The sequence below is a fragment of the Gallinula chloropus genome (genome assembly GCF_964237585.1).
Source record: "Gallinula chloropus genome assembly, chromosome: 1".
NCBI lineage: Eukaryota > Metazoa > Chordata > Aves > Gruiformes > Rallidae > Gallinula > Gallinula chloropus.
Window position 1 is genome coordinate 39142100 of NC_140085.1, and position 72089 is coordinate 39214188.

Below are 72089 nucleotides of genomic sequence, written 5' to 3' on the forward strand. Positions count from 1 at the left end.
GCAGCCTAAAACCTCAGATGAACCCCAATAGACACTACAATTTTCAACACACACGTTTTTCAAATGTGTATACGACAGGCAGTGATTGTATTAATTTCTAAGGCTACAAGAGCTGAAATATCAAAACTGCATCACGTTTTGTTAACGAAGGATGCACCATTCATAAGTGGATCAAAGGAAGTGGTGAGCTGTACAAGTAACCTGAAAAAAGTAAGTGCTAGAATGTAATTGCAATAAATCAGAAAATGGAAATGCAAAGGAAAAGAAAGAATGTATGACTAATACAAGATGTAAATATATATAAGTGGCAAGATAAAACTATAATTCTTTTATATCCGGCATTCCACGATGGAAATATTTTAATTAATTTGAACAGAATTAAATATTTTATCGAAGTGGGAAGATTATATATATTTACATCGCTTTAGTCATATCAATATACTAGCATGTGTGTTCTAGGATATATTTTGTATTTTAATATAATCTGCATATTCTGGAGAGTCAGATGCCATGCTTTCATGGGCCTATTTGGACCATGCATGTTTCTGAATAGATGTGAACCACAGCTCCACTGAACTTGTTGAAAATACTCAGTTATGCAAAGCTACACAGTGAAGTTGCACACAGGCAAACATAGCAGGTTTAGACCCAAGACTGGATCCAAGACCATCTCATCTGTGAAAATATGAAATTATAATTTTCTGACTATGTAAAACTAGCATTGTAAGTGTTACAGAAGATGTAGTTGGTGAAGCAGTCATGGGATGGAGCTTTTCTTTATGGGGCTGACGTAGGGGTTGCTGGTGCTGCTTCTAGACAAGTAAAGCTCCTGCACCTCTTCCTTTCTGGCTCAAGACTGACAGATTGTGAAAGGGCAGTCAGGCTATTTCTTTTTTCTCCCACATGTAATTTAATAGTGAATACCTGTAGTTCTCACTTCTTGAGTGAGAAAGTGTGCTAGTGAATGTTAACAATATTTGTGTTTCAGAACTCAGACAGCTCTGCATGAAAAAGATCTGTATACCAAAATGGCTCGTTCAAGGACATTCAATATAGTTTGTCTACTTCACAGGTAAAGCAGCAAAAGCATTTTGACATTAGGCTCAAATGCCAGCAAGAGCAAGCTTCAGATTTCAAATTTGTGTTATGATTTACAAGGAGCAACAGACAGGATGAAACAGAATCCTCTCCCATGAAAAGTAAAAATTAAGGGACTTCCATATCCCAGTCCACAAGTTAAATCCCCCTTTCTCTCTGATCCAGTGTATGCTACTTATTTCTTCATAGCTGAACAGAGTAAGGGAAATTGGGTCCTTGCACCTAGCAGAATGTGTAAGATCCAAGATCAGGATCCTGCTAATACACATATGGGCATAAAAAGAAAGATAAAAATAGTCTGGTATATTTCCATAGTTGCTAAGCGTGATAGTCTTTTGAAATGCAGTGGCTTTTTTGAAGTGTGGTAGCTGACTCCATATGTGTGTTCCTAAAGGTGTGCAAAGTAAAATGAGTTTCTTTAAAACATATTTTCTTCAATCTGTATGAAAGGGTTACTCTGAAGAATAAATGCTTTTGTCACAGGGGAAATTTAGCAGGCCTGTTCCTGGAACCTTGGCCACTTGTATGTTTGGGTTTTACTGTGAAGATGATGTGCCTTGTAGCCACTCTAGGCCTAGATATAAGCCAGAGGCCAAGGAAAAGGACAATTGTATCAGTTTGTCCTGAGCAAATGGAGCTAAAAAGTGTTCAAGCAAATACATGGATTCATACTCCAAAGTCCAATAAATGCTTAATGAAGAAACTTTGCAAACCTGTGACAGCTTGTTAATCACTAAAGGTTCATCACCACAGAGATTTTGTGATTACTCTCTTGGGTTTTTTTCCGCCACAACCAGTATTTTTCAAAGCAATGCAACAGGTTCTTTCTACCTAATTCTAATTTCAAATGATCCAAGCTGAATACAGACAAATCATGGATATTCTAGTTTTTCTAGAGGCTCATACACCATGGTGTTCTAGAAAGCTCATAGGTTGTAGACACAATGATCTAATGACACTTTCCCCAAACACCATAAATTTCCCATGAATATCCTGATTCTATACAGTTAAAATCAGTGGGAACTTTTGCACAAGCCCAGACGAATGATGGATCATCCTACTGCCCACAAGACTTAGAACCACCTTGGCATTTTGCATCTGAAAGGTGACAACCAAAATGAGGATTTCAGGAATATCAACTTGACATTCTACATCAAAGTTGTGTTAGCTGCAAATCTTTCTGAAGCTGAAGTAATGTAAAAGAGGACGGTAAATACAAGCCTCCTTTCTTCCTACGCCCCCGCCACACGCACACAGTTGCTTAGGGATGAAACTCTGGCAAATAATCTGACAACACAAACATGAACCCTTTAAATGTTTAAAATATCCTGATTACAACAGTATTAAATGTGTCCCTTTACTTGGGAACTCTGGTCTTGACAGGGACTAAAATGACTTTAAACCTCTTCTCTTTTTCAGACAGAATTTCCTAGCTCCTGCTGTGTGGCATCTACCACTAATCTGACATGCCAGAACAGTGGCAGAACAAAGAGGAAACCATTGTAAATGTATTTATTTTCTAAATCTGCATGAAATGAGTATTTCAGGGATGCACTATTCAACTTCTGACTGCAAAGTTTTGTCACCCAAACCAGTCTTCGGTGTAGAATTTTATCAGTAAGTGCAGAAAGAAATAGTAGCCTTTCATTATTCCATCTGGAGGTAATAAAGTGTTCATCGGTTGTATGGGGAAGTTACCACAAAATATATCAGGGCATGAATTTCAAGCACAATAATAACTGCTGTGCTCTAAGTCTCAATGTAGATGCTCTTCAAACCTAAGACTTTAGGGTGGGTTTTTTTCCAGTTTAACTTAATCCATTTTTCACAGTGGACTCCTACAGAGGAATTAGTGTCCACACAGAGAACTACTTCTTAAAGGTATTCTAAGTTATTTTCCACCTAGGCAAGCACTAACTGTTAATATATTTAAAAATATATATTTCCCCATAGTAATAAAATAACAAACCTGACTACTTTTTCAGAGGAAATTAGAGTTCCTCAGAGACTAAATCACCCCCATCTGCTGTTTTGCAACCCATGTTGTATGGCAGCCTCTCCTACTTAGACATGCTAAAACAGTGCATGAACAAAGAGCAACTCTGGCACATGCATACATTTCCTAAATTTACATAAAATTAGAATTTCCAGAATGCATAATGTGCCAGCCATCTCAAAGTATTGTTAGCCTGACTCGTCTTTGAACCGAGTTGGTACAGTATCGATTATATATATGAAAAAGGCTGTTACTTTCCCTGTAGTACATGCTGTATTGCAGAAAATGTCACTAAAATTTAAAAAATGTGCCAGACAGTTCATATAAAGTGGCATGCAGGAAACAGGCACATTTTTGGTTGGGTTTTTTTCCACTTAGGAATTAATTTCTTCAACAATTTCTTGGCTTTCCATGCCTGGAAAATGTGAAATGTAAGCAGACAGGCACAATCCTTGAAGCAAGTTGCTGTTACCTGTTTCACTGACCATAAAGGCTTCCGTGTTGTTCATTCAGGATGAGGATCAGTCAGTGAATCGCATCACTTCTGGTTGGGATGTTTCAGATACAAATATTATGATGCTACTGTGGTGTTTCTTAGTGTCAGAATTTTAGAATAATTTTCAATATCTGGAAATTTAATCCCCAGCATGAATCTCTCCAGGTCTGGGCCTAATGAGTATTACTGGCATATCACATCTTTATTGCTGTTATTTTTAAGACAGATATGTGAGAAGAGGGACTACATGGAGACAGCATTTCCCTCCATTAGGAGCAGAGCAAGCCAGCCCAAACTGTATCTTGTCTGCTGAGAGTATAATTTGAGCTCTATCAGGAAAGGTTTCTCTGTATTTCAGGTTTAAACAACATTATCAAAACACTGTAGATTTTGTTAGGACTCACACTAAGGGAAAACAAAATATTAATGCTGAGCACCTTGTTTGAAAAATACTCATTTTACTAACATTATTAATAAAAGGAAAACTGTATTTGGAGAAAAATTGCCCCAGCATGGATTAAAAAGGTACCCCAACATTTTTTAGAAATTCTTAGAACAACGAAATACAGAACATCACCAATGTTCAAAACTGTGTGTTTCCAAAAAGAATCTCCCTGTTTCTTGAATAGTCCCTTGCTCTGAATTGTACCAGAATGCTAATTTCCTCTTGATATTCCATCTTTAGTCTAGTAAAAGAGTATGAGTTTCCATATTTGACTAATTTAGCAAATTTCATGAAACAAACATGTCATGGAATGGAAATGTAAAGAAAAACCCCCAACAAACCAATCAAGATTCCCCTTATTTGTTTGTAAATATTCCCCCTAAACCTAGAGTGGGAAATCAACTTCAGATGCTAGGTGTTAATCAGATTATGAGTAGGTATCTCACAGCATCCTCTTATTTGTGAACTCAACATTTATGTTATTGATACTCAGCAGTCCTTACTCAGCAGTGTTTAAGGGCAGCTGAGAGATTTTTTCCTACAGCCTCCAGTTCTTCACAGGAATTTTGGTACCTTTGTCTTGTTCTTCAGTTCCAAATCATAGAATCATAGAATGTGTTAGATTGGTCATCTAGTCCAATCCCCTTGCAGTTAGCAGAGACATCTTCACTAGATCAAGTTCCAAAGTAATAGTAGATTTGACGATTTATTTCATTTTACTGATTGGAAATTATTTCTTATACACATATACATATAAAATAGGGAGTGTATATGTTCTGTTTTACCTATGTAATGATACTGTAGATTCACACCCTGGTCTTAGTGCCATAAATAACTATCTTTGAAGTTGAACACTTGATGCAGTAAAACTTCTAGAGACCTTATGCAGATTTGTTGCTTTTCTTCTTACCTAGTAATTTCACAAAACAAGATACTTTCATTCTATTGATCTGTTAAACATGACAGGAGTTTGGGTTTTAGGGGATGTTTTGTTGTTTGCTTACTTTTGTATTGACAAACTTGCATTTTAGTGAAAAGAACTCACACCATCAAAGAAACCGAAGATCACGGGAATCTTCTGTATTTTTATTTTTACTTTTTTTTTAACTAGTCCCAACATAAGTGGGGACAAAACTTTTCCTAAACATGTCCTATGAACAAATAGGGTATGTAATGAGCAACCATTATACATGATTTCCTCAGTCTTGTTGAAAGCTCCATAAGTGACTAATGAAATCACTGTTTCTGAGTCTTTCTTCTGATCCTTATTTTATGGTGATTTTTATGTCCCTTCTATTCATGGATATTACTGTTTCATCTGTACATACTGTATTTATATTTTATGGTCTAGTTTCTTATTTTGTTGCATTATGGCTTTAAATATTCTGAAGGCCTTTTAGATAAAGAAAATATGTCACGATAAAGCTTCTACTAGCCTAAATAAGACAAAGATGCTTAAAGATTACCGAAAAAATCGGAAGAATAATTTTGGGGTTTTTCACTTTTACTTCAAAGTGTTTCAGTCAGTAAAGGTGAAGAAGGATATCAAATAGAAAAAGAAGAAAAATACAATCAACTGACACACCCCCATATATTTTATTTTCCTTTTCTAAAATCCCTTAGACATATAATGAAAACTCCAGCTTGGTTGGTGTTTTCCACAATGTGTCGTTCTGTGACATGACAACTATGCAAACTGTGCTGGAATAACACACTTTATAGTAGCAAACTGGTTTCAGAGAAAATATTTTTTGTAGTATACAATTCTATTTAATTTTTTTGTATACTGTTCTTCAGTAGGTACTAGTTAGATTGAACAAGACATTCAATAAGGGATATTTTCAGTGGTTTTGTTCAGTGTATCGCAACACAATTTTCACTCCAAACCATCATAGTAATGTAACATTATATCATGAACTTTAGGTGGTGTTTCCACACAGAATCTAGCAGTCACAAGGGAACTGTGACTTATCCACTGAATTTACCTGTCTTTTGACCCACTGCTATTTCACAGGCAGAAAATAAGCCTGAGTAGAAATACTGCATGTGAAACTGTACTTCTCCTTATCTTGGGAACACTGATTGATATACTTTTCCACTGTATCTGAATTTGTTTTACTCGGTGCCATATTAGGTTTCCCTTATAGAGTGCAATACAGTGCTAAACTAAACATCTGACTTGATAAAAACTGGAGTTACCTTCAAAGCCACACCCCGTGAGCTGTATTTCCAATTTCAAGCAGACGTCTGAAGTATGTGGATGCCCGGGTGAAACGTTCCCGAATACGTGCGAAACCTGAGTTACAGAATCCAGGACACAGCGTGAGCCCAGAGTTACAAATGTACCTTCAGAGGCCTATGAATTCTAGCACTGCTGTCTGAGTGGCCACAACAAGGAGCGCTTACTGAAGTACCTAAAGGCCGCAGGAGGTAAATAAAGGCAAATCTCCGGCAGCCAAAGACAGATGATAGCAAGAGGTTTTAAAGGTCATGGAAACTCACCTTCCTGAAGAGGAAGCACCTACATTAACTCAAGTGAAGGCCTAAGCAGACATTCAATTATTTCCTGTCCCACAGATACACTGCATGAGAACTAGCAAATGCTAGATTGAACCAGTCCATGCAGTCACACTCCAGGCATATCAGAACAGGAAAGATGAAAGACAACTTAGTAAGTTATCCTTGTGTATAAATTATTTGAGATAGTTGTATCCATGATGATACAGTTTCATCTGTGGATTGCCCATGCCCCAGATACAGATGACAGTTTGGGTCAGGCAGGTGTGTCAGAGCATCCCTTCCCAGCCCCGGCTTGCAGGGAAGGGTTTGACTCCTCTCCATATAGCTCAGAGATAAAGTGAAGAAACCCAGCTGGCACTTTCAGAGCTGGCCAATCTCCCTGGAGTCAAGCTGGCTCCTACCCACTCTTATTTACTCGGGCCAGGTAGGACCTGCACTGATTCCCTGTTGCTCCGCTAACTTCTCTCATGCTCTGCAGCACTTTCTACTTACCCTGCAGGACATTTTTCAAATGGGTCCAGTACAGGACCATGGACATGGGAGCCATCTCAGGACCAGCCTTTTGCACAGCCTGGAGAGGTTTGTTGAATGCTCAATGACAGCTCAGATCTCCTTCCTCGCTCTGTGGGAACCTGAGAAGGTCCATGAACACAAAGACAACCAGTACACCCAGATGGACCCACCTGCCTTCTTACATAGACAGCAGGGTGCTTGTAGTCTCTTCAGCTATTTTATCTGTGTTTTAATATAACCACAAGCACTCACTGACCATTAACTCAGATATGGAAAGCTGCTACTTCTCCAATATGCCTTTTGTGTTGAGTTAATGCTACTGTGCTTTTAAGGGGCTGGCAGGTGACTGAACTGCCCCATAATGGCTTCAAGGAGAGATGGATTCAAGTGCAGAAATACATTCTCACTTGCTGAGATGACTACAGTGAGTCAGTGCCAGAAGTATTGTCCTGGAGGAAGAGAATTTATGGGGTTCCACAAAATCAAAAGGCCAGTTGAAGCTTGAGGTGCAAATAAATGAGGCACTGCAGTCGTGACTGAACCTGCGTGTGTGTATGGTTTCCAAAGAAAATCCTGGGCTTTCTGAGTAGGGGGAGAACCACAGAATCAGACATCAGACACATTCTCAGCCAGCAGCCACCATCTGCCTGGAGCAGTAGTGTTGGATCATCGTTACCCTGTGATACTTTGTGACTGCAAAATTAGTGAGTCTGTAAAGAGCTGAAAATATGAGTAGGATCTGTGTCAAAGAAAAGAAGTCCCAGAATAACTCTCAGGATGTCAAAACCATCAAAGTACCTGAGATCTGCTCCTCTCAACCACCACAAATGACCCTTTCTTCCTATTTCAGTCCCCATGGGACTACAGCTTTAAAAGACCATGTTTTTCTGGTTAGAACCAAAATGTTGGATTGTACAGTGCTTCCTAAATCTGCAGTCTGGGTGCAAATCTCTTCTTTTGTCTCAACTGGGACAAGAGCTGGGTGCATGGTATCTGCCTTGGTCTCCTGTGTGGGAAGGGAAGCTGAGCACGGGTGGGTCACATCCCAGATGAGGACAGTTGGGGTACGGAGGCCCCAGGCCTGCTATTTGTGGTTGATTTTTAGACATGGATGGAGTAATTCTTTCAAAATACACTGGATTAAGCCAGTTTATTGCTATAACTGTGTGTAAACATTCTTTACTCTCACTCTACAATAAATGTTGGAAGGTTGGTTGTAACATTGACTTGAAATAAGGAATCATCATCCTGAAAAGACTGAGGAACACAGGCCTAGAACACAAAGAGGTTATTAATGCTTTTGAAAAATATGCCACCTGAGCTTCAGTCAATAGTCAGCAAGGCAATTAATAAAGAGCAAGCCTAACAATATATTTGTATTCTCTTTGTGTACAAAATGTAACCGAATAGACATAAAATCCATCCTGCCATTGTCTTTCTCTTCCTGTGGTTGTGATGGAAAGGAGATGAATGGATTTAAGAGTGGTTTCCTATACAGTGGTAGTCTTGTACAGTATCCCATTAACATTACGGAATAGGATTGGTACTGCAATGAATTATCTAGACAAGAAGCTCTATACATGCTTCTCTATCACTCATGCAGTGTATGTGACTAGACTTCCATACAAATTCACCAACTTTTCATGGAAATAAAGCATGGCTGCTCCAGTAAATTCTTTTGCTAGGAAAACTAGAATCCTGAACATTTAAAAAACACACATCTTCCGAAAAAGTAGAATAATTTCTCAGTAAGACCTATTATGCTTTTATTTTTAAATGTTTGGTTTATGAAGTAACATGGCACTAAACCTCTCATTTTTTATTAAATTCTTGGGCTACCTCATGGCAGCTGACTTTAGAGAATACTGCTGCTGGAAAGGCAGGTTGCCCTCTCCCCACAGCCCCAGCTGCATCCTTCCTTCCTCTCTTCACACTGGAGCATCTTTTTACGCAGTGAGGCGGGTTCAGTTAGCAACTTACCTATTTTTCTGCCCTTCTAGGTGAACTCTGATCTGAGTGACAATTTATGTCACATCTGAATAGATGGATATAAACCCAATCAAGTTTGCTTTATTCATATTCCAAGGGATGTTCTTGACTCAGGAACACGTCGTTACCCTGTTTCCAAGCTAGAGTTGTATTCCAGCACGGATAGGTATCTGTTTGTACATACCTTGAATTTTTCACTCCCAAGCAAGTTTTAAAATTGTTTCAGAGTAACAAACATTAACTCTAGGGGTTTTGCCAAAACAAACACAAAATCAAACAGCAGCAGACCTTCCTGATAGCCGCCCTGTACAGCACTGTTCAAACATCTGGAGAACCTGCTGCTGCGAGACCCCACGCTGGAAGTCTGGGTGGGAAAGCATAAAGGGATCGCATTGTGCATCACAAGGTAAAGCATTTTGGTCACAGGTGACAAAAGGTTTGCAGCTGTCATTCCACACCTTGGTGTTTCAAAGACCTTAGAGCCTAACTGGAGTAGCAGAGATTCCTTCTTTACTCATAAGACAGCTTAAAGAAGATAAAAATTACAGGGTGAAAAAATGTTAGGGTGCGAAGGATAAGCAAAGCCATTCTGAGCTGTTCAAGAGTTCTGAGCAGCTTCAATTGAATTTGGCCTGATGCATTGACAATTCCTTTTTTTATATTCCAAGTTTATTACTTAAAAAATATTGTCAAATGCTGTTTACAGTTAAGGACACACTTTTTTGTCTCTGAGGCAAAACAAATCTTTTTGGAAAAAAAACCCTAAAACCAAAACCAACCAAACAAGAACAAATCACAAAAAAGCACAGAGAAAAATCAGCTCCCAGGCAAAGAAATTGCCAAGAAAATAAGTGCTACATGTGGCTCAATCACAGATTACAAGAGGACCCATTCAATGAATACTCCCCATACAAGTACTCGCTTAATCTTCTATCAAGTTCTTTTCTATATTATTCCCACTTTCCATAAACTGCATTTTGCATGATTTAAAGGTGACGAGAAAGAAAAGAAAATCATATTTTAGAATCTCTGGGAGGCAGGATTAATGAGTAGCTTAACCTCAGTTCCTTTGAATGGGCATTTATTGATCCTCGCAATAACATAAAGAAGTGAATGATGGAAAATTCACTTACTCACTTTGTCTAGCTTACTTCTCTGGTGTGCTGGACTAAAAAGGATTTAGGCTAATGGTAGTGAGACTGTGAGAGTAATATATGAGACCTAAGACACTTGTGTCATTTAACATACCGGGCATTCTTAGTTTCCTTTTGCATTCTTACTTCTACAGTTTGCAACTATAGGTGCATATATGCTATTTTAAATGCAGAATTTCAAGAAATTCACTTTACATGGACAAAAAAATAGTCATTTTTTCACTGACAACTCAGTGGTGGACATGTAAAATTCAATTTGTGTTCTTTCTTCCAAATCCAGTATGCAAGCATCAGCAACAATGATTAGGAAGCCACACATCTGTACAGTTAGAGCTGTTTTTCCCTAACATGACCATAGTTATAGCATCTAGGTGGAGTACCGATGTCCTAGTGAAAGACCCACACAGCTCTGTTCTACAGCTCCCTCAGTGCTGCTGGGCTGACTAATACCACATCGTTTTTCTCACTGTGATGACACTCACAAGCACATCCCACAGTAACAGGACAAGTTTAAAAAAAAAAGTTTCTGGGCACTGCTGGGTGCAAAGATAATTTCTGAGATAAAAATAGCAATAAATGAAAAATTAAAACTCACTACCTGTAAATCTCATTCTCATTTAGCTTGGCTTGCCATGGAATCTGTGGCAATTAAAATTGCTAGATCAGACTGCTTTGAAAACAGTGATGCAAACTTCAATTTACAGTGTTATGTCTTAGTGTAAACTGTAATAATTCACAGAATCATCATAGAATGGTCTGGGTTGGAAGGGACCCCAAGGATCATAGAGCTCCAACCCCCCTGCCACAGGCAGGGACACCAACCTCCAGGCCTGGATCTACACAAGGCTGCCCAGGGCCCCATCCAACCTGGCCTTGAACACCTCCAGGGACGGGGAATCTACTACTTCTCTGGGCAGCCTGTTCCAGCACATCACCACTCTTTCTGTAAAAAACTTCCCCCTAATATCTAATCTAAACCTTCCCTCCTTTAGCTTTAATTCAAGAATTTTACAATCGATACTCAGAAAATGATCTTATTTGTCCTAATTGTAGGCAAGTCAACATCCTAACTCTTGAAAAGGATCTTGATTTACACATGTGTGAGAAGAGCAGCAGGTCCTTCTGTGTGAACACTGCAGGTGCAAATCCTGTGCTATGCCACGACCCACAGTGCCCTGTTGACTATGGCGTGACTACATCATGTGTGAGACATTACAGCTAATATTTCCAAAAGCGGCTCCTGTGCCCATCGAAGATGCCTGGCCCATATTCTATTTCAGCCAGGCACCCAAAATCACAAGGCACCCTGACAAACTTGCCAAATGCTATGCCTCTTTCGTGACATTTCACTTACAAGTTCCCTTATCACTTTTTCTCACTGGCCAGCCTGAAGTTGCAACTTGACCTGGTAGTTTTCCAGAAGAGTTTGTGCTGCTGCACGTCTGGGCAGCCATGGAAGCTTTAGAAACTAAAGAAATACATCCAGCCAAGTAGATTTTTGTGTCCCATTCTGCTGGTTGTTTCTCTGCTACCTCTTGAGCAACTGCCAGGAAAGAGGTGAGCAGCACAAACACAAACAAATACTAAGAACTGGTTTTAATCCTGGGAGGAAGGTTTATCCACATTTGCAGAGTTCCCTTCTGCTCTGAGATGGTACAAACTCTAATTGAAAATAACGCTTGTGAAGATCAAAGGAAATACACAGACCTTTTATATGAGATATGCTAGAACACAGGTTTGAGGGCATAAGGCTGGGCTTTGGCGAGGGAAACCATGAACAAACTGACACCAAACAGCACATTACACCAGCATGTCCCCAGCCACAACCTGCAGAAAGCAGAGGCTGATGCTCTGCCATGCATTTCCCATCATATGGACTCACATTACTCCGGATTTGTGCAGTCTCTAGTTTGAACCACTATCACCACCATGACTGATCTCCACACCTTCTGACCCACAAGAACTGTCCCTCAGAACTGTTGCTTTTCTTAGAGCAGGATGCAGCCACGTGTGGTGCCCCAGACTCTGTGTGGCGTGTGCTGGTAGGCAGCAGTGTCACTACAAGAGCTCAAGAAGCACCCACTCAGATGGCTAGAGATGTGCTGTAGGATCATGGATATGAGGAAAGGGTATCATGGGCTATAAAGAGGTAGGTTGAGCATTTCCTATGACTCTGTACCTGATGCAAAAACAGACACATGGGTCTTAACTTAGTTTATCCCCCATTTTATCCCTTGAGAAGTGAGGCCCTGAGTCTATTTTTATTTTGGGAGCTGGCTCAGAATGGTTTATCTCCCACTTAGTGCAGTCCAATTTTGACTGGCAAAAGTTGTGGCCTTATAACAGTTAAGCTGGTAATAAACTACTAACTTAAAGTGTTTTTTCCCAATTAAAATAAAATCTACATTTGTTTTATAGAAATAAAAATGTCTTACATCTTTATTTCCTAATTATAGCTTTAAAGTGACAAATTCTTTCAAAAATCGTTACAAGCCAGCTAAAAGGAGAGGTGAAAAACAGTTTTATCATAATTATACAATTGTGAAGTTTTATAATAAAGAAGTATTTCAGAATTTCCATTTGTCTAAAGTGCCTTGTAGATTTCTCCAGAGTTTTTTAATTGCACAATCAAAACCAAAAACCTGTTTGAAATTAGCATACATCCAAACAAGAAAAAAAAGAAAAAGACATGCATTTTTGACAGTGAGAATAATTAACCACTGGAACAGACTATCAAAGGATACAATACATTCTCATTCACCCTCTTTAAATCAAGAGCAGGTCCGTTTTTAAAAGACAACGTCTCTTATCCCGCGATTGTCATTTGAAGTTCCACGAGCTACGCAGGAGATCATAATAATGATGGTCATTTTTTGCCGGAAATGTCAAAGAACGTTTTGGCTCCTGGGACACTCACATACCACATCCCTGAGCTCTGGTTCCTGTCAGCTGCCATCAGCCTGCAATCCCTCTTTCCTGCAGATGAAACAGCCAGCAAGGTTTAGAGGTATCTGTCTCCGCTTGGTCTGCATCTCTCGCATTGCCCTTATTACACTTCTCTGCCTGGCCTTGAAATATCTTTACTGGTTAGAATAAAAATAATACTGTAATTGCTCTGAAAACGTTTCACAAAAGAAAAAGTTATCCTACGCCTTTTATTAAGATGTGAGAGCCCAATTAAGAACTGTTTTAACCATCCTTCCTTCATTTCACTACCCTAATACCCTTAAAAACACAGCTGTTACTTCTTAGACTTAAATATTTGGACCTTGTTGTGCCAAGAGGTGTTCAAACACTGAAATAAATGCTGTCCCAGGCATGAGTGGCTCACATACCTGCTGCAAAGCAGCGAGCCAAATTGCACTCCAACACAGAATTTTCCCCAGTTCTACTCTCTGTATTTCCCACCCCTGCTGCTCTAATACTGCTTTCCACTAATGCTTTGAATGAATTCATTCTAAGCATCAATGTGAAATTTTCATCAGCTTCTTGAAATTTCAATTGTGTCATGAAACTTACAATTTAGGCCTTTTATTTATGATAACAATAAGATTTTAGGAGCAAAACTCGGTGAAGGGTTTGTCTAAAGTTCGTATATTTCAGATTGGGATCTGTGAAATAGTTTCCTTTGGATGACTTTTTGCTTCTCCAGCCACATTCCGCCTCAGCAACTTGGACACTGCTCAGTCCATATATGAGCTATTTCTTCCTTTCCTCTAACAAGATGTGGGCTCATTGTTTCATACTTTGTGCCATTCTAAGGTTTTTATTTGCATATGAGGAAAATATCTGATATATCTTTATAATCTATGCCTTTGTACTAAGCAGATGTGTGCAAAGCCAACTGAGTTCCCTGTAATGTTGAATGGACTGGAAGTGCTTGTAGAATATGGACATTTTCAAGGACCTAAGTATTAAAGAACTGAGCACCTGAAAAGGAAGTTCACTTTTGTAGCTATGATGCCAGACAGGAGGTAAAATATTGTCAGGAAAGAAACAAGGTAGGTGTTGAAGGGAAAACTGCTAGGTTTATTAATTTAATTAAGACTAACATTAAATTCTATTCCAAAATACTGTCTCTTCTCATGGAGCAAAAAGGCTGTATAATGTCATCCTATATTCCATAAAGGTCTTGGGTGCTTAAAACAATAATTAGGTGGATTTGAATTGTGTAAAGCCAAAACTGTAATCCAGCATCTTTTCTTTGTAAGGCATGCCCCAAGGTATGGTGTCCTGGTCATCCTCATCTGGATACCTGACATATACCTGACGTCCTTTCTCTCAGTGACCCCTGAGAAGGAAACACAGATATGCAGAGGGGTAGTGGGGCTACGTGGGATTCAGAGCAGGAGCTCCGGAAGGTAAGAAAGAGAGTTGAGACCACATTCAATGGGTTTCTGAGATGTTCTGAAACAGCTAATTTTCCATTGCATTGGATAGCAAGGCCTCTGAGCATGGAGGGCTCTGGGTCGCACTCCTAGCTGGTGAGCACCTGAGCCTTCCTCTGGGACCAGCCCTGTGGGCTGTGGAGAAAACTTGCCCACAACAGCACGACTGGCTTCAATATCCCACAGATCAAGCAAACATGAAAATCGTGGTGCCCAGCGCACAGCAAAAATATGTTAGCTTTGTATCCACACATTAGAACATGGCTTAGGACTAGTTTATTAAAAATACAATTAATGAGATCACAGTTGTCATTAATCAAATTTATAATCGATGTTTATTGAATTTGTAAGTTCTTGACTTTTGTAGAACTAAAAGAAAAGTACATGGCAAGTCATGCTATTGCCCTATGCACTACCAGACAACACACTTTTGAAAAATCATAATGTTTGCTTCTCACTTGGTATGTCTACGCTGAAAGATGATGTACAGCTACAGGTGTAAGTCTGTCCAGATCAGCTACTCTGAAAGGTCGCAGCCACAGTTGCTAGTGTTGAGTTTCTTGCACTTTATGTCTTGCAAGGTTTGATAATTTTAAGATAATGAACAGCTTATTTAAAACATTTCTTTATACCAAATTAGACATCCTGTAATGAGTAAAACAGTGCATTACTGTACATGCAGTTTACCACACAAGTTATCACAAGATCCAAAGCACGGGTCCATACTCCAAGACAAAGTTGGCTTAAATGATTGATAATGGTCACATGAGCGGGTGTACGTGAGGTGTGGAAGCAGAGTCCCAGCAAAGTGGGCTGTTACCATCTCCCAGCCACACCATCTGAACACTCTGCATTTACAGCAGCCTGCCCACCTCCCCTGCAAGGCTCACAGAGGCATTGCTTCTGCCCCCAGGGACACAACCTTCATTAATCGGCTTGCTACTGCTGATGCTGTTGTTACTGCTGACATACAACAGGGGGAACTGAAAAGGCCCGTCTGGGTTTGCACCTTTTGCTGGACTGCAGCATGTCTTAGAGAACAGTGATGTGTTGATCACAAGCTCAGCCTGGACTTAGAAGAATAAAATTCTCCTGTTTCTGAATCTCTTGGCTGCTATGGAACAATGCAGACACATACTTGGTTTTACTGTCTCTTTTCCAGCTCTCTCTCTCTTCCTTTCCTCGCTCTGATTTTTAAAGGTTTATTAATAATTCTGCCAGAATTCTACAAAAATACTGCATTGTATAAAAGGATTATACAGCAAAATGACATCACAAAATTGTTTAAAAGACTTCTAGTTAATACTTAGAAAGTTCTTTGATTAGGTGAACACTTTGCTATGTATAAAACAGTAATTTGTCAAACAGAATTTCTCTTTCATACATAATCTCTTATAAAAGCCTGGTTTCTGTCCACCATAATATGAAATTATTATGGGTACAAGCCAAATGCCCCTCTGACTGCTGTCTCATTTCTCATAGGTTTGCCTAGTTCCGAGGATGGTCAAAGCACCGCTTAGTGTTTCTATCTGCCCCAAGCCATCCAACAGCCTAAACTATTTAAGAAGGTAAGAAACCTATGTGAGAAAAGCCTCCTACCCTTGTCATCTGTCAGTCACTGATCTTGGCTCATTCATAACACAGAGGAACAGACAGGCATGCAACTTATATGAAGAAATAAGTTTCTGAGGAGCTTTGTCAGAGTTCAGGCTGCCCTGGGAGTAGAAGGCAGTAAAGGGGCCTTAATTAGTAAGCTGGCTCTTTCACTGTCTATCCCTTAGCAGTTCTCATCCCCGTTTCAGAGACACCTGGAAAGTATGGCAGTATGGAGCTGTCTTCTGTCTTCCCCTGTCCCCTGGAGAAGGCAGTGCCAGGAGCAGTTGGCACACTGAGCCCCACAAAGATCCCCTGGTGGAGAGGAGAAGAAATTTCCATATAAATACAGTCAGTATGGTGGCTCAATGAGTCTATATGCACTATGATCTCTTGCCATCACACATACATGAGGCATGCCATGCCCTGTAGTCTGTGGGAATCTGAATGTCCTCCTGCAGTCATGTATACTAAAAAAAAAATTAAAGAGGCTCCTTGGTGGCTCTGAACTACACTAAACAGCGAGTGGACTGCAGGGGTTTCTTGTTGTTAGGGTTTTTTCCAGCTAGTTTTATATTTCTGTGCTAATACCCACGGGCTGACAGGTACTCTTGTTTTCCCGTGATGCACATGACTCTGTGTCATTGGGTCTGACCTCAGTGAATGGCCCCGAGGCAGGTTTATGGCTCCATCTGGAGGCAGTCCCTCCCTGGAGGGCTACAGCATCCCCAGAAGGAGCCTGTGTTTCTGGTCCTCAGAGCCATGCTCTAATCTTGAATCATTGACTATTTAGGTCAAGGGCAAGATATTCTCTACTATAATTCCATTATTAAGGGGAAATTTATAAGTTACAAAAAAGAAGTTAGCATATATTTTAATTGTTGCTACTTTATATAGCTAACACTGTATTTGTGTTATCTGTCCAACCTACTCTGAACTTATTAAACTTTCATGTCTCTAGAGAAGGCTTTTCAGAAACTTTCCAATTAACCATTCTGTTTATTATTTCTTTTCCATTCATCCATGAAATCTAGTTCTCACCTTTCCACCCACTTTTCCTAGTGCCACTCACATACCTATGCACACACACAGATCTCGTACGCACTGCCAAGTCATACATACCTCACTTGTTATCCGACTCAGCTCACCTAGTCCATGCCTGCTCAGAAAGTAGAAATTACCAGTCCCCTTCAACCTACCCTGTTTCACCAGTATTGTCCTCACTCAGGCATATATGGCTTTGATCAAAAAAATCTCCCCTGATACCCAAAGAATACCAGACAGACCTCTGCATTTCCACCTCAGCTCTGAAGTTTCAGTAGCACCAAGATCTCCTAGATCAGAAAAGCATCATGAGTCTCATCACTATCCACGTGCCTCTAAGGTCTGCTTTGCAGAGAGTGCTCTCAGAAGAACTGCAAGTCTCAGAAAACTCAGCTGAGACCCACAAAATAAAATACCTGCCTAAAGAGGGACAGTGTTGGGATTTAAGCACATTTTTAGGTCTAAGAGAGAAATCCACAAATCCCACCTACCTTTTAACATTTACACATTTACCAGTCCAGTTCCTTGGCTCAGTCTATGTACCTGGGCAAAGCAATCCTGACTGTGCTTCCTCCAGAAAGACCTCGCCTTAAAGTACAGTCTATAAGAACAACATCTTCAAAAAGCAGAGTGGAATCAGCCATTGGAGATGTTACCCCATTTTCCTATGATGCCTTCATGGCTACAACAATTCTCCAGTGGCACCATGAGGCACCGTGTGGGCCTGGAAAAATGACTCTGTAGACTAAGGAAGAAGTTCACCTTACTGAGGAGACATGAAGGTCTTGAGATCCATTTTGGATTTCATCCAGCTAGGATTTCATATAAAATGCACAAGTTGTTCTTAGATTATATTCAAATATCCCCTCTTAGACATCTCAATCCATGTTTTAATATATTAAATTTTCTTTTCCTCTAGTCCCAAAATTCTGGGATTGTTTTCCACACAGTGTTCTGTTTCTGAAAAGCAGCAGCTTAGGTACCTCAGCACACAAGAGGGCTCCAGGATATGAAATCTGATCTAATAGAAATGTGTCCCTGTGGCCCAGCATTAAGTAACTAATCCTTCTGACAGGGAAAGGGTATAAGACCCAACTCTGAATTTAGAATGTCCTATTAGATAACTTTGGCACCTCCCTATTCAATAGATATAATCTATTTTGATTCTCATTCATTGGTTCAATGACTAGAGAGCTTTGGGTGTTTTACTCGGGGGTGAAGATACCAATAAACACCTAAAATTTAATGTAGTTACTCCAAATATTGCCATTTTAATCTTTCTTTATGAATCTAGTTCATACTCTGTCCTCCTTATTTTTCATTTCCAATATTAAATAGACCTTTAATGCCTGTAGCTTGTTTCTGTAACCTATCTACTGTCAAGGCAAAAGTCTGCAGCAAGCAATTAGCAACAACCAGTACTCAGGTCATTAATGATGTGGCTTGTTCTCACAGTCTCTTATCAAGGTGTCTGGGTACAGAGCTTCCTCCCATTCCTCTCCTTGCTGCCTCGAATTTAGACTTAAGTAAAACCAGCAGATTATTGATTCCACACTATGAAAATAAACGTATTCGTTACACTCACTGTTCAGATAATAGCCATGGGACAAACCTCCCATGTTATGGGATGTCTCTACCTCATGTACTTCTAGTAGTGCAAGCAAGGTGTTCTCCACTACAGTATTTTTAATTTCTCTGTCTGTTGAGCCTTTCGTGGCCATGGGCGTGGCACGTAGGATCGTTCCTCCTTTCTGTTGCACAGCCTAAAGAAATAACTAGAAACTACTAGAAATTAAAGTATTAGCTAGAAATGTGTTACTGATGCCTAGTAGGCAAGCTAAATACAAACCACTGCAAAAACAGAACACATCACTTATTCCCTGAAGCAAGTAAAAGCCAAATATTTTGCCAATGTTTTAGAGGTGTTGTTTTCATACTACAAACAAAAATAAGAGAATTTGGAAAAGATAGCTTATCAAATGATAAATAATAAAGATAAAATTACTTGCTTTGTTGTTTTAAGTACATGAGTACTTAAAAGTTCGGGCACCTGTGTTCACAGATCAGTCTAGAGTCCAGTTTTGCAATCATAAAGTACGATACGTTGACTAAATATCTTAAATACAGAACATAAAAACCCATTCCAAATCTGAGAAATGCTAACAATATTCCACTTGTATGTAGACGAAATATGCTTATTTTAACATTCAAATATTTACCCTAAATTCCAGCTCTGAATGATTGTACATGTTAAAATGGTAGCCCCAGATGTTTAACCTGTTAGACACAGGAATACAGCTGGTTGAAGCTAGATTTCAGTAGAAATGAAAGTAATTTAGCTAAATTATAGCTGATATTTAGCAACCGGTTTAAATATACAATGACACACTAAAAGTCCCTCTAATTTTTTTATGAATGTCTGTATTAACAGGTCCTCTCTATTTATCCCCTACATTCTTTTTGCAAGACATACTGACTCTCCTGAGCTGTCAGTAATATTTTTCTGCCACTCTACAGAGACTTATCCAATAAATTTACTTTCTTCTGCCCATAGTCCTGGGCCCACCAATCATCCCCGACCCCTTTTCCTGCAGTCCAAATGGCTGAGTTAGATTTTTGACAACCAACCAAATATTTTGGGTTGAAATAAATAAGAGAAACCACTTGCAACTTGCACATTACATAGAGAGGACCACCATGTAAGAGGTTCCTATGTCTCCAGGATGTCATGGCTCCCAGGTAAAGCAGCAACCATTTCCCAAAGTGTACTCTCCTTGGAGTCCCCAACATTCAATAAAAAACAACCAGCCTTTCCCACTTCTGTGGCGGCTGAACTGCTCAGATTTGGTTGCAATTAGGCCCCTGTCCAAGATAGTAAAGTTATTTAGCTATCTCAGATGTTTAAGTGTTTGGACTATATCTGATTTAAATTTCTCTGGGAAATAGATATTACATGTTTCTTTTAGGACCAAATCTCTGGAAGAAAACTGCCCTAGTTTTTGAGCTGCAAATTAAATTCTTCATTCCTAAATGGAAAAGCAAAGTAGCTTTCAGCTTAACCCAGTGGAGAAGGTAGGAAAACATCTATGCACAGGGGTATGTCCAAACCCTGGTGACCAGAATCCTTCTGACAACAATAGTCCAAGGGTTAAAATACATCCTACTGGATGGAAGGCCTAGGTTTTGTAAAGCTGAAGACATTCAAACATGGGGTTGAATCCTGTGGTTTAATGAATGGAGCATTTGCCTAACAGGACAGGACCTTGGTTTTGGTCCTTGCTCTGAATTTAATGAATTTGGCTTTAAACGGTTGTAGGGTAAATTATATCAAGGAAGGCGTTGAGCTGGGAACTGAATCTATAGATTCTTCTTTTTGGCATGGTGGTTTTTACTATTAGACTAAAATGTGTCCTATGTGCTGGTTCCTCCTGGCCCCTGGACTCTGGTACTTGACTGCATGGTGGCAGTTTCTGCAGGACAGATGCAGGGTGCTTTCTCCACCTTTTTAGCCCTTTAAGTGAGGACATTGATCCTGTCAGACATTACTTTAGAGTTCACACTGTGCTGGCAAAGGAAGCAATTCCTGATGTCTCTGTCCAAGTGAGACTGAAATTCTGAACCACTTAGACCAGGAACCTGTCATGCTCAGAGGGTGCAAACCACCAAAAGCAGGGGAATGTCATGTTTTTTTAAAAGGGCCTACAAACATCATGAAAAAGCTAGGGTCTTTCAGCACTTGTGGTGTCCAGGTAAAGAAGGGTTTGTGATCATTATTTTGGACTTACACAGATTCAACCTCAATCCTGCTTTAAGTCTAAGCCTAAGCTTTTTATTGGCTCGAGCTCCTAATGCCTCTTGAATTAATTTCTTTATCTCAATGAACATTTAACTCTATACACCTTTGAACATCTGGACCAGTACTACAGCCTTCTGTGTCTCTCCCTGATGCCTCTAGGTCATTGATGGGTTGCTGTTAAAAGTTGTCAAGGTGCCCAGCTGTCAGCACACACATTAGCAGTAGATCACCCTCACATTTCCTCACCCCACTGAATGCACTGTTCCCACAGTGCTCCAAAGTTTTGCCCCCTGGAGAAGAATGCCTAAGTGCTTCCTGTAGCATAGTCGTGTAACATCCTGAAACATGTGAGTAAATTTTGAATGGACTTAAAAAAATTTATTTCAGAGCTAACCTAACAACTAAATAAGTTCATTGTTATGTTGCTTCAGCCATATATTTCAACCAAGCCTTTCACAGCTGATGTGGTATTTCAGAGTGACAGTGGAAAGAAACACAGCTTAAAACCAATTCTTTTTCCTTCTGAAATTCTAGGGCTCCGGTAACATTATGTAGCATTGGTGCTTCTTCTAACCTATGATGGCATTTGTGACCATCATCTGCAAAAAGGCTGAAATGCATCATAATCTGTCCATCCTTTTCCTTCCATACAAACTTTAGGCACCCTACATGGAAGTTCCATGATGTTGGAGCACCAGAGTCATGAGTATGCCTGCCCTGTGGGGCTCCTGCTGTGCAGGATCAATCTGGGCTTTCCTCAGGGTAGATACCTGGCTTTCCCATCTCATCCAAACCACACAAAGCAGCCACACTGAATGCCAGGGCTATGTCCTGCGTTTTCTCTTGCTGTTTGATTAACTCTAGGTAATAAGCCACAGAAAAAAACAGTAAACCTAATTCAGACATGCTCAACACAGTCATAACACTCCTTTGTGAAATTTATTTGATGCTTTATAGATATGCTCAAGCAACACGGACGGAAAAAAAAGTTATTCAATGGCTTTGTCCGGAATAAGACTTCATTCAGTGAAATTCTCAGTCATGTTACGCAGTCCTCATTTACAAAACCCCAAAACATTCATGCATGTGAGTGAATGGTAAGAGGCCCGTGGCTGTGGCCCTCTTATGGGTATAAACAACACATCTATTCTGATATGCAGTTACATCCTGAACGTTCCGTGATGTTACTGATGTCAAAGCCTTACATTTTTTCCTAGCAAAGGCAGCACTGGAGCTCTAAGTCAAAACAATTAAATAAAAATTTGGAAAAAATATTAACCTACCAATGGATGTAATCTTTCTTAGAGTGTTGGCTAATTACACTAGCAGATTATCAACTGCAATGTCAGTACCAAAATACTGTTAGTTTTTATACTGTTCCTTGTGTTATTAAGTATTACACAAAACTTTAGAAAAAACTCACAGAACAATATAAAGCTTTGCTGCAAAAGAAATGAATGCAAGGAAATGGTGTTTTTAAGTACTACAGAGATATGAAGCATTGCTTCTTCATATCCTGCTAAGGAGCAGCAGCTATACTTCATTTTAACTTGATGTGCTTCAGAACTCGTATTCATATAGGCATTTAATGATCCAAACATAATGGTCCTATATAGTATAATTACATATATGAAGGCTCAACTTCATATGTAATCTTTTAAAAAAGATTCTTTAGTGGAAAACTTGCTTTGGTTCTAACAACGAATAACCTCTTTAACAGTGGAAACACTTTGGTGGGGTTGGAGGCTATTGACCGTGATCTGGAGCACAGTTGACAAACAATGTTATTCTTTCTTGACAGACTCCTTGTTTCTTCCTCCTTCGCAGTATAGCCAATACAAGGAGAACAGGTAGAGTGCAAGACAAACCATCAAATCATAGTGGTAGAGTGTTGCAGCAAATAAAAGAAAGAAGAAGAAATAAAAGATTTTGGAAGAAATATTATTTAAACCTGGAGACTCACCAGGTGATTTAAGTGCTTCACTCTTCTGGTTAGAAATATCTGCAAAATCAGAAGTGTGCTGGCTTTTCTTCTGTGCCTCATCAAGCCAGTTTAAGTTTTTCCCCTCAGTTATTAAATGGTCAAACTGAGCCCCTATCCCTCCAACTTCTTCAGCAGGCTTACTATTTAAAACCTCTGGCCTCAATGACTTGTCTTGTTTAAACTCTGCTTGGTGGAAACTTTGGCCTATATTCCTTCCTCTTCCTTCTTTAGAAAACAATATGTCTGAAGTGGCAGATACTTCTATTTTTTCAGCTTCAGGAGAGAGGTTTTTATTACTACATGTCATTTCATTCGGTAGGTTTAAATTGTACCCTGACTCAGCAGCAACCTTGTCAATATCTTTGAATTCAAAATGTCCATACAGATGTTCCATATCTCCTGCCACAGAAGATGTCACTGAAGAGCTTTTAGAATGGTAACTGGGCACAGCATTTGTACCAGAAGGTGGCATTTTTATTTCAGTTTCAGCACATAAATAGGAAAGTGCACCAACGTGGCTTTCTTCCCTATGGAGCACTTCTGCTTCCTCACTGTATAGGTGCTTCTGGGCGCTTGGGGGAAATTTAGATACTTCTGAATACAAATGCTGCTGCAAATCTTGTTTCTTTCCTGTAGAAGAAGCTTTTACTGCTTCTCCTACAGGTAGAATATCGCTGATGTCTGGTTGTGCTTTGGCACGTTTTTCCCTGCTATTGCATACAGACATCGTTTCTCCTTGCAGTGTTTCATGTACGCGTGCATTATAAATATCTAAAACTGATTCCTTTTCAAATTCAGTGTCATATAATACACCCACTGTGTTGAGTTGACAAAGAGCATAATGTGAACCATCATTTCTCCCTTCATGTGTATCAAACGCTGTTTCCTTTTCCTCTGTGGGCCTGTCACTTAGTGCAGTCTCTTGAGGTAGCTTAGCAATTACTGCTTTTTCACTGGCAGACATTTTTTCTGGAGCACTTTCTGATGTTGTTTTAATTATATAAGCTGTACCTGCCTCTGCTTCCTCTGTAATACCCTGCTCAGAGATAGAAGACTTTTCACAACTCTCTGCCTCCTGGCAGGTCAACAGCTCGTTGGTGGAAGCCACATTCCCAGGCCCTGTTCTCCCCCTTGCTCCCCACCGAACCTCGCTACCCAATTCCTGCCACCTTGGCTCTGCAGGGCTTGCTTTGCTTTCCTTTCCTACCAGTCTTTCTTCATGTGCATTGCCTGACTTTCCCCTGTCTTTTAACCTTGTGAAACTTCTGTGTTCCCGAGTGTCTTCAGCTCTCCTTTCATCCCCCAGGGAGGATGCCAGGGGATCTGCCTGTAAAGGCCCGGGTGCCTGTTTGTTGTCTTCGGCTGACAGAGGCGTTGTGTTCAATGCTTTGGCGGTGTGTTTTCGATGTGACTTGAAAGGCCTGGGTGCTTCCTCCTCGCCGATTAGTGCTAAGTCTGCTACCTCGATGACTTTCTTCTCCTTCCCTGCGTTAGTGTTATAGTTCTTCCCTGACATTTCACCGACTCCTTTTTTTTGCGTATATTGGCTTTTTGTGGAATCTATTGAGACATCAGCGTGTGCAAAAGTGTCGGAGTATAAATCTCCTCTTAAATGTACCCGAACTTTGCTTTCAATCATCTTGATTTTTCCTTCGTTTTTGTCAGCATCTGACAACAATGAATCCAGAGTTTGGTGAGACATTTGCGGCGCCTGGTGCTCCGGAGCTGGATTAGCATTGCCATCCAGTGTTCCTGCTATGCGCGCATTTAATTGCATGGATCCATCATGCTCTGGAGAAATGGTTTCTGGTCTCATTTCACGGGCCCCTTTCGAGGTATCAGCAGCATCCTCACTGATGAATAACCTCTCCATCATCTTACTTCCTGAGGCACTATCTGTTTCTCCTTTTGAAATATCTGTGTGGCTCCCTCCTTGTCGGCTTGAGACAGTAGCCGTAATATCGATAGCCTCATTCTGCTTTGTCCCAGGAAAATATTTTGCCGATAAAAGGCTTTCACTGGTACCAGTATGTTCCAAAGACCACTCACGGCTGTTTACTGAGCCAGCCTCGACTTTCTTCCCTGATGGCTGACTACTGTAATCTCTTAGAGAATACTTAACTTTATCTTTTAATTCTCCTATCTCTGGTGAAGTGTTTTCAGATGAGGAACTGATAGGCACAGGATGCCTTAGCCATTCACTGCTTCTTTCTATACAGGTTAGCTTTTTCTCCAATCTTTCAGTTTCACTTGGAAAATTAACTGGTTCTGTTGTGTATAAATTCCTTTCATCTCTGGAAGAGGTACCTCTAGCTCCTGTGAAGTGCTGATTTAGCTGAAACAATAGAATAGAAAAGAATGATCAAAAAGCGCTTTGCAAAAATATTCCAAATAAAGGAGTCAGGATTTCGTGATGGAAAGTTTTGTTTTCAGTAACAAAGCTTTTATGGAAACATGTTCCAAACCATTTGCAAAATTTGCATTGTATGTATTTTTTAACATAGGTAATGAGCTTTATGGTGGTGCTGAAAGGAGCAGGAAATAAAATAGCATTCAGAACCCTCTCTCTTTATTCATGAGTTCAGTAAGCTGCTAGTGCATTTTATACAAATTAAATCTGAAGAGAATATTCCCTTAAAGGAAGGCTAATTCGCTCTCTATACATTTGGTTCTAGGTTCGGAGAGAGGGAGGCATGGGGCGAGTGGGGGGAGGATTGGCGCTTAAATGAGGGCATTGATACAGTACATCAAAGCCTGGTAATGTACAGTATTGTCCGGTAAAACAAAGACACTTTTCACACTGACAAATACTGTAAGGATTATCTGTGCTTCATTTCTCTCAGGGACCATTTTACAGGCTTCAAACCAGACTGTTTTTAGACAATCTGGTAAGACATGAGTTGGAAATGAGATTAGTGAAGTAAAAGGCCAGAAACTAATCACTCTCCCTCCTAGCTCCCAAATATCATATTGTATTATTCAGCTATGCCTGCTTGTCATTGCACTCTCTTCTCACTTTAGCATAGTCACAGTGATAGCACCAGCTAATCAATTAGAGGCTACCTTCTTGGGCACCCCTTTATGCGTTTGCACTTGCTGTAGATACCCCCATTACAGTTTCTCTTATTAATATGTTTTCTGCAAAGCCTCTGCAAACTATTAATAGTAAAACGTCACTCAAAGAAAAGTGAGGGAGCTAATGTCTCTGCAAATTCTGTTTTAATGACCCTCTGCCAACCAGTGCTCAAGTGTATTTGAGTTCTTCGGTGATGCCAACTGTCAGGATTTAACAGTGAGATGCCTGTGTTTTTTTCCCCTCCTCATAACTGACATTTGCATGATCTCAATAATTATATGCAAATCTTACGATTTCCCCTTCTTCTCACATAAGGCTCATGTTACTTGTCAACTGCACAGCTGTCTTGTGAGCCAATGCCTGCGCGTTTCAAAGATTTGGTTGTATTTCCATCTATTATAAGCCTTCATTGTTTAATTCATTAAAGAGCGCATAGTGCAAATTAACATCTAAATTATAGCTCCCCCTTCATTTATTGTATGGACAATCCTGGCAATTGATAAACAAACGGTTATATTTGATCCTGCTTTTTGTGACAGGATGGACTGAGAACAACAAGGGATTTTAGAGGTCCTCCTTTTTATGTTTCACAAGAAAAATAATAAAAATGATAAAAAAAAAAGACACCGACTTTCAGGCTGTAGAAGGTCCCACAATAGGTAACAATTTTCAAGGGTTTTTTGGGGTTTTTTTTTTTTTTGGCAGAAGACAAGAAAAAATTATATTCAAATAAGAGGAATTTATTCTCTCTCTATCAATAAGGGAAAAAAAATGGTTCTCATCTTCCTTTCCTGTCTGATTCAGCATTCACATTTTCACAGGTAATAGCTATTATAATCTATGATTATGAATCTATGCACCCAAATGATATGAGCTGAGAACAGACACTGAGAATAATAGATTGTTGTACGTGTCTCATTTATTGCCATTTTTTCTTTCATACTGAAAAATGCAAACCAAGCCACACATGTACATGCACACACACAAATCCAAATAGATTGAATGTTCACTGAGTGTGAAATTTATTATAACAAATTTAATGTCAAACACTGATACAGAAAAATCTGCTAATATAAATATATATATATTTATTTTGCTCATAGAGCATGTTACATAGTTATCCTTTGAAAAACCCCAAACGCAAACAGTACCATAAATATAAGAATTTTACCAAATATAAAGAATTTATTTAAGAATATTGCCTTCCTAGAGACTAGGAGGAGAGATTTTTGAAATGCTACTCTTCTAATTCCTTCAAACTGTCATTTAGAGCCTCTGGTAAAGCAGTAAAAAAGGAGAAGTCATTAATTTAAGACCAGAAAAAGTTGATGCACTGTACTGAAATCAAAGCACCTTCTATTGTTGAATCAGTTAGAGATTCAATGAAAGTACAGACCAAGGCTTTACATTTGTAAATTAGTACATCAGTCAGCTCTGTTAAAAGGGGGCATTTCACCAGCTTTGAAGCGTAAATGGATTCATATCATTTAATACTGTAGATATAATTGTATAACACTTACCAGCAATTCTAATTCTTTTTCATCATCTTCGTGATCACCCTGGTTGTATTCTGCATTTTTATCTTTTATATTTTCATCAGCTGGTTTGGTGTCTTTGTCTTCTGCTTGTGAATAAACAATCTCTGGGATGTTTATGTCTGAAGAGTTAACAAAAACATACTTGAATAATTTCCTCGAGGTTGTTTGGTACACTATCATTTTTTTAATTAACATGTGCAGTAAGGAAGAACTAATTAAAATGCTTGTTGTACCTGAAGTCCTTGAATTATTCCACGTGTCATCGTCAGACGTTGCCAATATTTCTTCTTTGCTGTTAAACAAAAAGAAACTTCCTGTATTATTCTGCAGAAAATATTGTTCTAATTCCTCTTAGACTCAGCTATGAAGACTGCTAGTTAATCACACACGATTTTGAATGCTGTTCAAAATTCTGAAAATAACAGCTGTAGAAAATGTAGCTTTTTTTGAGTGACCTGATATTAAGTCTTGGTCAAAGAAAGAATTGGCCAAGAAAATTAAAATGTGTTGACCTTCAGATTACATTGCAAAGCTGATGGGTTTTTCCCAGGCCTTTTCTGAGAAAGCAGCACAAAGGTTATTAGATGGGTCAGTGACAGGAGAGAGCAACTTTGGGGTCAGACAAGGGTCTGGAAGGATATATGTGTCCAGGAGACCAGGCCTCTCTCTTGCTTGTATTTTTCAAATTTTTGTATGTACACAGGGTTTGCTGGAAAGAGACATCTTTGTTACCTGAAATAAATCAAAAGATTCTCCCTGCATGTATACAGTATAAATCCTGTTGCTAAGCTATGCCTGGCCGGCAGGAACGAATTCTGCTTCCCTGAAGCCGGTGCAATTCTTTCTGCTGCTTTGCTGGCTGTGAAAACAAAGGCCAGGTCCAACACAGCAAACACCTACAGAGAGATGCTGAGTGCCTGCAGTCCTCATCAATATCAATGCAAAGTGAGAGCAGTATGAATTGTGTGCTTATAGGGATGTAACCTTTAGTGGAAAAGGTGGAGGGGGGTGTGTGGAATCTAAGAAGAATGTCACTTATGTAAAATGTAAATTATTATATCATTCCTAATGACTTCTCTATGAGGAGCAATTTTTTTTCTGTAGGTCTTAATTTATGCGTTTTTCAACCAGCCGTCCACCTCTGTTACTGAAAATTACTTTCTAATTTTTAAATATTAATCTTTTCCCCTTCTATTTTCTCCTAGCGTCCTTCATTTGAATTGATATAACATTAACTCTGCCACCTAATTGCTTAATTCAGAAGGAGGATGCTAAATTTATACTCTCTTAAAAGAACCTAGACATCGACTGTCACCAACTTCTTAAAATCCAGCCTTTGCAGGGATTGCCAGACTAAAGCAGACAGAAGATCCTGCCAGTCTAGCATCTGATCTCTGACACTGGCCACCATCAGATATTTCAGGGAAAGATGTAAAGTTCTTCTAGGGAAATAGGTAGAGTAATTTGCACTGCCCTAATAAATTTCCTCTCGGCCTTTTGTTGTTAAAAGCTGTCCTTGAAGCACAAGATTTAGCGCTCTCTCAACAGTTCTTTTCCACCATTAATTGCAATAATGCTGAATATTCTTGCTAACCATGTGAATGTCATGTCAGTCTTGAATTCTGGTACACGCATAGCCTCCATATGTTTCTCACTCTCCTACACACAGAGTTGTACTTTCCCCTGCCAAGAGTTGCTATAATCTGCATTTCAGCCTGAAAAGGCTGGCAGAGCCAGGCCCTGATTTTTTCAGTAGGTTTGTGGGGGTTTTAAAGTAAATCATTACTGCTTATTATTTATAAATCACTATTCTTTTTCTTTTTCCTGTTCAAATGCTTGATTTAATGTTACATGTCGTTCCCAGTATTCTTCTGCCCTTTTGCATCTATTTCACCCACCTGCTTCCACTGTGTAGGTTGGGACTGAACCATGAGACATTGAAGTCTTTAGGTACTAATAGGGTGTCTGCAAAACCCCCAGATTAAGAGCCAAGACATGTATAACACATGAACTGAGTCAGTCACCCCAAAATAATGATCCTGAGACCACATGGGCACAGCAGGGAACCTTCTACTGCTATCCAGTTGGGGAAAAAAAATAAGAGTGCCTCAAAGCTTTTCTTTGAATGTAGCTGGCTACCTGCAGCATTCAGCCATGTGGACGCAAATTTCGGAAAGCGAGGATGGCATCCTTTGTTGCTAGAAGCAGCCATCATCTATTTCTTAAAGGAATGGAGTTTGACACATTATTTTTGTCTTTCAAGAAGCATTCCCAGAAGAAGGAGAGATGGTCATACCCACACCTAACATAATAGTCTACTGGCAGCTGGAGCTCATATCCAAGACACAGTGGCACTTTCAGCTTCTAGCACAGCCTGATGAGATTAAAATCCCCTTGGCACACACATCCAAAAAATACCCAATTATCAATCCATTTGGGAAGAAACTGGATGGTGGATTTACCTACTGCTCTTGAAGTTGGATATCCAAGTAAGATCATTACTCCTTCTAGGAGTAATCCTTCCAGGTTCAGTTTAGATGTTAGGAAAAAAATTTTCACTGAAAGAGTTGTCAAGACCTGGAACAGGCTGCCCAGGGATGTGGTTGAGTCACCATCCCTGGATGTGTTTAAAAAAAGGGTAGATGAGGTGCTTAGAGATATGGTTTAGCATAGGACAAGAACGGTTGGACTCAATGATCTTAAAGGTCTTTTCCAACCTTGTAATTCTGTGATTCTTTAGTTTCCTTCATTTCTTAGAGAAAAGAGAAACTGGATTCTGCCTCCCATTCCCTGTGTTCTCTAATGATTCTTTCTGGGTTAATTAACAACTTTTCAGTGTGAAATATAGACACAGTCTTTGAATAAGGAGGACTACCTAATATCCCAACCTTTAAATGAATGACGATAAATCTGCTTGAAGCTGGATGCTTACAGGCATGTGCCAGGATCAGGTTTACCTTATGTAGCTTTAGTTCTCTAAGCGCCTATGCTCAGGTACAACATCCCTATCATGAGCAGTGAGAGATGAATGCTTCTAAAGGGAGATTCATTCCCTTTGTCATGGATATCGCGAGTGAAATGGAGTGACATATTTTTCAAAGGAGCATCTCTGCCTCTGGAAGAGACTGACCATAAAGGGAACCTACAGTGACTGCCTTAGGCTGGAACCATAAGTTTTAGATAACTGAAATTAGCTGAGTGAATCCCACCTTGTAAACCTAAATTCAAACTGGAACGTAGCTATTGAGTTTTAGTGTCTGGGGCTCTAACACATGGTGTGTGACCTGAGCTTCTTAAGTTTTACTTTTGTTGTGCTTAGAACTGAATTTGCCCTTAACTTTTGTTCTAGGAGCATCTGGAGCCCACAAGTTTCTTTTCCCAACAGCAGCACAGAAAATAAATAGCAATGCTAGTGCAGCCTCACAGCCTGGATCCACACTGCAGGGCTTGTAACATAACTTCTTGCATGTTGCACTGAATTTTATGAAGATTGGTGGTTTATAGCCCGTTATTTGTGCACACCTGTCCTGCAAATACCTGAGTACAGGGGAAGTCAGTGTAACAGCTATTTTCCTTATGCTACTTATACATCAGAAATGTCTGTCCTCATATAATTGTTCTACTGGGAAATCTAAAATTAGCCTAAATTGAGGATATGGATACTGCAGTCTTTGAGGATCACTAGGAACATAACACAATACTCATTTAACAGCGCTACTTCAATCTAAGAATTGATATGAAGATGCCAAGACTCTGGGTGCATACAGCTACAGAATGATTTCAATCAGATATGTACACCCCAAAGACTGAAATACTTCCCAAAAGCCAATAAAAATTAGCCCCTTATCGAACAGTGGGAATTAGAAGGTCCTTGTCTATTTAGTATGTTTTTTTCACTGACCGGTTTTTTTCACCATGTTTCTCTGAAAGATTCCTAGCTCACTACCAGAATTCCATAAGCAGACTTTTAATTATAATATTAATTAAGATTTTGTTTTATAAATTAATTATCTCACTGTGTTGTGGAGGGTGGTCTACGTGGGCCTACACTATATAGTGAGAGAAGCAAAGTTTGTATTCTGTTTAAAAACATTTCTTTTTAAGTGATTCCGGCATTCTGATAACAATGCAAGATAGAAAAAAATCCATGGTATCAGCTGATGCAGTTCCCATCTAGCGTAAGTACCTGTACACCTGCAGAAGCTCAGTTGCTTTTTCTCCATCAGCTGAATGGGGCACATCTTCATAAAGTACATCAGGAGCTTAAGAATCTCTACCAGCTTCAAAAAAAAATACTTATGTTCATGTGATTCATTCTTGATGAAATTATCATTCACTTGGACTGAGTGATAAAAAGAAAGCAGGAAGGAAAACAGGTTATCACTATAATTTTGCATTTGGAAAGAGCAAATGGGAAGTTCAGGGACTAGTTAGTAGGACTGAGAGGACTGAAAATTTGATGGGCATTATGTGAATGAGTTCAGAAGTCCCAAAGTTATGTGGAAATGGCACCCCAAGCAGAGAAAAAAATGTTAAATTTGAACCCTAAAGATTTGAGGAGTAGATAGACAACGTATAAGTGATAAGAAAAAAGAATTAATTAGCCAATAAAGAGTATTTCTTTGACTTCAGAAAGGGTTGGGATAAGGTAAGACACGCCAAGGCTTTCAAATTAGTCTTTTTAAGTCAAATAAGGTGGTTTTTAGAAGTGAGGTTTGATTAAGATTTATAGGCCCCCAATCAGAAGATTCTCCCAAACTTTTCTACCACAGTGTTAGCAGTAGGGCAGAAGCTTATAGGAGCAGAGCTCTTACAGGGTATAACTGACAAGAACTAAGATTTAGAAAATGACATTATTTCATCCATTCTAGAACCAGAACTTGCTGTTTTAGAATGTTCTGATTAAGAGGATCAGATATTCTCCAACCCAAAATACTGAGAGACCCAACAGAGGAAATCATGCATTGGTTTAATCCTTGCTATTCAAATTAATCAGATTAGTCCTGAAACTGCTGTAACAGTATCAGAAGAGTAGGAAAAGTAGTAACCACATAGAGGAGAAAGAAGAGAAGTAGCGTCAGGGCAACTACAGGCCCAGATGTCTTAAAAAAATTTTCACAGAAGATTTAGAACAAAACTTAAATGGGAGAATGAATACAGAAAAATGGAATAAAAATGCCGAAGTCACCTGATAATATCTGTCTTTGGTAAGAGTACTATATTTCCCTTGTCTAAAAATCAGTTATCTAATCTATCTGGGCTTCATTAAAGCATTTGTTGTGCAGCCACATGGGAAATTTATTAATTAAACTGGAGAAAGGGGAGATGAGTACAAGAGCTGGGCGGTGGGAGAGGGGCTTGGTGCCAAGCGGGGCCCTGCAAGCTGGGCTGCACAGAGCTGGCAGACGTTGCCAGGGAATTGGAGAGGACCGGTTCTGTGATCAGACTTACTCAGTCATGTTATTACAGACCAAGACACAAAAAGTCAAAGTTAAATTAAATCCATGGCACATAGGAAGTTGGGAGACGTTGCCAACACAGAGGAGGATTGAAAGAAATGGGTGGCCTGGAGGATCAGAGTAATAGGTAAGGGATAGGATTCAAAATTATACAGTGCCATGTTACACATTCAGGGAATAGAAAGAGTTTCTGCCACTAAATGAGCACTCAGAATTTGGAAGAAACATGCAAACAAGAAAATTCAGTGCTTGCTTTTGGCAGAAAAACACTTCCATACTACCAGTATGGAAACAAGGTGGCTGTGGCAACAAGGCAGAGTTCTGCTGTAGCATGTCAGAGAAGGCATTCCCAGTAATGAAAGGTTTCCAAGAAATTTTCATGTCACGTCATCAGGCACTAGTCAAGGGTTCCTCTGGAACATGTGTGTATGATGTTTAAGAAAGATTAATTCAAACTGGAACAGGTACGGAAGAGGACTACAAGAAGACTGGCAGGATGAAAAATCTATATTAAACAAGGAGACAAACTGAGTATTTCTATTTTCAGACTAGCAAAATAAAGTCTGAGAGGAGAAATAAATGCCTTCTTTTAATACAGCAAAGAGGTAAATACTGAGAAGGAAGAAATTATATTAAGCAGCAAGAATCCTGAGTTCACGAAAAACATTTGTTGTGGAAACTTAAAAGAAGATCTGTAAGCACTAGAAAAGTATATCCTGTAATATTTCAGTGCAAGTACCAGGCATAAGAAACTGAGAAGGTCTCGTTATGGAAACACGGATATATTTTTGTGAACAGGGTTATGCAACACATTTCCCAAGGAGTAAGACTTCATGGTCCTGTAGTCCCAGTCCAGCCCTATTTCCATTGCACCTAAGCAGCTATATGTCCTCAGAGCTATGCTTACAGAAGCACACATTTCACTGTGGAACAGCAGGTGCTCAGGTTTGGTCTGTAACAGGTTTGGGGCTATCGCCAGGAGCTACTAATCTCTTCATAATGGGTGAGGTTGTTATAGCTTGTCATGGTTTTAATTCATGTAGCCTTCAGCAGAAGTTGTGTCTGTATATTTGTATAACCCAAAGCACCAATCACATTGCTCGGCGTTGTATCCACTTCTGGTAGATCTTAATGCCTGAATCAGAAGTTATTTATTTTACACAATGTCAAAAAACATTAAAGTTGTGGTAGTGCAGAGTGTGGAAAGATTAAAATATACCTGTAAAACTCTTGAACTTAATGCAACCTTAACAATTTTATAGTATTTCATATTTAAAACAAAATGTGGGAATATGTTATTTAGTCTGAAATTTGAAGAGGCATGGGGACAGTAAACTATTTAAAGAATAGATTTCTCAAACATTTAGTTAAAATATGTAAAAGGGGAAAAAAGGTTCCATGTAATTTTATTTAAAAATCCAGGTGGGTTTAGGCTCTCACAAAATCTTTCATGCTTCCAGTTTTTATTTCAAGGTAGATTGAAAATCAAAACAATCCTGTTCTACCCTGAAGGTGAGATGAAGCTAAAATGTCCTCATGAAAAGAGCTGGTGAGATTGAAGCTGCTAACCAAATAGTAACTCTATTTTAATTTCAGGTCATATTTCTAAACCTAAGAGGAGCCTAATGCAGACAGCAATCGTCAATACAACTAGTGCTTTTGGATCTAGTGCCTAAAATAGCCAGCCTTGCTGGAGAATAATGCCGCTGGGATGTAAACAACACATGAGATCCTTGAAAAGAAGTAGTTAAATGTGTCAGCAATGTTTTAATGAGAAGAAGAAGAGCAAAAAGTAAATTAGGCCAGGTAAGTGTTTAGATTTGAGATGGTATTGGAGCCAACAGGCATCCTGCACATACCTGTAACCCGACGAAGCTGAGGACAGCAGGGTCACATGGGGAGGGAAGGGATGGTAGTTTGGCTTGGTTATTTTTGTATCATTAACAGCAGATGTCATGTCAGAAGGAAGTAAAAAAGGAAATAACTACATTCATTTAAAAAAAAAACACAAGCAACAATAAGCAATATTTCAAATATTTTACATGCACATTGGAAGCAGAAAGCCTGTAAAACATTTGGGGGATTTGGGTAAAAAGAACATTTATGAGAAACTAAGTAAAGGAGTTTCCACGTGGATTTCTCAACTTCAGTGGGATTGCATATAATGTGACTCAAAACCCATGAGGGCACAACAACAACAACGAAAAGTAAGGAAGAAGGAGTTTTGGAAAGCAGTTGGAAAGGCTATGTATGTGTGAAGTTCTAAACAAAGCTTTAAAGTCCTATTAAATTCTTCATAAGACACAGCAGAGTAAGAATTCAACCTATTTCTTTACTAACATAACACACCCCCCCAACAGTTGGCTTATTGGAAAATTACATATAAAATATTGCTCTGTTTACACTAGTCTTAAAATACAAGTGTGACAGAGGAAAAAACAAGCAAAACCATTTCTTGGAGAGAAGAAAATGCAAGGGGGAAAAAGCTGGTACTATAAAAAAATAAAAACCACGTTAAAAACATAAGCTTGATTCTGGTTTCATTCCACCCACTCTCTGGTGTCTAGATCCAAATCGTGTCCTGGACTCTTTGTCTTTGTACAACAACTCACGAAAGGGATTGGGGAACAACTAAGGATCCTGGTGTAGATCTCCAAAGTGCAGACTTTGACTTCTCTTGTGAATAGTCATCCCTAGCTAATTCTATCCTATCTCCCTCACTGAACTAAATATTTAACAAGTAAAGATAAAGTAACTCCTTCCCTCCATAAGGCTCAGTCCAAAACTCATTATAGGGACAACTCTCCTACTGATTCAAATTGATGTCCATGTTATCAAGTGTTGAGGTTACAGTCTTACGATACAACCACTCCACAATTTCTTATCACACATGATTCCAGCACTCTATAATTATTAGTCTCAAGCCCTGATACTGCCAGAAAATTCACTGCCTATCTTAAGAATGGGAGGTACAGCCTTGGTCTGAAGCCACCTGGGGGCTTTCTTCACTGTGCCTCAGCACAAGTCAGGACTGTCAGGTGGTGTGGAGGTGACAGGGAGGCTGAGGATTACCTGTTTGCACACCAGTATAACCATAGAGTAGTTATACTAGAATAGAATCATCTAGTTCCAACCCCCCTGCCATGGCAGGGACACCCTCCACTAGACCAGGTTGCCCAAACACACATCTAGCCTTATCCCTTGTCCTATCATTACCTGCCCTTGTAAAGAGACTCACTCCAGCTGTCCTTGTAGGCCCCTTCAGGTATTGGAAGGCTGCTCTAAGGTCCCTAGAGCAGAATAGAGGGGCAGAGTCACCTCCCCCAACTTGCTGATCATGCTATTTTTCATGTAGCCCGAGATACATTTGGCTTTTTGAGCTGAAAGTGTACATTGCTGGGTTGCGTTGAGCTTCTTGTCCACCAACACCCCCAAGACCTTCTCTTCAGGGGTGCTACAAATCCACGCTCTGCCCAGCCTGTAGTTATGCTTGGGACTTCCCTGACCCATGTGCAGGACCTTGAACTTAGCCTTGTTGAACTTCATGCAGTTTGCACAGGTCCACATCTCAAGAGGGTCAAGGTCTCCCCAGCATGTCAACACCACACAACTTGGTGTTACTGGCGAGCTTGCTGATGGTGCACTCAATCTCACTGTCCATGTCGCCAACAAAGATGTTAAAACAGAGCAAGTCCCAACCCCTGAGGAACACCACTTGTCATTGGTCTCCATTTTCATATTGAGCCATTAACCACAATTCTTTGTGTGTGACCATCCAGCCGATTCCTTATACACTGAGTGGTCTATCCATCAAATACATGTGTCTCCAATTTAGCGCAAGGATGTTGTGCAGGACAGTGTCAAATGCTTTGTACAGGTCTGGATAGATGCCATCAATCATTCAGAGGGCATATACCTTATTTCTCCTATGCAGAATCTCTAATATGGGAGACTGTGCCCAGTGGAGGTGCATCAAACAGCCTCCCCACGAAGCATCACTTGACTTGTCATTTCTGGGTGCTTAAAGTTTGAGAGGACACAAAATGTCTACAGCAGAGCCACATGTGATTGGGCACCTTTATATGCAGACATCTATGGAATGTGGAGAGAATCCATTAAATAAGTGCTCAGCTCCCAAGGACCAGACCAGTGCAATGCACAGAGAATCCAGTGCCCAGTGGCACCCGACAGTGCTGGGCATGCTGGAGTCAGGCAGGCTTGTGGGCAACAGCATCCAAGTTCATCCAGTGGTCTGCCTGCAAATTATATCCACCCAGAATTTGAGTACCCTCCAGAAAGAGAAGAGAATGAGCCTTGATAATTCTAAGGAGCAAAATCATTGTTACTGCAGGAACGGGTGCTTATTTCTGATTTGTTTACCTGCCCATTTTGTCTAAACGAAGGCAGAATATTATTTTTATGAACGGTATGCTCTCGTTTGGAATTGACACTAATGAATGCAAGGCCCTTTCCCCCTCTTGTTTGTACCATCAAATTAATTAGCTCTATTGTGACATCAGTATTTTTCTCAAGCAGTTCAAGGCTTGAACATTTTCCTTTCTTTTTCTAAAGGGCATCTTCAGTGCCCTTTATCTACCATAAGAATCATGCATCACTTGTATTTTTCACAACTAATGCTGTTTATTATAAAAACTGATTGTGATGTGAAGATTGTTATACTGTGTGGCAAATTGCCCAAACAATTACTGTAAATGCATGAGCCATAAACTGTACTGCCAAGGACACTGGTAGGTTAGCTCCTATAAAAGAAACAATTAGAGTCTGAGGTGAAAATAATAGAGATGAGATGACAGTTATTGAAAAGGCAGAACATCCAGTTTAATGTTGTAAATATAGGTTTGTGGATTACACTGATGGTTTTAAAGTGTTCATGGCTTATTGAATGGAATAGAATATTACATACTTTAGAATGGGGCCATAATTATTATTCCTTTTTAATTGTGATGTCTGATGCATTTGTGAGCAGTTGTTGAGAACATCCTCACATTATACTGATTCTAGGTCTAAATTATCATCCTGCTCCAAGGGGTTTTTTTTTATTTTATTATTATTTTACTTTTTTTGGCATTTTGTTGTTCAGGGTCTGTTCTGAACAAAGTATTTTCTCTTGAGGAACTTAGAGTGCTTAGAGGGTTACGGCAATAATTATTTCAGTTTCAGCCTACACACTTCACTGCTTTAAATCATCATTAGAAGTTTCATCCCTCAGCAACTCCTGCTGAGACAGTCTTAAACTCCTAGAAACCATTAGATAAGAATAGCTTATCTTTATAACAATTTGTATATAAGGGTATTGATAAGAATTTGCTAGAAATTAAGAGAATACATCTTTTTCTTTGGAATCGTCTAAATACAGAATAATGTATTTTATGATTGCTAAAGAATTTCAATTATTCAAACCAGCATATGAAGATTAGGGTGCATTAAAAAAAAGACATGCACCTTACAAGAAGACATGTTGAGATAGACTATGGCAGATATGATGAAAATACAAGAAAAGTTACATGACTGCATGAGCAAATGAAACGGTCTTTTTAAGATAGTACATAGGGATAAAACACAATGAAATACAGTTCAGATATTAGACCCTAGGGAGAGCACTAAATAACTGGGCACAGAATTATGACTGGCTGAGAAGGCAGAGGTGCTGGGCACATAAAATCAGAACTGAGGGGAGTCTGCCCAGGGTTTGCTAGGAGAGAACAAAGTGAGCAGCAGAGCAAAGGCAGCAACCAGCAAAAGGCAGTCGGCACCAACACCGCATGTGTGAGCTTTGAAGTACCAAATCCATTAGTGGGGGGGTGGGAGGGTGGAAAAGCGTAAGTGGCTTTGAAAGAAAGTTGCAAGGAAACTAAGTACTCAGCTGTACCACCTTTCAGGGAAATGCTCTAAGTCATTTTCAGGCTTTTACATACTGTTAAGGGAAGCTGATCTTAGTGCTAGGTAGGGGCGTCAATGCTGTGTTGGAAACGGATGGCGCCGGACCGAAGTTCAGGGACGTGTTGGGGAGCAGAGCCTGGGAGGCGGCTGGGCTGTGGGCCTGGGCAGCTGGCTGCATCCCCAGGCTGAAATAACTGCCTCCTACGCAAGCTCGGGCAGGTTCCAGGGAGCTAGACCTTAGGCAGAGCAGAAACCAACAGCTGCACACGTTACAGAGAGACCAAGAGTGCAGGGAGCGATGTGAGCACAGAACACTGCTGCCCGTGCGACAACAAAGCAGAGGCTGACTGAAGCTCAGCGAACCCCCATTCCTCAGTTCTAGGCTCCTAATGCACACACCCACATTTCTACTTGCCAGATAGCTTTACTTGAAGACATGGCCAAATCCTACCTATGACCATTCCAGATTCAAACAATCCTTCCTTGGGAAATGTCATGTTACATGTGCCTGAACCATGGCATTGCTATTGCATGTCACATGTGTCACTATCACTGCCTTCTGTTTATATGTTTATTTTTTTTCAGGAGGTATTTAAAAAATAGAAGCATGACAGAAAGATAATTTGATTCAAATAATGCAGAACACTATTATTTACATTGCACTGTTAGATTCCAAACCAAATGAGAACACTTAGGAGAAGATTCAGAAATTAAAGCCAAAACTGCAAAGAAAAATCAACAGCCATAAATGAATAGCTGTGTGAACATTAAGTAGAAATTACGAGATAGTATTTTAAAATACCATGCTGTTACAAGTGATCCTATTAGAATGAAGCTGTACATAAAATCAGAGGCCTTATTACAAATCTAGGCAAGATTGATTTTCTTCTATGACCTTCAACTAGCAATGGTGTTAGAGAAGGGCTCAACCTAGTTCTTAGTAAATAAGTGTCACCAAACAAACAGGACTGACACTAATTAGCTCCCTTGTTGATAGTCAGGACACAGAGGATAGAGACACGGAGCAGGAGTGACCCACTCATCATTAGAGAGGTAGGAGAGGATATTTGCACAGTGGCATGGCAATGGAGGCTTGCACAGCAGCTGCCATTTTGAAATGATGCTGCGAATGGAAGACTCCATTATCAGCAGAGACAGTCCAGCAACCTTCACAAGCATTGTGCAGAAAAACAGACCTACAAAGAACCTCTACTTAAATATTTGATACCTGAGGAAAAGAATATTAATCTGTGGTACTTCCCCACGTTGAGGAAATACCCCTTAGTTTTGGTCATCTCATCCAAAAAATGGGGCTGACAGCAGAAAAGGAGAAAAGGGAAAAGGTGGGCCTGCAAGAGGACAATGAAGGACTGTCAGTGGCTTCTAAATAAGGAGAGATTGGAAAGGAAGTTTGGAAAGGAAGTTTGGAAAAAGATGCCTAGAATAAGCAGTACATAGTAGGATGATTAATAGTATCAAGGGGGACAATTGATCAAGAGAGTAGCTGTAAGGGAATTTAAGTGTTTTTTCTGAAAGGAGAATTCCCAGTAGGGTTCCGGCAATGTTTGTAATAAACCTATTTTTATTAAGATTATTGGATTGGTGCTATCCAGGGGATTATATTTTCCAATTACTAATATTTTCATTTTTCAGTCTTAGTTTATGATTGAAGCAGGGACATAGGTGGCACAGAACAAAATGCATTGGCCTGGTTTGGGATGAGAATAATCATAGCCTCAAAGCAAACAGAGTCCCAAGAAATTAGTCTTTATTTTCTAGCTCATTAAAAAAGACCTTGACTTTTAATAGCAAAACATTTTAACATTTTTTTAAAAATACAGATGTATACCTGTCCATTTGAAGATTTTAGTCCTATACATTCTGAACTAGGAGCTCATCGCCAATTTGGCACGAGGCCTAAATTTTTAATATAGCCCTGTCTATCCCCAATTCTCACGACTACGCATACAGAGACTGCAGAAAACCCCATGCATAAGAAATCAGCTATATCTCAAATTAAGCTACAGAAATTAATAACAGGAAGACTGCAACTTTCATCAGACCCTTTTATACGTCTTCCATGATTGTTGTACCTTATGCTGCGCACATGACAATGTTGAAAATAACAATATTGAAACTCAACTAGTTCAGAAGTCTTTTTACACCGCTGTTTTATATGCAGATTGGTCAGAAAATCGCATAAATCCCTCAGCAGAACTGCCTATTTGAGAAACAAGGAAATTCTTTTAGAAAGACCTCCTTGGACATGGACAGAAAAGCTTTCGCCATCTTCATTGTGAATTAGCAATACAGCAGATGAGTTGGGATCCAAGCTTGCTAACGGCTAAGCTTGGCCTGAGGTCAGATGAGACTTCATAGGTTACTATTTTGTCTGAAAGGCCCATGTTCAAGTATCAAAAGGATATTGTAGAATGGAGTTGGGGATGGAGCACCTCTGTTCTTTTGCTTCTTTCTCCTGCTATTTTGAAAGATGGAAAGCAAGTAAACCAAGTACCACCACTAAGTCTTGCACTTCTCCCAAGCTGTATCTATTTTGGATACATCTGAGAGGAAAAAGACCTTGGCTGATGTGGCACCTGGTGTTTCCCTGGATCTCACGAAGAAAAAAAGAGAAAGAGCAGTCCCCTGCTGCATGTCAGAAGGGAGTCCTTTCCTAGAGGCTGACTGCAGTGTGGTGAGGCACGTATGCAAGAAAGTGACAGATGCCTTAGAGAGACTGTAGACAGATAGATGGCAGTCAGGTGAGATGAAGACACAGATACCACCCCTGGAGAGGAGCACATAATGGGTGCCCACAAAAAGCCTTAGACAGTAGTTCTTGAGAGAGAACAGCTATGATACAAATCTTGGAAAGCAATTGTACATTTAGTAAATATCTCAAAAGGATAAAGTTCCCAGGTGTTACCATGACAAGACTTCTATTACTAAATTTTTTAAATTTATTTTTTCTTTTTTACATGTTGTCTTACTACTACACAGCAAGAAGGCAGCTGTGTGATACATATCAATATTTCTATCAAGAAGACCTGGAATATAACTTAGGAGACACTGGTGCAGATTTACTGGACTAGATTGGGAGACAGAAAGACTGACAAAACTCCACAACCTTCTACCAAACAACGTTTTCCAGGCTTGAACCACTTATGCTTAACATCCAGCAGCCATAAATATTAGTGCAGGGACAATTACTATGCATCAAAGTAAAATGTAAATGCAAATCTACTTGGTACACCTAAGTGCAAGGTAAGAAAAGCTGCCAACTTTACCTAGTTCACATTTGATTGTGTAGCTCAGTGCTCTGCAGTGCTCTTTAGGACTAGCATTACTAACCAGCAGTAATAAATCTTCAGGTTTACTGTCAGAGTATCAGCTGGTTCCACAGATCAAGAGGAAAGTGGAGGACAGTCAGAAAACCAAGCCCCCCATTATGCTTTGGCATATCAACAAATAGTTTCTTGTGTGTCACTGAAGGCCTAGGGATCAAATATCCATTTCTAACATGGTCCCAAGGTGTTTAAAAGTTCTTATCTCTTCCTTTGCACTAAAGGCAAGGACTGCATTTAACTTGCAAAGTATTTGTTTGGACCTTTTTTCCACCTTTTGTAACTGGAAAGATAATACACATTTTATCTTAAAAATCTGATGGGCGATTGGTTCTCTGGACTCACACTATGCCTGAATCAATTGCTTCAATTTCAGAGCCGCAGAGCTGTGTCTGGAACTTGGCTTAAAGTTCATAATAGAATAAACAGATCAAATGACACTGGTAGTGAATGCATTGATTAAATATGACTCCAGTGCTCTCAGTTAATGTTTCACTGACTTTAAACATCTTTTCAGGACTAACATTTAGCCAAGTCAAGGTGAATGTAATGGAACAATATTTTCCAACTGAACATTTATGAACTGTGATACCTGAACAGTGGACAGCAGACAGAGTATTGAAATGGTCATTACCAGCCCGGTTCAGTTTGCAAAACAGATATCTCACTAAAAGAGTCATTGAACAATGAAAAGCAGGAGTTTCTTAAGCAATATATTTCTATTTGTCCAAAAATCCTTAAACACTGATCTGAAAAAGCGTAGAAATAAGTTCCAGGTCCTGTAAATATTAACATTCAAGGATAGTTTTACACATATAGAGTTCTACAAAGTTCAGCGAGGCTCCTGATGTTCATTAAATTATTTATTCTGCCTATTGCAGGATCAAGCCAGTTGCTGCACTAAAGAGCTCTGAGTCAGTTGTAATAGTGTTACAGTATTGGCATATTTAAATAAACTGATGAAATTGTAGCAACTGCAAAAAAAAAAAAGTCTCACAAATGTAAAGGCAAGCAGCACATGTTTGATTGCAAGTATTTACTTATCATATGGCTGAGAAATGATACTCAGATTACAAAGCATTGGCTTTATATAGTTTTATGCAAACAAGCAAAATAAAAAGCTTTATGGCAAGCAATATTCCCTACATTAGGGCACAAAGTTGTGTTCTGTGACATTGGTGAGAGCAGTTTCTAAGGTACGTTATGGAAGCAAGTGAGAAACCACCGATACTAACAAGATCCAGAGTAAATACTACACTACGACCACCAGCAAAGCAAGGCGTTATTTTCATATGTTGTTACTTAAAAGTTTAGAAACTTATTTTAATATCTCCAGTGCAATAAATAGCTGGTGCATTGGTAGCGTGGTTCAAAATCACCAGAAGCAAAAACGAGACAGTTTTTCAGTCTGCAGGTCCTCTTCATTTAGGAGACTACAATTATAGTTAGCGGGTATCTATTTGCTGTGTATATGCCATTCTCATCTGTAACTTCCACTTGTTTCTTCAGCATTTCTGTGACAGCATTCAAAACCTTATGCCATTAGATATCTATCTTTAGGGTCTTTAACGTATTTCATAATTCAAAGAGTTAGGTACACCAGGAATTTGAAATATTATGATTATACAGATAGAAAAAAGACCATAGAGCATAGTTCCTGGCCAAGTAGGAACATTCCCTGTAGAACACTTTTCAAGTAGTTTATCTTAACTTACTTTAAATTACCTTTAGTAAGGCTGCAGCAATTTCCTTAAAGGATAACTCGAGTCACTACTGAGAAGCGTGTCCTAACACTCAGCCTTAGCTTGCTTTTACCTTATTTGGCTGAACAATGCATTTCAGACCACCTTAAACAATTATTCCATGTTCCTGATAGTCACAGTCTTCAAAAACCTGGAGAAGTCTTATTTCGGTGCCGGTGCTACCTATTTCTACAACTTTCAAAGACCTGCAATGACCAGGAGATGAGGGAAGGGCTGGGAATACTCGGTCAGATTGAGCAGCAGAGGGGTGCTGCTTTTAGCTGGCTCCCTGTGAATGGATAGCTTCTCTCGCAGCTGCTCTCCCGGTAAAAACAGTGACTGCAGTCACTTCCTAATAATAGTAATAAACTTTAGTCAAATCCCATATCTGTATGCTGATCAAGGTGTAACTTATGACTTCAGATGCCAGAATCAACCTTGAGATTAAATAGCAGTACACAAAGACGACGTGTGTTCTAACACCTTTCCTGCTCTCCTTTTCCCTTTCTGATTATGATGTGCAATAATCAAAAGAACAAGGATTAAAAGGGAGCATAATTTGAATGCCATATTTTAAATGGACCAGCTGGGAATAATACAGTTGTTCCTCATAGCAAAGTATATGCGAAGCTCTTTCCAAACATCCCCCTCAGAAGCCTTTGATTTTTTTAAACACGTCGTGGGTTTGTGGGAAAGACCGAGAGGAGCTGATGCAGAACTGCATTTCTCAAGGCAAACTAGGCACTGGTCTGCCCAGGGAAGACTGAGTACAGCGCAGTCCTGCCAGGCTGGATCTTCAGCAACTTATTTCCTTTGCTTTCCGTCAGAAAAGGGATGAGACTGCAGCTGAAGACAAGAGAATTCATGCACAGAAGAAATTTTCCCATTGGCAATTCCTTTAAGACCATTCAGTACTTATGCTGCTGAAGTTGGCATTGCACTTCACACATTGTCCATAGAGCAGCTTTTCTAGCAGATTTCACCCTAATTTGTGATCTGTTTTAAGGTGGCATCATGGATGGAAACGAATCCGTGTGCTACAGCCTGGCAATTATTAAAAAATGCACAGGACCAACATCAGTTCAGAGTGTGGGCTCAGAGAGGTAAGGGGGGAATAACTCTGACGGTTACAATAAAAATACTACCCTGCCCCTTCCTTGTCAGAGGACAGGAGTCTAAATACACATTTTTACCCTGTTGTTAAACAATTCTCACGCTTATTGGCCATTTTCCTCGTGCTCTTGCTCCCACTGCTCTCTTCACAGATGGCAAACCAGGACCAAGCACAGATATGGTTTGCCGGTTGTTATCACTGTACCGGGCAGCATGATCCATGGGAGTTTGCCTCATTGCAGCACACAGCCAGCCCCTATCTGATCAGACGGATGTAGGAGCTTGGGGTCTGCAACAAAATCATCTGGTCTAAACCCAAGGACTAGGAAAGATTTGTGTTCAATGTCCCAAAAGCAGGAGAGTGAAACAAAAAGAGAAAAGACCAGAGATTATACAATTAATTTACATTTTCTGAATGTTTATATATGTATACATGGTAGAGATCAGGGTGGTTTACTGACAGAAGCCATCTCTTTTCCAGCTACAGCCTTCAACTTCTAGGAGTCAAGTTTTTTTTCCTCAAAATATAAGTTAGATGCTGACTTCCAGATAGACTAATACATAAACTAATGCATTCAAATTGTCTTTCCATACCATATTTTGTACCTGTGAATCCTTTTGCCATTTTTTTTAAAAAAACACTTATGTTTGAAATAATTTTAGCTTGGAAAAATACAGTTAGAAGCAAATATTTTATGAAACATTAAGAGAAGACTATTTGTTCATGCCTAGACGTGGAAGCAAACAAAACATGTAATGAGAAGGCAGGATTTTAAGTCCTGTGATTCTAAATATCCAAACCTAACAGTTTTCAGCAGTAATTATTCCATGCAGCTTTGCTTTTCACAATCATTTTGTTTTTCAGGTGGAACTTTTGAGGGTTAAGTCCATTTTTATTTTATTTCTTAATAATGATGTCAGAAGCCACCCCGTTGCCCTCAGTCACACAACTTTGTCTTGACTCATATTCTTAAGGGTAACATGATAAAGTCTTATTGTGTTTCCTCAGTAACTTCCTCTGAAAGTGCATATTATTCCTTTTACTTAACTAATGCAACTAATCCTCACTAATGACTTTTAATGAGCCACACAAGTATGCCCTAGAGTGGATCAGACTCTCTGCTTAAAAAACAATTCTTTAACAGTCCTATTTTTTAAAAGAAGAGGTAAATTGCACATTTTAAGAGAAAGTATAAATATCTCAGAGGCAAGGTCTGGGGAAAGAAAAAAAAAAAAAAAGAAAAGTTATAGCAGGTTCCTAAATTTGAAATAAGGGCCTAAATGAGCGTCCTGTTAAAATATCCTTTTATTCAGATTGCTATAAATAAATCTTTAATTCAAGATGTCCAGCTCATGAGCATGGATAGTAATATTTCTTACCTAATTTGTTGTGTGAACCATAGGTAAAACCGTCATTACTTTGGTGTGTACCTGTTTGCATTGCTGCAGCTCCTGAAACCAGCTAGTTATGGTCCAAGACCCCCAGCTTTACTGAATGTTCTACATACATCCAGCATAGCATATGCCAGTGCTGCAGAGTTTATCATCTGAACATAAAACGAGGTGAGAGAGAAGCGGGCTGGTGGAGGAGAGCAGGGAAACAGGCAGCACTGTTCAATGTGATGTGAAGGAATCATAACACATCAGCAGCCTCACTTTGCCAATTTTGGGGGGGTTTGTTTTTCTTGAGCTTTTTTCTAGACATCAAAGCAAAGGAGTTTTAATGAGGGTCTGAAGGAGAATAATGAGGTACTTTTGCAGATGTCTGCAGGGTGTTCCTCCTCACTCAAAGGGGCAACATGTACAAAGACACTTTGAAAAACAAGTGAGCAATGGAGGTTGGCATCCTAGCTCTTTTGAAACGAAGGGCCCTGATGCTGACCTCATTTACACTGGTGAAAGCTGTAACTCCTGTGAAGTCGATGAAGTCCCTGTAGCATAAAATTGGGCCTGGATTACAATCTGCCAGAACTGTCTTTCAGAAACCTTGGCGACCACTGAAACCATATTCCAAAAATACTTTCAGCTATTTTTTTGCTTTTACTGTAAGGTCTCTTTACCTCCTCCTGCTGCTAAAGAGGGTCTTGAAAGTGCACGTTAGTTAACTGTTTGCCAAAAATGTATAACAGATCTTAATGCAAAAAAGAATCTGAACACTTCGGTTTTAATATCACAAATATACATGTGTGCATGTGTATATTTGAATAAATATGCACATATATATACCTATACACACACACACATATATACAACTATATATATATGTATAAACACAGACACACACATATATACATATATATATTTTTCTCTGTGTCCTGATATGGAGGGAGACAACTTTACATCCCTACTAGAAACAAGGTAATTTTGTGTTGAGTAGACACGTTCCCTTCTATCCCATTTTTTAAAATAACTCTCTGTCTGACTTGCATATAATACATTTAGAATATACATTTAAAAGGGGATCCCCCAGAAGAAAAGCCACTTATGCTAGCACTAGCTATGTCACCGGAGACTTCAGGGAATTAAATACTTAGGATTCATTCGAGCTCAGGTGCTTAATTGCATCTAAATTTGCAGGACAGTCCTGGGCTCACTAAATTAAGACTTGCCTCTCTCTGTCCCTCATCTGCTCTGAGTAGGCTACCTGAACTCAGGCTGAAGTCACACTGCCTGCATATGCCTGTGGTATTTGAAACCACGGCTCTTCTGCGGGGGACCTCAGGCTATCTTATTTACCCAGAATGGGTCCCATGACACTTCTTGAAGGACAGATAGAACGTACAGAACCTGGCACAAATGTCAGCATCTGACCACATGGCAGGTACAGGCATCATTCCCTTTGCTCTGATGAATCAGGATGTCCCCCCATCAGAGCATCACTGCGCTTCCCAGAGCTGGCCCCAGGGACACTTATCAGGAGAGCTTTGGGGACTGGCTATGAATCAGGCCTCGGGTTAGCCCTGGGGCTGCTCTTACACCAGGGTGTTGATGCAGGCACTGAGCCATATTGCACACTGTTTCCTCACAGGGCTGATGTGCCATTAGGGCTGGCAGAAGCTCTCAGCAGAACGAGTCTGGGCTTTGGAAATGAAGGTTCTGCGGAGGGAAAGCCCTGTCTGTCTCCCTTCTCCGTAAGCTCCCACCGCTACTGCAGTTTTGTTTCCCCTTACCTACCAGTCCAGTCCAATAGAAGAGCACCAGGGAAATGAAGTTGTACTGCCTTACTTGGAAAGAGTACAGGAATGAAAAACTCAACATGAATTTAGGTATGGGATCTAAGTTTTGCAAAAGGTAAAATACAGATTTGATTATCAAATTTGGTGAGTAAAAAATTAGAATGAGATTTTCATGGGCAACATTGTTTTGTTTACAGAATTAAGTTAAAACAGCAGGAAGCCAAAAGTTACTACTCTCCTTACGTGGGGTTAAGTTATAAGTTAACCACTGCCACTTTAGCATAGTACTTGCCTACATATAATTAGAATAATAAGCATGAGATAAATTCTATGTATCTTTTTGCTTTAATATATCACCACTTCTACCTTACAAATCATTATTCATTTCATCATTTGCTAAGCCAAAACATCAACAGGTGACAGGAAAAGGGAGTTCTTACCCTAATATACAACTTGCAGAATAACCAAGCCACTGGCAGAAAAGTTCGTACCAACAAGTCTAATTGCAATAGGATCCTTCCTTGAGTTACTGGCTTCCTAAACCACCAGTAACATTTCTGTTTTAATAGCTGCATGTAGAGAACGAACCATGAAATAAATCATGTGAAAACCCAGGATTTGTTTCGCTTCTAAATTTTTGTTGACTTACCAAGGAAGTGGATGTAAAGTGTTTTAACTGTGCAGCTACCTCAGCCTGGAGCAAAGCTCTCACTGATACCAGCTCAGTTTATATCCTACAGAGATCAAAATCAGTACACAGCCCATAATTTACAGACCCTCACACTACTTTTCAAACAAGTGGTATATATCCTCTACATTAAAGCTATGATCCAAACCAAACCAATCTGTCTGCAAATTACTACTTGCTGATAGGTAGAAGAACTTTACTGCAAGCAAGTCTTGCTCTGATTTATTGTTAAAAAAAAAACCCCAAAAATAGAAGAGAACAGCATGGACAGTCTTAGTTCCCAGAAGCACACTTAGAAAGTTAGAATTAGGCAGCTATATTGTAAATTACCAAAAGTGAATGCTTAACCTCACCTGTTTTGTGTCGTCTTTAGGCAGCCTTTAAGATGTCTATCAGTAACCTCTTTGTGTTGTTTATTATCCACCTTGGGCGCAGCTTCTTTCTTGTGACAAATCAGCGTGTAATTTCTGTCATCGTTGTTTGCCCAGAAGGTACCAACCGATGTCTCGTAGCGTATACAGAACTCCACCTTAGCTCCATCTCTCTGGTAAGGGGGCACCAAAGAAATCTTAAAGCAGAACTGATCACTCTCACTACCGCAAGAATTAGGCATGAACTCCGCAAGGATGTCGTAGTAACTGTCCCAGTTATTCAGTGTCATTCGAACATAGACCAGTTTTTCAAAGGATACATTGAGGACTCGTATGATGCCACTCATACAGGTAATCCCAGGCAGGAACACCACTGACTCCAACAGCACTTTCTGCTCTCGCAATTTCTGCAGAAGCTCTTCCTGAGAAGCAGGTAGCGTAAACAGCTGAGAGAAAAAATATTCCTCCTGAGGGAAAACTTCATCTTCTATGTCATTGCTTTGTCCCATATTTGGAACTTCCCAGGTATCAAACTCTTTGACGGACACAAGATCAAACCCAAATGCATCGGCAAATGAAACTTTTCTTGCAATGGTGGTGGGGGTGTCTGCCTCCTCTTCCTCTGAGGAAGCAGAATTCCGCCTTCGGGGACGTGGGGAGAAGCGATGTTTAATGTCAGCTTTAACATCTTCATCCTCTGAAGAGAAATCATTTACAGTGGGGACTTCTAAGAAGTTAGCCCTGCTAACCCGACTAGGTCCTTCAAAAGACTCCATTGGGCTCTCTGATATAAACTGAAAGAGAACTGTACAACTAGTAGCAACTGATATTTGAGACACTGTGATTTAAAACAAGGATTAATGTTACAGCTGACATTGCAAAAGGGACTCAGGCCTATTAATAGATGCCATGGTGTGTGAGCTATGTTGGCCTGTTGTCCATCTGACAGTATTAGGTGCTATAATTTCAACGATACATTTCAATATCGCATTCCTATTTTTGTGTGGCTTTATGTGCTAAGAAGAAAAGTAGTATTTAAAAACTACGTTCTTTGCTTTGTTAAATTGCACAAATGGAGCCACTTTTAGATGACCAACTTATGTGGCACAATAGATTTATTATGTTGCACAAATGAGAAGCTATTAATCTCTGATTAGGAAGTACATTTCATCAGGTGAATAGTTTCTATATTGTAAACTATTCCTGTGTGAACTTTTAAGGCCACTTTTTCACTATGTTTTCAGATGTAAAAACACAATGTCACATTCTGCCCTGGCTTTAGACCATGCGAACTTGGTGGGCCAGACAGACCTTAGAACTATGCCAGCTTTTTCCAGGTAAGGATTAGCCACCACGCCTTAAATGAACCAGGAATGATGTAAAACATTGAAGTGAGTACACTGCAGATGAACTTGATATGCACCGTTGTAAATATGACTGAATTCACTGCTAATTAGATTATGAAATCATCACTGCATTTAGTCCAGCCAAATGGAGAGAAAAGCAACTTGCAGAATTAACTTGTGCAGCCAACACTGAAACACAAGCCTTGCACCACACAGATATCAACAAGAGGAAGAAACACTGATTAAAGGGTTTTCAACCTTTGTTCGAGGCATCCTTCCATGGTATGAAATGAAACTGTGGCTTCTCAGTCAACTTAATCACTTACTATTTGTTTACTTTTATGGCATGTCATGTGTAGAAAGAAGTAATCTTTTGTGGGATGAAGATCATGAACTCAAAATTTCACCTTTTCCTTCATATTACTTAACCTCTCCTATTTCTCACATGTCTGTCTCAAAGGATAACCCTACATTATAATCTAATGGTGCGGTAAAGGGTAAGAAACACGACAGGACTTGCTTGGAATAGCCACATCAGGGACGGACAGCCTTAGTGGCATCATCACAGATCTCAGTACAAGCTAGAAATGTAATTCTTCATTCACATTTTCAAATGGGTCAGGTCTTGCAGGGCACTTTAAATCCTTCTCCCTGTTGTTACAGTGTCACTAGTAAATTTAAAGCTGACTTGGGTATGTCTATTACCAACAAGGTAAATCGCAGCTTTCTACAAATGTCCTTTTCTGGGGTGTCATCCTTCATTCCATGAGAACATCTCCAGGCCTTCCCAATGCACTGCCCTCTTAACTTCTCCATAGCCATCCCACCAGCTATTGTAAAAATGGTCAAATTTCCCTAGCACCATCATAATTTGAGCCAATGGCATATAAAGACAGATTTTAAAAGTAGCTTTCTATCAGTACTGTACAATTCTGTATTTTTCTACAAGGACCAAGAGCAAAAGCCTTCAAGATTTCTAGTTTTAGTGCTACTCAATCGTGTCATCGTAAGGGTCTAAGAAAGGAAAATTCCAGAGCTCCCTCCACAGAAGAGTCCAGAGTTTATCTCAGTGGGATCCCAGAAGCATCACTTCTGCCTGCTCCCGCTTACTGCAGCGCACAGATGCAGAGCTGCTTTGCTACATGCACGTTTTGGCTTTGTATCATATGAATGAGGCTTCTTGCTCTAATGGCAACTCGATTTCTTCTGTCAACATAAGAAAATATTGCTGTAGTAATTATGCAAACAAGGACAACTTATTTATGACACTGTTACTCTAATGGTTACAGCTGTTTCTGTGAAAAGCCATTTCCCCTTTTTCACTCTGTATGTTTCTTTACAAGGAGCTGCATAGACAAATGCAAAGAGGAAGGTAACCTCCCTGGTGGGCTCTAGTGTGTCATGGAGGTAAGGGTGCCGGAAGGAGGAGGGGTGCCCACTGACTGCATTCAAGGGAAGGAAGGATGTATCTCCGACCAAAGCACGCTTTGAGAATGGGTTAATTTCTAGTTCAAAATGGAAAGAAAAAAAGCAGGAAAAGAAAAACCATGGAACACAGTATGGCTGCTTAACTGCATGAAAATAAAGTTCAGTTAAAGAGGGGTTTGATTTGTTAATTATTTTTGGTTTAATTGTAGTTTTATTAATGATGGCTCATACCATACTTTATCTTGGCCCAATCCAGCACCACTTCAGTCAAGGAGACCCTTTACTTTGGCTTCAGCAGGTACCAGGTTAGACATTCTGCCTAAGTAATCAAAAAAATCACTACACACCATGAACACTAAGATGCATTCAAATATTTATTTTTTAAAACCAAGTAATATCAGTGGCTTTTATTGACTCAGATTATTCTGTGCACCTTTAACTGTCTCACCATTCATCCCTTCCTTCTCTACTGGATGTAAAGAAACATGGGAGCTGGGAATCAAAGAGTTGTTTAGAAGTTTAGCCTAAGTGCTACCACTGAGTGAGAAAGTCTTCAGTTCCATGCCATTACCTAGAGAGAAGGAGCATGTACTTAGTAAGGTCAGTTAAAATAAGAAACAGAGGTAAAAGCAACAGGTAATTAGAATATTTTAATGGGATAACTTCTCTAGTCACTTCTTTTCTAAAGCCTCATCTTTGCTGGTTTTGAACACATCAAATGAAAATATTGAGTCAAGGAAAATGATTTCCAGGTGTTCTTAAACACTGTTTAAGTGATAGTGGAAACAGCAGATAGAACTGAGGAAGAGTGTAGAAAATAAGACAGCTCTATATGGGATAGCCTCTCGCGAACAGCATAGTAAACATTACAGGGAAGCATGTCACAGAGTTAGCAGGCTTAGGACTTAATTAAGCACACAACAGAACACCAAAAGCAATAGTCAAATAGACCTTTAATTAAAAAATTCCTTGCACCTGCCTGGTTTTGGTATATCCATTACCAGCACTGGCCAGATGATCTTTCTTGGCGTTCACTGGAAGGAGAAAGAATAAACTTTTCCATGTTAACTGAAAAACAATTATGTTTAAAGCATGGACTAAAGATGAACAGTATAAAATCTGGTTCCACTTGGCTTCCTAGCAGTGTATTATCTAGTGCCTGAGAAAACTGCACTTTTTCAGCTGAGAGTATGACTAACTTCACTGCTATTAAATAAATCTATTAGGATAAGGCATAAAAACATTTTCTCCTCTCAGAGAGCACTATTCTAGTTGACCGTTGAATGGTCAGAAGTGCTGAACAAGAGGTAGAATAAAGATTTTATAGGTTATATCCTTTAGAAAAAACATTGCCAGCATATTGCAAGAAGAATTTTGAAACATCAGTTCATCCTTAAAGTGTGTAGAGCTAAGGAAGAAAGCACAGCATTTCCCTTAACGAAGCTATTCTTTCCAACATACATGACTGAAGTTAAATATCAGCAATAAAACCTGCCCTCAATTTTTTTTCTGCTTCTGGTTACAGACAGTATGAACTCTCAGAATTTTTTCACAAAACTTTGTCCTCTGACTGCAACTGGTTTGTTCTGTGACCCAGAATAGAAACCAGCTCAGTCTTTAAAATTTGTGCTGTTTTCACTGTGTTGAGTGGAAAAAATTGCCGTCTGTCAATATAAACAATTGAAGTTTAAGTGTCATTGTAAGGGGACAGCCTGCATTCATACCACTATAGCAAAGTCACTGACAAAACTCCCTTTAACCTAACTTGATGATAAAGAGCCAAACAGTGACAGAGGAAAAGACAATCTTTTCACAGTGAAAATTCAGACCAGGTTAGATTATTGTAACAGATTTTCCAAATGTTCTGGTTTCCCCATTCAACCTTTCAGGAGTATTTAATTTATTGACAAATCAAAATGAAGAACAGTATAACATGCCTGGCTCATAAAGCCTGGCTCTTCTTTGTTGGGGTGTGTTGTGGGAAATCTCGCCTTTCCAACCATCCAGTGTTTTAGCAGCACTGTAGAAAATGCAGTAACAAAGATGCTGCTTTAATAAGGTATGTGTGGATATTAGAAGATTCTGCTTCCCCATGATTGAAAATGCCTGCATAGTAAGAGGAGACAGTATGTTTTCCCTGCCTCTGATTCTTCTTTTCAGATAAAACTGGACATTGGGCCAGCAAAGGTGGTTTTCTTATCTCCTTTAAATGTTTTAGAAGGATCCTTGATTTGGGAAAAGAAGGAGATTTTCACCTTTCCACTTTTAAAGATAGGACTCTGAGGTAAACAAAGTTAATTCAAAAAATAATGTGGAAAAAGGAGGAGCAAGCAAGATGTCCAGAAGCATGGGATGAAATAAACTTCCTTTGCTTACAGAAAGGGTTGTTCACCCTGTGCATGGCACCCTTTCTTACATGCTTTTGCTTCTTGCTTAGGATGTGAGTTAAAGTTTTGTGCTTTTGTCCGTTGAGCCTTTACTACATTTAAATTTCTGAACTCTTCATACTGATTCCCCATTTTCCTCAGTCTCTGAAAACCTGCCCTTATAACTGAAAACCTTAACAGGATGGGTTTGCTTACTTTTGATTTAATTTGGATATTTGTAGGCAATGTCTGGTCTCTGTGCCTAGTCCTTCCTGAAAATCTTCTCCATTTACAAAGCTGATACTAAAATAGCAAAACATGTGGCTGTTCCTGTGTTTCTCTGTTGGACACACGGGAGAAGGAATATGTCACAGTAAGCAGCATTTGTTCTCCAGTCTGCAACTGCATCATCCCATAAAAACACAAAGCTTAGTAGCTTTGCTAGTAACCTACAGCAAAATCTTTTTTTTTTAATTGAAATCAAACTTTTAATGTTATTAATGCCCTTTAGGCATGACCTGCTTACAGTTGCTGCAACAGAAATGGGATGATTTTTAATAAATAGTCTAAAGTGCCCTTCAGTGCTAATCCTAACAATTTCTGCTATGATCTGGCATCTGTTCATCTGCAAATAAGAAAGGAGACCAAACTGGGTAAATTAGTCACCAGAAGGTTATGAAAAGACACCAGCACTGAAAAGATGATGGCAACTTTGGGATCTGCCAGGCAGAGAATTTATGGTAGGAATAGAGCAGGTCAGAAGAATGCCTTCAAAAGAAGTCATTGCTGAGACTTCAGACCCAGGAACAACTACCAGGAGCTCATCATGTGATCACTAGAACTTTTTAACAGACGAGGCTGTTACAATACCAGGTACATCTGATTCACAATGGTTAGTGGAAAAGTTCTCTACTAAATCTTGCAAGCAAGTAGGTGGTAATTCTGCTCTGATGCAGAAATGTTGGGTAATCTACAACCTACCCATATTAAATCTAGTTTTACATTACAACTCTTGTTTCTTGATCTAAAAACATTTTGGCTACCAACTGAAATGCTGGCTGGTGGATTTGAAAGCCTGTGCAAAGGCTTGCAAGTGTCTAATCAAGATGATCACCTGGAACGTGAACATCAAGCTCAGAGGGCAAGGGATCAGTTTAATGGGTGCCCTAATCCCTCCCACTCTCTCTCCCTCTCTCTTTGCCAGAATTAGCATCTGAGGGAAGCAACCAAGAGTTATTTTCAGAACCTGAAGAACAACATCAACTTCAGTCTTATAAGACTGAATTCTCAAGGCTGTTGTTGATACCTTGAAACATGGATCTCATTTGGGAATAGATATTTTGAACACCAAAAGTGACCCAAAAATGACACTATGTCTTCTTTCAAAGCTTCTGCCATTTCATTTTTGATTGTTTTAGAACACATTTAAGCATATTTCATTACTTTTGTTGTCTAATCACGTGATCTGAGTATCTTGCCGTGAACAGTGTCACACCTCAGGGGCCCAAGAGCAACGTGAAAGTTTGTTCAAGCAGCAGCTCACACTTTGAGGGTCCCAGTGCACAGCGCTCACCGGCTCTGAGTGGTACTTGCTCCCTCAAGTGGCTTCCCGGGTCAGCAGGACGGGTCACATGCATACTCAGCGTGAAAACTAGTTGCACAATTGGGAGCAGATAGTGAATAAGAAAAAGGGGAGCTATTTGTGGTGATTTTGTGCTTTGGTTCAATTTCACCAAGAATAGATACCCTGCCATTATAAAAATTGATAGCAAGTTTCCTTTCACACAGCACTTTCTTGTAGGGTGTAAAATAAATGTTTATTGTACTAAATACAACATGTTTGACTAAGTGTAGGACACAGGAACCAACATGTAGGTTTCAATTTGTTCTGCATATCACTGAAGTGTCTAATCCTTTCACAATTCTATCTAGCCGCCATAAATTTTTCATTAATCATTATGTTTCAACGGGGAACACTGAAGGGTGTTTTCTCAGATTGTAATGAAGTGAGAGGCCAACGTCACAGACTGTTTATCTTCATACTTAACATGGTGTAATTATTTTGTATTTTTTTTCATTCAGCTAGGACTTGCACCTTGACTTTTGCAAATATAGGCAGTTCAGTTTCCATTGTTAAGGATGTTGACTTAACAGAGTATAAAATAGGAATCTAGGTATGTGAGAACAGCACACTTAAAGTCCAGCTTCCATTTCTCCTGCTGGTTATATTCAGCGAACCAATTATTCAACTGACTATTGCAGTGGAATATCAGGACACTTAAATGCTAGACTTCATGCTGCTATAATGAGTGAAGACTTATCTGAAAACAACGAAGGAAGTCCAGACATCTGTACTGTAAGAGAAGAAGGAGGAAATCTGCTTCACAGGATTCCACCCCAAATCCCCAACTCTCACATACACACCAGAAATGCTCTTTCTGTGAGTGTGGATGAAGCAAGATTTCTGGAGAAACCACCCTTATCTTACATAGCTTTAATTGCTAAGGCAATCCTTTCTTCCCCGACAAATAAACTGAATTTAGCTGCTATTTACAAGTATATTGAAGATAATTTTCCTTTCTACAGGAACAAAGGTAGAGGCTGGAGAAACAGTGTGAGGCACAACCTTTCACTAAATGATTGTTTCATCAAGGTGGGAAGATGTGAGGACGGCAAAGGAAACTACTGGAGTATCCACCCATCAAACTTAAATGACTTTGTTCATGGGGACTTCAGGCAACATCGACGGTCACGAAAGCGGGGCCGTCAAAAGGAGCTAGATCATTGCCTTGCTGTGAATTATTTCATGCCATGGGGACACTATCCTTCCTACTCAGCACCAAACTGGCTTTACCAAACACATTATTTTCTGGATCCTCTGTGGAAAATGCTGTACGCTGACAGACTGCAGTTTGTGCATGAATATCAAAAAAGGAACGTAAACAGTGATTTATTCATGGGGATGTTTTCACCTTCACTGCAGAGTGATAAACCACACGGCATTTCTGTGGACTGGTTTCATGGATCTCCTGCTACTTCAGTTATGCAGCAGAATATTTTCCTAAATATTCAACAGGCATTCCCTAATTCCCTTTTTTCCTCTTCTCAGAAGCAGCAGCAAAGTGAAGCATTCAGACACATCTGTAAGTACTAGAAAGTACTTTAAGTGCAGTAACTTTGCAGGCAGCTCTGTCTGGGACTCTGTCGAGATAGAAAATGTTAATACATCTTGCACGGTTTTGAATGGTTTTATATGTCTAAAGACAGCTTACTTGTGTAAGCCAGTGACTCCCAGAGACTATAACCCAAGTGTATTAGCTTTGAAATGATAACAATGGATACTGGTTTGAATAATGCTACTGGTCAGTGGCAGAGCATATATTATTTAGGATAAGAGTAAATCCATTAGCACTAATTGCCCAATGAAATGATTTTTAAATTTTCCTGTATTAATCATATTACTGTATTCTACTGCTCTATTAGATTCAAATTAATACACATGTATGTGTATTTATTACCATATAGTCAAACACGTACACCCACATATTTAATTCTCTATGATATGGAGTAGGAAGGAATAATGCACTTTTCCTTTGTCACTTGTGAATGTCTTTGAAATGTTACTTTCCACCTCCCATACTGTTGGAAGCACCTAGCAAGTTATTCTTCTAATCATTTAATTTTACACATTGGTTAGGACTCACTAGGCACTATTAATTTTGATGCATTGTATTGATCCAAAAATCACTGTACATTCATGTATCTTTAGGAGTTAAGTGGATACTTGCCTCTGTTTGAATAAATTTATGATGAATAAATACTTCAAGCAAAATAGACTGCAATATTATCTTTAATATGTTTTAAAAGTTCAAATCTGGTTCTCAAATACATGGACGCATATTATTTAACCTACTTAAATGATTAGCTAATGACAGCATGACTAATTACAAGTTTACCCATTAGTTGCATATAATCCATTTAAGAAATTTTAATTTTTCAGATAACGTCACCTGTGCAAAATTGCTCAAGCTCATATCTATCCCTTTAGTTTACACAATCATAGGTATGTACACAGTTGCTTACACAGTTAAAGAATATACAACGATATAAAGTACTAACTTAAATATACTTGTTAAATACACCTATCTATTCAGCAACCTCATTGTAACAGGAACTTTTAATCAGAAATGTGTGGTGAACATTCTGGTGAAAACATCCAGCTTTTGCTAAGTTATAAACTTTCAGAAAAACTTGCTTTGAGGTATTTGCTCACTGAAAACACAGATTCAAGCAGTAAACCCTAAGGCCTCTGTAGGGCCTTTGTCTCAAAGAACCCCAGCATGTGGACAAAACTTGAGAGTTGGCCAAAGATGGGGGCAGGTGGGCTTCAGAGGGCAGATCAATGGAGAGAACAGGCTGAGGAAACCATGGAGATAACTGGGGTTGGGACAAGGAGCCTGGACGTGCTGTGCAAGGAGCTATGATAAACCTGAGGAATACAAACTGAGAATGCCATTATAATCAGATAAAAATGAAAGCTAGGGATAAGAGTTAGGGAAGATTTACAAACTAGCAGGTGGGAAAAGCCTCTACCTGCTATAGTTTAGGTACTAGAATGCTTGGGATGGACTCACAGTTCTTTAGCTGTCAGCAAGTTACTTTAAAATTCCACGAGACGAGTTTCTTGTGTTCTCACTGGCTCCAAAAGCCTGTGAAGTGCACCTGAGGATATTCTTAGAAGGACAAGATGCCACACTAAATAATTGGAGGACAGGAGTAAGTATATAGCATGGCATTTTGCTTTAGGTAATGTTACCTATCGCTTAGAAGGACAGCCTTTAAGCCTTGAGTAACCAGTTTAGTTTGCTCTGGAAAAAAAAACAACTGTATTTTATCAGATTAGTAATGGTGGTGGAAATGTGGCATGTATCAAGCGATACACATTCTTCCAGATCTTCACCCCCAGTTTCCTGTGGGAATGCGATAAGAGGAACTCACATGCCAGAGGAGACATTCTTCTGCTCAGATGCTCAGATTTTATTTGAAAACCACTTTGAAATAGTTTTCATACCACTAGTGGTACACATACCATAGCCTGAGAACTCCCATCTTAGATATTTCCAGTCTGATTATGTAGCTGTCAGTATACTTTCTTACGGGTTTTTTTTCCACAGAATCACAGAATCATGGAATGTTAGATGTTGGAAGGGACCTCAAAAAATCACCTAGTCCAACCTCCCTGCCTTTTTATGTGTTTGTATCGCACCTGTATGGCACAGTAGAGGATGATCCCTTTTGTGTAATAAGCAACTATTTATTTTATCCTCATCGTTCAGTGGGCATCTGTAGTTCAAACACTGCTCTCAAGACAAAATTACCAAACCACAATTTGATTATTATTATTACTGAAAGCAATAAGTTAATTTATCTCAAAATATCCCGAGAGATGAGGAACTTCTTGAAACATAGGCTTAAAATGACTGAAGTCAAATCTACACATTCAGTTTGGACAACACATCTGTGAAATTATTGTGGAGCATTTTCTGTGCTCAGAGCCCAGCTCCCACTGCCCTGGCCTTCAGCTCTGAGCGTTCAGGACACTTGCAATGATTCCAAGCAACAAGGAAATCAATGCCCATCTATCTGTGAAAAGTTTGATTTCAGTCACTCCTCCAGAAATACTGCAACAGGTGAAAGAAAGGAATCCATCTCTTTAAGGCAAACTTCAACAGCCATGATATAAACAAACCTTTTTCTTCCTGCGATCCCCATCTGAGTTTGCTAAATACCTTCCAACTTCTGCAACAAGCCCCAGCATTTCTTTGTTATGTGATTCTAATTAATCTACAAACCAGTTCCACTTTGGATATTCAATAAGGCAAGGGAAAAATAGGCTTTTTCACAAGATTAGAGTCAATATTGTAATGCCTTCAGCTGACGTAAGGGCCAAGTCAGCAACGCACAATTTAGACAAGATGCCATTTCTTTTCACCCCAGCTCCTGAAAGCTTGACATTGCAATCTTAATAATGTTTTTCATCACAGCTGAAGGGGTAGGGTTAGTATGTCATTTTGTGATGAAAATGTCAAAGTACTAATTTGCAAACAACCTGAAGTAAAAATTTAAAAGCAATAAGGAAAAAAAAAATCAACTTATGTATTTTGCCTGAATTCTAAACCCTCAAATGCACTTAGCATATGATTTTTTTTTCCTAATCTTGAAATATCATCCTACAATTAGAGAGGACATTAAATTTCTGATACAGGAAATTACCATTTAATGAGAAGACAGAAAGGTTCTTGAAAATTAAACGGATGAATTACAGGAATGTCTGAGGAAATACATGTGCTGTAAGAGAATCCCTTAGAAGTAAAAACAGCAGTTACAAGTGCTGTGCCTCAGAAAATCTGACATGAACACGGTATCCAAAAACTTCATGTTGACAACTTCAGCATTTTCCAGCTGAAATGCATTACCAGGGTTGCTAAAAATGTCAAGAAGTCAGAATCTCAGCATTTTGACCATTGTCACCTCTGTTCTGCCCATAAATAAGACAGAGGTCATCTTTTTACAGCAGATCTACTTTGGGAGTACACAGATGAAATGCCAGTGTATGACATAAATAGCTGGAATGGAGGTCACATATGGTCTCATAAATAAACACTGCCAATTGCTCTCCACTTTTTTTTTTTTTTTTGCAGTGAAGAAAATGACTTCTGCATAATGAAATTATGTTTGAAACCATACATTTACCAGCACTTTCAATAAACTGTATCTTAATGATGAGAACTAGACCTGGACATGAGAACCTTTTATTAACAACATTTTGCAGGTAACCATTTTAAGCCTGATAGTAACATTGCCTTCACCAGTTTACACAAATATTTATTCTAAAGGTTTAATAAAATGTGTCAGCCTATAAAGCCCAGAAAGTTAGTATGCAATTTAATTTCTGACACCCAGCACAACTTCTAGCTTTGAGGCTTGACCTCTTTCATAATGAACACAACCATTTTCCATGGGCCCAAATGAAAAAGCAGCCTCCAGATAGCATAACCACTCAAACCTATACGTACAGAGCCTTTTCAGTTTTAACCAGGACCTTCCCAGTGACTTTAAGGACAGTGGGATTGAATGCACCATCAGCATGTTTGCCAACAACACCAAGTCACGTTGGTGAGGTTGACACCCTGGAGGGAAGGGGTACCATCCAGAGGGACCTTGACAGGCTGGAAACGTGTGTCTGCGCAAACTGTATGAAGTTCGACAAGGCAAAGCACAAAGTCATGCACATGGGTAGAGACAACCCGAAATAATGATTTGAAAGCAGCCCTGAGGAGAAGGACTTAGGGTTGTTGGTGAATGAAAAGCTAAACACGAACCAGCAGTGTGCACTTGCAGCCCAGAAAGCCAACCATATCCTGGGCTGCAAAAAAAGTGCCCAGCAGGTCAAGGGAGGGGCTCTGCTCCCATGAGACCCCACCCAGTGTTCAGCTGATGTCCTCAACATAAGAAGGACATGGAGCTGTTGTGAAGTGAGTCCAGAGATGACCACAGGGCTCTAGGACCTCTCCTATGAAGACAAGCTGAGATTGTTGGGCTTCTTCAGCCTGGAGAAGAGAAGGCTCTGGGGAGACCTTACGGCAGCCTTCTAGTACCTGAAGGGGCCAGCAGGAAAGATGGAGGAGGACTGTTCACAAGGGCAGGTAGTGATAGGACATGGGGTAATGAGTTTAAACTAAAAGAGGGTAGATTTAGATTAGATATAAGGAAGAAATTCTTCTCTGTGAGGGTGGTGAGGCATGGAATGCAACATGTTGGCCAGAGAAGCTGTGGCTGCCCCCTCCCTGGCAGCGTTCAAGGCCAGGTTGGATAGGGCTTTGGGCAACCTGGTCTAGGGGAGGGTGTCCCTACCCATGGCAGGGAGTTGGAACTAGATGATCTTTGAGGTTCTTTCCAAGCCAAACCATTCTCTGCTTCCCAGCTTTGTATGATCTGGCCTGTATATGTTAAAACTATTCAACAATTGTAACATCCCTAAGACATATTATATTCCATATAGTGATAATTAACTACAAAAATAATTTTATCTGTGTTAATAAGGTGAAGTGCTGATCATGTGTAAATGGATCAAACTACACAGTATTTGTATAATGAACCAAGTTTTGAACCTTTTTGCCAACACAGACGCCTGACCAGGTGCATGCCAGCACCTGAGAAGTGCCCTGGAAGGGTTACCTCAAATGGCTAAGCCACCCCAGCACCCACATATCATGTTGCCTCAACAGTACTCTGACACAGACAGATGGCTGAAATACATCAGAGGCCAGACTCCAACAGATTTTCTGTGATCTGGTTTAGTCTATATTCACACTATGTTTAGGTAGGAAACTGGATATACTATCCATGAATAGCTCCTCTGCACCTTACCTGTTCCCAGTACAACTGAGGACCTGGCTAGCTATGTTCATTATTTCACACTCTCTTCCTCCTCCTGTGGTGTTTACTCTGTTCTCCTTTGCCTGCATTCACTTCACCATCTTCCAATTTGAATTTCCTACTTCAAGGTTTTCTGTGGACCTAGTCTGTTACTTTCTTATTCATGGCTCAGCCAACACTGTCAAAGCAGAACCCTGGATCCCAATATTCCCAGTTCACCTGAGACAAAATGAAGCTTACATCAACATACTGCAATAAGACTTTAACAACTCCCGTAAGAACAATGTAGAAAGATGATAGAGAGCCTGACTCTGATCCTACCAACAACCAAGGAAACAAGAACTAATTTCATTGGAAGCAACAGAGCATATAGTAAAACTCAGGCTTGTAGACTTTATTTCTAACTTAAGACCATACTTTACTAATTCCCCTGTGCACCTGAAAGCTTTCTCAGCACAATCTGCAGTAGACTTCTCTCAATCTGATAGCTCAGCAAGCCAAGTCTCAGCTAAAACTCTCCAAAAAAACCTTTGGAGCTTTTGACAGTATTTTTATTTAACTGTTTTAATATTCATTTTAGTCCTGTCTTTTCAGCACATAGAACTTGTGTCCTATGAGTTCCTACTTGTGTCCTATGAGGACAGCACATGCTTTACACTACAAATGTGAAGCATTAGTGCATCTAAGGGTTGGTGTGTCTGGAGCTGCAAATGAATATCTAATCAGGTAGCAACAAGGCAAAGCACCATACCTGCTGGATTTTAAAATGGCTGCTTTTCTTCAAGTGAAGTAGAAGAAAAATAATGGGGGAAACTGCAACACCAGGAAAAACATCAGATACATTTGAACTTGTAGTGAAAGATAGCCTGAGAATAGGCTTCTTTTAGAGAATATTGGAGGAGATGTTTGCCTTCTTAAGCAGTGAGTTGCAACAGAACAGGTTCCCCGCTTCCATTAGTTAGGAAACAGACATCAATCTGCCTGCTGGAAAAGTGTTTTATTGTTTCCATCCTGTCCAGATGGGTGTAGGAGAAAGCTTTAGTAAAGATATGACACTGAAAAAGCCATAATAAAAAAAAAAAAAAGAAAAAAAAAGAAAAAAATGTACTTGATTTTCCAACTTGTGAGAGAGAGAAGGGATAGAAGGCCACCTAACTTGTAACAGAAGCTGCAGGTCTTGAATGTATGAAATCGAAGACTCCTGACCCTCGGTGCTCTCCCCCATGCAGGCCTTTCCTAGGAGACCCCAGCTCTGCCTGCCCAGGAGAACACAGTTCCAAGCAGTTAGACACCAGAACTCCGGACTTGAGAAACAGCAATGTGATACTAAGTGAATTTTGCCCTAAATAAGCTCATTTAACATGTAATTCAAGCTTTTTGCTGCTGTAGAAGTCAATTCCACAGCAAGTCTAAATGGAAATAATTAGTGTTGCAGCATTCTGTTCCAAGCAGTTCAGATACTCCACTCTTCCAGTGCCAATGTTGAGATAGGTGTATATTTCTGTCCTGTAAACAGATCAGACTTCACCATACGTGCTCAGACCAAATGTTTTAATAGCAGAATATGCAATTGAATTTTTTAAATTGTTGCAGTTTTGTGAGGCTGTGCTGCTGAGACGGGTTTTGTAAGCAGCAGTTACAGTTTTCTGCCAGCCTAAACTATAAACAACGAGCAATTCAAGGCCAAAGTTGTGGCCTGAGAGCTAGTCATAGCGCCTCTGAGAATCACATATAGGAGAAAACAACCTGGAAGTAGCTGCATTTTGCCACCGGAGAAGGGAGCGAGAAGATGTAACGAGCTGTGCAGACACCAAGGCTGGAACAGGGTGGGGGAGGTGGCGACCCAGGTGCCAGAGAGAAAGATGCCCCTTGCATGGAGAAACCCATGGAAAAGGCCAAGACCCCACCTGCAGCGTGTGGAGGGGCTCTATGCTGGATGGAGCAGGTGGAGACATAGAGAAGACGCGGTGACCCTACGTTGGAACAAGCCCCTGCCAGCACTTGCAGCCATGAGGAGAATCAGAGACACAGAGATGAGAGAGAAATATTTGGGACAGAACAGGTTTGCTGGAGGGAGGCTTGGAATCCCGTGGAGGACTGGGACTGAGAAACACTGTGATAAAGAGATAAAGCCCTGTGGGAAAGGATTCACATTGGAGAAGTTCGTGGAGGACTGTCTCCTGTGGGTGAGACCCCACAGTGCAGCAGGGGGAGGGTGTGGAATGAATGCCCCCCCCCCACCACCCCCCGGCCAAGAAGGAAACCAACTTGCAAGGGACAGACTGAAGCCCCCATCTCCCAGTCCCTGCCCCCCTGTGCTGTGATCGGGGGTAAGAAGGGAGTGAAATCATGGCTAGAGTGACGTCTGCTAAGAAGGGAGCGGGTGTGTCTGGGGGGGGGGGATTGAGGTTAGAGGTGTTTTAAGATCCGGAAAAGGAAACCAGCTCATGAAGAAGTAACTGAGAATTCCATTTTTTCCCAGTCCCTGCACACCCTGTACTGCGAGCTGAGGGGAAGAAGGGAGCAAAATCCGACTAAAGCATGCTAAGAAGGGAGTGATGGGGGGAAGGTGTTCTAAGATCTGGTTGTGCTTGTTTTAAGATCTGGTCGCGCTCCCAACTCTGGTTTTCACTGTTCTTTGTAGTGTAGTGTAATAAATTAGGTAGTTTCTTTCTTCTTCACTGTGCTGAGTCTGTTTTGCTCACTTTGTTGATGACAGAATGATCTCTCCCTGTCCTTATTTTGACTCCTGAGCCTCTTAATATATATTTTCTCCCCTGTCCAACTAAGAAGGGGAGTAATAGACTGACTTTGGTGGGCGTCTGGCCTCCAGCCAGGGTAAAACCACCACAAAATAAGAATATTAAAAACAAAATATATTACTAGAATGCCACAATCTTTCAAAGCCCAAGATATTATAAAAGGGCTAGATACCAATTAAAAAAAAAAAAAGCAATATCTGTAGCCTGGGACATACAGCATCACTATAGGAGAAAATTTTACTATCTTTCTTTTACTCCTCCTCCCTAAGAATTCAAAAGGTGTGGATCACAATCCAGTTTGTTCAAGGGTTTCAGAACTGTTTGTCATTCTAATACACAGGCTAAATATTATGGGTCCTGATATGACAGCAATACATATAAATATTAAGGACAATAAAGTTATCTAAATAAGCAAGTAAAGCAGCCATTAAATGCAACCGAAACAGCATATATTCCACTCTTCCCAACCTACATATGGATTCTATATATTAAATTAATTTTCTTTCTAACATTAAACAATCTATTAGTATTTTCATGACTATTATTATGTGTAAAGCCAGTAAGTAAAATTACTGAAGTAAGAAGTTGTAAAGGAAAAACCAATGTAATCAGAGATTGTTCTAAACCTGGAGATCATAGAAGGAGTTTGAGAAAAACCTGCAGGCAGTTTGAAATGGATTTTGTCTGATAATAGCTTCTAAAAAAGGTCATGAAAATATTTTACAGAGAACATACATAAACTGAACGTCATAATCCAGATTTTGCAGTGTTAGGAAACAATGTTGTACATGAAGTGAACTGTTACATTTTGTGTACAAGGCAGTTTTTTAACAAAACAGTAGCGAGCTGTTGAAAGTGTTTATCTAATACAGAAATGTTCAAAGGCATTTGCAGTGAGTGTGTGCCAGTGTGCACATAAACACATGTGCATATTTATGAATGCTTAAAGTCTAATGTTTAAATGGTTTATAATTTTTGCAGCAAGTTCAACAACTTCATATATGAAGTACATCTGGTGTAAAAAGCAAATCAGTGATGCTGTAGTACTAATAGCTGGTACGTTCGCTGTCTTTACCACTCCTCATATGAAAGAGAAGCTAGACATGTAGAGATAATTATCCCATTATATTAGTAGTACCATCTCAAAGATGAGATTAAAAACTGTAATTCTGTTTAATCCCTGTACCCTGTGACACAATCAAAGAAAAAAAAAGGTAATGAGAATACAACTTGCAAATCAGAAGTAAAAATAATGTCATAAAGGATGCTCCATCAGCTAAAACCTCTAGATGTACATCTGACTGCTGCAGACGAAGAAATCATTGTATAAAACATCAAGCACTGAGTTCACAGAACAATTCTGAAATGCAAAGCAACAAATTAAGCAGCACGCAGTAAGAGTCAGAATCAATCAGGACAAAATTTATGTCATGCTTGAAAGCCTTACTAGAATTCATGCAGCAATGCTTCAGTTAGTAGATCTTTTGTTAATTGAGATACAACAATACATACCAAAATTTAGTAAGAAATGGCAGATGTGCTACTAGCTGATAATTACTTTGCAAATCTGAATCAAATAATAGCTTTCTAACAATTAGAGTAATCATAGTAATTTTAAGGGTGGAGAGAACAAGGATGATATCAAGTTTGCGATATAAAAAACTGGAATTAATACTTGAATAATCTCCATCATTAATCAAGAAATAAATCCATCTTGCAAGTGGATTTCTTGAGAGCAGTTAATAACTGCCATCACACTTTCCTGAGCCTGCAATCCAAATATAGATAGAAGAATGACTGATATTAGTTGTCTGAAAGTGACAATTCCCTTCTGAATATCACCAGAACATGTGACCTGTATAATATGAAGTTTTGAAGTTAAATGATCTTATAGGGAAATAATTCAGCAGCCAGCTTGATGACTACTATGCATCACAAGCATAGAGACTTAGGTAAACTTGCTGTTTATTAAAGCCCAGAATAATGTTATTTTTGGTGTGTGTGTGTTTAAATTAAAAATAAAAATTTGGTTTCTACCAACTTCAAAGCATTTAACTGAATTCCTAGTATCTCCAGAAGATTTGAACCTCAGTTGAGAGAAACATACACCTCCTAGCATGTCATGAGGTATTTCCCAGACACACTGATTTTCCCGCTGGAATTGTTCTTCTCTGCATTGCAAAACAACACAACACACAACCAGTCAGACCTTGGCTAGATATTGTATGCTCTGTCAGCCCAGAGGCGAGAGGCAGCTTCCTGCAAGGAAGGAAGTCCGAGAAGCAGTCCCTGCTGTAGCACATCCTTCGCTCTTACTCCAAACACACGGTAGGTCAGGATCTGGAGATAAGATCTTCCTCTGCCTTTCAAAGGGCTTTCATTAACATACTCATAAAGCAGATTCTCACTTTTCTGGTGGACTTGTTCTTGTCCTTCCTCCGATTCTCTTGCCTCTTTGATTGGTTCAAACAAAAATGGACCACATTCAAGACGATCTCCTGTTCTTCTGACCTGACTTGTGGATGTTTGAGATTGCTGATAGCACTGTAGATTGTTAAGAAAAGAATCCAAGCAACAGAGTATTAAACATTTTGGTCAAGATAACTATTACATTATAGCCTGGGATTCCATTTGTCAAATATATAGGCTATGGTTTAGGTTTTTTTCTTAACAGCCTGATCCTTAACTCATGGAATTCAGCTCTGGTTTTTGTGCTGACACGAATGCCTGAGAAAGACAGTAGAGAACAGGCCCAATGTATTACAGAGAATTCACTGTTTTACAGATTCAAAACGTGTCTAAGTGCATTTTTAAAATACATCTCTGATGTGCAGCCTGACAAACTCCACAGAGAACAGTGATTGTACATCTGGGGTATCAAACATTTCAAACAATTAGCCAGAGAAAAATGTATAAATGTGAAAGCAAAGTCCTATCTCTCAGTGGCCAGAAGACATCCATTCATATAGAATAGCAACTGATGAATGAAACTCTACTGGAAAAAACCCAAACCAAAACAAAACAAGGTGTTTGCTAAACCTTTGGAATTAACAAAGTAATCTGTTAGCAAACAAAAGCAAGAGAAGTTTCCAAGATCCCACAGACCAGGGCAAGGAATTGTTTCCTAGAACAGCAGTTTGATGTATACATGCAAAAAAAAAAAAACAAGTGGAAAGGGTAATTTTTCTAATTGTACTTCAATAGAACTCTCACTTGAAAGACCGATGAAGAAAATGGCCCAACATGGATGGACGATGTTGCTGTGAATTTATGCTGTGATTTAAATAGTACCTTACAAGGAACAAATACTAAAAGAAAAAATAAACTGTGAATTCTAATAGAAAACATAACTTCATTTGTAAAAAATACCTTTTTCCCCCTGAAAACTATTACAGCAACTGCTCTGAAAAAGCAGATTACCCCTTTGTCTACAGGATAGCTGACTTAGCTATTTTATCTTAACAAAATACCAAAGACTTGCCTACACTAGGGATTGACTCTTCTAGACAAAGGACATAAGCACACCTATTGTAAAATGATGATGTCCAAGATTTTAATGCAGGCTGTGTGCCAGTGATGGCACAAAATCTGGCCCTTTGTGGCTGAGACCTTTGTTTCAAATACACTTACAGGAATTTTATGTTCTGTGACTTTTAAGAGGAGACAAATCAAGTGAAGAGTTTGCTGTACCTGCTATACAGAACTGTGTACTTCCTTATCTGCATGGCAGAGTATCCAACAGGGTCAGTATACCTGGATTTTTGACAAACATGATCTGACACAAATGATCTCCATTTTCCTAAGATTTCCAACACCATCATTTTGAATAAAAGAAGGATTCAAAATGCTTTAGCCTTGGTTCAGTGTAGATCATCTCACAGATGTGTATTGTCCCAGCTTCTTGGGGATATTTCAGATCTGGCCAGGATCTTGAGATGGCACCTAATGATTTGAGAAGAAATGCTCCCAGGTTTGTGGAGTGGGAGCCAGTGACAGTCGAGGTTGATGTGACTTGGTCTTGGAGGTCTTTTCCAACCTCTGTGATTCTGTGACTTTCCAGGGATCCTAAAAAGGAGAGGCAGAGGACAACTGTAACACATGTTCCTCAGTAAGGTTTCCCTGTATTTTAACTCATCAGCTGCCTTAGCACCTTTCTGGCCATGCCATGGCAGGACTCCAGTCTTGGTTGCAGTGGGTCCTTCTCCTGACAGCTGCTTGTCCACAAAAAGTCCCTAGCAAGGGGAAAAGCCCTTCCTCCTTCCTCTACATCATTTGAATCTTTGTCCTTGAGAATTTCTCTTCACTTTAGACTTGGATTCAGAAGGCTCCACAAGCTTCTATCATTTTGTCTTTTTTTAATGTTCTGCAGTTATCAGCATGGTCAGTGTAAGGGGAATTGAGGAAACCAAGAACAGGACTTGTGACAGACAAGCCCTTATACCAATGGAGTCACCACACTGACTCTGTGGCAGTGATGGGGACATTTACTGAGTGGGGAGAAGACAGAAAATGAAGTGAAGAGCGATAGGACTCTAGCAAAAAGTCTGTCTGTTCCTAAACCAGCAAGATTGTTCACTCTGACTTATCACAGACTCCAGCTGCTTCTCAAAAGCCTTGTTCAGTTGGGAGGACAGGAAAAAGAAGTGTGGCAGTGACCTGGCACAAGCAGGAGCTGAGCTCCTGCATTCTCACAAAGTTTCATCACTACTTTGGGTCCATTGTGTCACTGGTGTGAGTCAGGGAACTGAGGACAGTGCTCAGAAAAAGTACTGGCTCACAAAACAGTGATCTGCAGCTCTGAAGAAAAAGCTATATATTAGATAACGTCACAGCCTGTCAGACCTGTGACCTTTAATTAAAGCATGTGCAATCATGCTCTTCAGTCCTCTCAGCAGTGATATTCAGCTCAAGATGAGATATTTTCGGAGGCAGAAGACTGGTTGGCAATGGGTCTGAAGGGAGGGTGCTAGGTCAATCTTTCTGAGGTCCCAGTTGGGTCTGGGTGAATCAATAGCATTCTGGTATCTAAAGTTGTGCCTGATATCAGTCTTCTTCATGGAGGCAAGTGACACGAGACTGACACGAGAGACTGAGACAGGAGACACAATCCTTTTGTGCATTGACTGTGTCTGAAACAAGATGCTGGCTGATGCTGGCAGTCTGTGTCAACAACAGTCTAACTGCTCAATCTTGATGAGTCCTTGGCTTTCTCTGAGAACATCTTCATGCCATTTGTTTCAGCAGAGCTCTGTATGATGTTGCAGTGAAGACTTTGCACTGCCATTTTTCTTAGCAACTTGCTTCAAAATGTTTGAGCAACTTCCTCTGAATTCCATTAATTCCGTGTCTCTGCTTTTACAAAGGACCTTCAAGATGCTCACAGAGCTCTCAGTGGAAGCACAGATATAGATATGACATGCAGATAGGAGCCAGCATTTAGTGAGATGTAACTTCTAGCCACCATGATGATGGGGTAGTAAAGACGTACACACACCTGCTGGTTAGGACAGGACAAGAGTTTACCAGCCTCAGAAATCATCAGTACTAGACAACGTAATGTAAGATGAAATCTCTGGTGACTCCAGTGAAGTAAATAAGTCAGCCAGAGTGATCTGCTAGTTACATCCCTGCATCACGTATTCCAGTCTGTTTAACAGATGCAGTTCTTAATGCATGGATGAACTACACATATAGATAATCTTCTCCTTTCCTCCAGACTCCCATAGTGTCATTCCTTCCAATGTTGGTCACTTGGTTATATTTGTCAGCAAGGGTTAACATCATTGCAAACTGCAGTGGTGGGTGTCTTGGGTGACATGGCTATTAAGCTTTGGAAACAAATGAAACTCCCACGTCACTGGAAGTTCACTGATGGGGTGTAAGGCTGAGCTATACACACAGGTTCCAATAGTGCCTAAACAGAGCAGGCGGCCTACGGGGAGTTGTAATACACAACTCAGTCTTGGGCTGCTTTTAAGCTCTTTGTCTGCGGAGACACCTCATGGGGAGCTGTGTAGATGGCTCCGACTTGAGTTGTGTTGTAAACAGACTGAAGCGGGCACTTCACAAAACCTGAAAAACTTGTATGGAGCCTTGCTAAGCCTTGGCTTCCTTCCACAGACATATGTCCTGAGTCCCAATCAAACCACTACTCAAACTGTTTGACAAGCCCTAAGGGTCCGCATTTGGTTTCGATGGGCCAAGACAATGGGAATATGCAAGAGATAGGGCCGAAGATGTCAGGCCCAGCCCTGCATCCTGTCACACACATCAGCAAAATGAACCAAATAAAAGCCCTGGCATTCGAGCTAATATTGGGAGCCG

General features: G+C 39.8%; 1 protein-coding gene across 1 annotated transcript; it reads right to left on the bottom strand.

Annotated features, from left to right (window-relative positions):
- Positions 1 to 21967: 21967 nt before the first annotated feature.
- Positions 21968 to 50200, bottom strand: PPP1R3A (protein phosphatase 1 regulatory subunit 3A; the record flags this gene model as incomplete). The annotated part of the gene is made up of 4 exons (XM_084264801.1): positions 21968 to 25351; positions 27613 to 27749; positions 27864 to 27922; positions 49407 to 50200. 4 exons carry the CDS (start codon positions 50198 to 50200, stop codon positions 22817 to 22819), a joined length of 3525 nt encoding a protein of 1174 aa, XP_084120927.1. The 3' UTR covers positions 21968 to 22816.
- Positions 50201 to 72089: the final 21889 nt, after the last annotated feature.